Raw genomic sequence first — 72,089 nt, 5'->3', positions numbered from 1 at the left:
TTTTGTGAAGAATGCTAGGGTTTTGGGGTGAGATTTGGTGAGGTTGGGAGCTTGGGTGAGCTTTAACGGAGTTTTCCTTCCTCTCTCTCTCTCTCCACGTTTTTTGCTGCCCCAAAGGTTGAAGAAGCAACTGATTTTTCTTTCTTTTTTTCTGCCCATTAAGTCATTTTAAATAAGTTAATGCCATGTGTCAAAGTTTGATTGGGTGGGAGGATTTTTAATGACATCATAATGATGTCATAATTCTAATTCTTTAATTTTCTTTCCTTTTCTTGTCTACTAAATTTCAATTTAATTTTTAGCAATATTTATTCACATTTTATGTCATAATAATTATTTACTTAACTGGACAAGTCGGCCAAAAATCATCTCTAAAGACGAAATGACCAAAATGCCCTCCGTTTGGCTTAACAGACAAAAATTATTTGTACCGATTGAAAAATTTTTCTAAACATTTTCTTGGCATTCTAATGCCATAGAACCCTCAATGATCCTTCTCTGGAGTCCCAAAAATTATTTTATGAATTTTCTCCCTGGTTTAGGGCTCCTAGTTGCGAGAACTGCAACTTCCCACTGGTTTACCCATCGCTAAGGCACCGACTCATTTAACTTGGTTATATTTTATTTCTAAAATTTTTTCTAAATTTTTCTTATTAATATTTGAGTTAATTATGGTTCCTCACTTTAGTTTAAATATTTTTCTGGACGTTCTAGTTGTCCGGACCAACACTGGTCACCGGAACAGTAGAATGTACGGAGTTGCTACAGGGAGGGTGTTACAACATTTATGCATTTTGACTTTTGTATATAAATGCAAGACACAAGAAGAAGATTTTCTTCTTCTTTTCTCTAACCCCTTGGACGGGAAAAAGGACTTCTTCTCTCTCTTCACTTTTCTTCCATTGATTCAAGTAGAAAGCTTTGTTTTGTCTTGAATCAAAATTGCTAGAAATTGTTTCTAGCTTGAATACATCTATTTAACCCCACCTAAAGCATAACCCATAAACTATTTGTGGTTGGAAAACTTCAAAAGGAAGATTTGGGGCTACCATTGGTGGATCTCGGTGAAGCTTGTGGTGGACAAGCTAAAGGAGCTACACTTGGAGCTCTTGGAGACTACCAAAGGGATTAAGAAGTTTGATTCAGCGCCTTAGAGGTTAGTCTTCCATAATCACTCTTTTAATTAGGGTTTAATGAGATTAAATGCTAAACATCAATCTTTAATGGCAAATGAACTTCTAAAGTATGCTAAAAGTATGTTTTGGCATACCTATGGGTGTTAGAATTTGGCTAGGTTCATAAATTATTTAGTATGTATGCATGTAACCCTAGATGAATTTTTGAAATCCAACATTCTAAGGCCCTAGACACGCTTCCCAATGCTTACAGTTCCTAAGTTCAAGTCTCTCTCAGAGATTTATGAAAATTGTAATTTAGTTGTGTCATAACCTAGTAACTATGAAGAAGCTTCATAAGTTGAAGAATGGCAACATGCTATGAAGGAAGAAATTGCAGCAATTGAGAAGAATGAAACTTGGGAATGGATTTCCAAACCAAAAGGCAAAAATGTAATTGGTGTAAAATGGGTTTACAGAACTAAAGTAAATACTGATGGTTCTATTTTCATATATAAAGCTAGACTTGTTGGTAAGGGATATGCTCAATAGTCAGGAATGGATTATGGAGATACATTTGCTCTAGTTGATAGGCATGATACTATCAGGTTATTGTTTTCTTTATCAGCTCACAAAGTTTGCCAAGTGTTCCACTTAGATGTCAACTATGCATTTGTTAATGGTTTGTTGACTGAAGTAATTTATGTGTAGCACCTGAAGGATTTGAGGTGTAGGGTCAATATATATATATATACATACTAAAAATCAATTATTTTTTTGTTAGATAAGAAGTGGTGATTCATTTTTTAAAAATTGTATATATATATATATATATATATATAGTAAAAAAATATTAATAAAATTTAAAATTTAAAAATATATACATTGATTGTTACAATGTTGTTTGAAAATTTATTTATTAACAATTAAGAATTTTTTATAAACAAAATTTTAATTATAATATGATTTTGAAAATATAAAATGTAAATAGTAAATTATATTATTAAAATAAATTTATAAATATTCTGCACAATATATGCGCAAGACGACTAGTTCTAATCGATTACAAGACACCATGAGTTTTAGAATTAATAAAAATTTAAGAATTTTAATTTTTTTCCCTTCCTTTTGAAAAAAAGAAAAAAGAAAATGGAAGTAATTTTGTCCTATTTGGTGTTTTCATGATTAAATCATCCATAAATTATTATTGTTTGGAAAAATTTATAGAAATACTAAATATATTAAAAACATGAAAGCAATAATAAATCGATTGTTAGACTTATTTCACCATAAAAAAATAAACAGATTGGCAATCAATTTTTTAATCCAATAAAATCAGTTATTGATAATTTTGTAACCGATTTGTTATTTTAGAATTTTCGATAAAATGGTTATTTTTAAAAAATTTTAGTAATTAATTAAAAAATTAGTTGCTAATCAATATCAGAAAAGCTTTGAATATATGATTAGCAATTAATTTTAAAGTTAACTGCTATTAGCAACTAATTAAAAAATTTGATTGCTAATAAAAATTAATTTTTAAATTGATTACTAAATTATATAGCTTTTTAATTTAGCTACAAAATTGATCAACCGATCTATAATTAGTTGTAAAAATCGATTACTATTTTAAGCCGATTTGCAAAATTGTGAGCTTTTTATAGAAAGGTCTAAATTTAGTAATTGATTTGTAAATTAATTGCTAATAGTAATCGATTTTTATAATTGATTACGAATCGGTTACAAAATTTTCGCAGCAAAATTCTTGTCCAATTTTTCTTTTTTTTTTTTATTTGCAATCAATTTATGAATCGGTTGCAAATAACAATTAATTTTAGAACAAAATGAAATTGGTGGCTAAATAGCAACCAATTTTATAACTGATTGTAAATCGATTACAAAATCTTCCACCCAAAATTTTTTGCCCAATTTTTTTTTAATTTTATTTACAACTAATTCGTTAGCAACCAATTTTAAAAATCAAATGAAATTGACTGCTATTAACAACCAATTTATATTAAAAAATCGAATAAGTTGTAAAATTTTTTTCCTAAAATTTTCCTCTAATTTTTTGAAAAATTAGCAACAGATTAAATCGGTTACAAATTCGTTTATATAAACCACTGTTTATATTCTTTTCCAACTACTTTTTGTTTTCTCCTTTTCTTCTCTCTCTCATTGTCTTTATCATCTTTTTTTATTCTCATTTATTTTATTCATTATCTTTTTTTTTCAAACTTATTTTTTTAATCGTCTTTTCTTTCTTATCTATTTTATTCTTCACCATCTTTTTCTTTTTAATATATTTTATTTTTTATCATTTTTTTCTTATTTTTCTTCTTCATCTAATTTTTTTTATATTCTTTTTCTTTCTCATATTTTTTATTTAATTATTTTATTATAATTTACTTTTGTACAAATATTTTTTGTTAGTAAATTTTTTATAGTACTAATTTTTTGTATTAATCAATTTTTTATTATAATATATATATTTCAATTTTTTTTACTAATTTATCTTATAACTATATTTTTATACATAATTTTTTGTTATTATTTTGTTTAGTAATTATTATTAGTAATTTGTTGTTGATAGTATTTTTATAATAATTTTTCAATACTAATTTTTTATTAATAAATTATTATTTCAGTAATATTTAGAATAATTTTTTATGAGAATTTTTATTTTTTATTTGAATATTTAATTTTTTTTATATTTTTTTAAATTAACAATGAAAAATCAGTTATCAAAATTGGTTGTAAAATTGTCAATTTAAAGGCACCGAATTCTTTTACAATCGATTATATCAATTGCTAAATTGATTGCTAGTAGCAACTGATATTTTTTAGTCAAAAATATTTTTTTTTAATTTGATTATTTTAACAACCAATTCATTTTTTTGTTGTTATTTGCAATTAATTTTCTATTGATATTTGTAGTACTAATTTTTTGTATTAATCAATTTTTTATTATAATATATATATATTTCAATTTTTTTAACTAATTGGTCTTATAACTATATTTTTATATATAATTTTTTGTTATTATTTTGATTAATAATTAGTATTAGTAATTTGTTGTTGACAATTTTTATAATAATTCTTCAATACTAATTTTTCATTAATAAATTATTATTTTAGTAATATTTAGAATAATTTTTTATAAGAATTTTTATTTGTTATTTGAATTTTTTTATATTTTTTTAAATTAGCAATGAAAAATCAGTTATCAAATTGGTTGTAAACTTGTTAATTTAAAGGCTGATGCGTCCCAACCGCAAGTGCACGGGTCGTACAAGTAGTATAGAAAAATATCGATCCCACGAGGAGTTGTGTTAATGATTGAATTTTCGATATAAAAGTTGACTAAATTGAAGTATTTATGAAATTAAAATAATGAATTAATGGGTAATGGAGTATGAAATCTAAATGTGCAAAATTAATATTCTATTCAACAATGTATTAATTAAACTAAAATTGCATCAAATTGAAATAAGCAAGTTCAAATATGGCAAGATTTAAAATGGCAAGTAATTAAATTCGATTAGAAATTAACAATGGTAAAAAGGTGATTCCGGAGTTCGGGATTTCATATTCGAGCTATTTTGGGATTTTTAAATTGGTTATCCAATCTTATGAAACTTATGGGTTTTAAGGAGATTAATTCTTAAATCCTTTGAATTCCCTTTCGAGTGAGACAAAGAGTGCCTTAATCAATCTAATCCTACTTTCGTGGACTTAGAGTTAATTAAGACCCATTAAGTTCTTTAATTAATCTGTGAATCCTCTTAATCCTTAGTCTATTTCTAGGTCTAAGTTAATTAAGTCTAATTTCTTGATTATCTATCACAGGGCCTTCTCCTTTCGGTGCTTCAACCATGGATTAAGAACATTACTTAATGGGATCCTACACTAAGCATGTCATTAAGCACACAAGAAATGAATAAAACTCATTAAGACCACAAAATATGGATTACCCAATCAAAATCCATAAAATATCTCAAATATTACAACCCTTACTCCAGAATCAAAGGTAAACTACTCACTATCCATAATGCTTACAAGATATGATGAGTTTAAATGGAAATAAAGCTTTAATCTAAGCTAAGAAGTAAGGAATTAAACACTAGAAATGTAGAAAAGTGTAAAGAAAGAAAGAAATCTGCAAATCTTAGTTGAAAATGGTGTGGAAGGTGAAGATGGCTCTTCAAATTCTGCTCAGCCCCTCTCCTTTTCTTCTTTGCTCCTTGTCCCCCTCTAAAATGGGAAAATGAGACTATATATAGCATTTTTCTGACATGGAGCCCTAAAATAGTATGTTCTAGGATGAATACATTAAGGGAATCTTACGACTCATTAATGAACTCTTTATGGATCAGATAAGTGGATCGCATAAGTTATGCATCCCTTATGCGCTTTACTGGTTCGGGCCACTTATGCAAAACTTCATGACTTGGTGCATATGTTATTCAAAAATCCCTGAAGGTGCAAAAGGGAGGTGGAATGTGCATAAGCTTTGTCTCCTTATGCACACTTACTGGTTCGAACAGTGATCTTTCTCCTTATGCAGATCTGCATAGCTTATGCAAGTTATGCACAATTTGGTCAATGCATATTTCAGCTTGAAAACTTGTTTTTGACATCTTTGGCTGTAGAAGACACTCCTCAATGGCAAAATTCTCTTCAGTCCTTCAAAAACACCATTTTTCCTACAAAACAAAGTAAAAATTACAAATTAATCCAAAATTGACAATTATGAAAAACTAACTAATTTACTAATGAAATTAGCTAAAGATAACTAATAATAGAATAAAATGGCTATAAAATTAAACCTAAATGACTATGGAAAATGTATGCATCAAATACCCCCAAACTCAAGCTTTTGCTTGTCCTCAAGCAAACTTTAAAATGTGGTGCAAAGTTTTTAGGGGTGCCTTATCCAAAGAGTTATGAAAATTACCAATTTAAGTAACTTAACACACCTTCAGCTATACCAGCAATCCATATACCCATCCTTCAAAATGCAAAGAATTTAATGCTTATCCAAGCTTTCACCGCTTAGCCATCAAGTCAATTATCATTCAAAATCCCCAAACCAACCAATCAAAAGAGAGAGTCATGCTCAAAAGGAATTCTAGAACAATCAATAGTCAAAGTGTCTCTATATGGAATGATGGAATTGAATGAATGAATGAATAGTTCTCCAATCCCATAGGCAAATTCCCCACTCCTATCTCCACTAATGTAGCAAATACTTTCAAGAGATCAAAGGTCTTTTTATGGATGTAATGGGGCCATGGGATTCAAAAAGAGGCTAAGAAGAAAAAATGGGTAAAAAGTATTCAAAGCATGAGAATATGTTGCAATTTTGAAACATAAGGTACACTTTATTATATATTTTTTTCTTTTTCTCTTTTTTTTATATGGGAGAGAGAAATACACAATGAGGATTGTCAAGTGCTAGCATAGTTTACAAAACACATAAAAATGGAGGGACATTTTGATACTTTAACTTGTATTTTGCATTTTCTTTTGATGATTGTCCCTAAAATTGCCACTCCCAAACTCATTTCTTTTAATACTTTGGGTGAATTTCTTTCATTTTGAATGACAATGGTGAAAAGCACATATACTAGCACTTTTACAAGGTGACAAGCATTTCTTCTCCCTTTTATTGTATTTTTTTTCTTTTCTCTTTTTTTTTTTTTTTTATGTACCTAATATTATGAATAATTATTCTCATGAAAAGGGTTGGAGTGTTTGGTTCATTGGCTAGGTAGTAATAAGGGTTTCAAGAAAAATTAGGAACAAAAAGGCTCAAAGGGGTTTGCAAGGGTCAATTTTAATTAGGAAAAGGGCCAAAGGTTTAAAATGAGGAGGTTTAAATCAAAGAATGCCTAATCATCTCTCTTTTCAAGTACAAGCTGGTATTTCGCCTTGAAAGGTTTGGGAAATTTGTTCTAGGATTGATGAGACATCATTTGACTACCTTATATCCAATAACTCCCTCTAAACACTTCCATCTCCAAATGACTAGTTGGGTGGCTTTTTGGCTAAGAAAATATAGGCAAGGGATAGACACTTCGAAACCTTGCACCTTTTAGGAAACCTTCAATCCACAAACCCGACTAAAAGGTGAGTCAAATCACTCTCATAGGCACATTTTCAATACTCAAAGGATTTGGCAAAAGATTTTAATGCATGGTGCATGATTCCTAAAATGAGTAATGCATTAACTAAATGGAAGGAGTCTATTTATATGCAATTTGTACAATTTCTAAGTGATGTATAATGTGTGTGTAAATGTGTTATGTATATGTATGTATGGATGTATATGTAAAATATTTACAATATATGTAAATGAAATGGAATGAGATGCTCCTATACTCAAAATGTGAAAAATAAAGCTAAAATCAAAATGTGCACCCCCAAACTCAAAATTGGACATTGTCCTCAATGTCTCATGCAATGTGTTATCAAAAGTCAACGCAAATAGTAATTACCAGGAATTGTAAAGATTAAGAGCAAAAAGAAAGAGTTACCTGGTATGAGAATTCAAGATAAAGGGATGCATAAGAAACTGCATAGGTCATGCAGAGTTAAGAGCTGTCCAGAGCATGTGCATAGGTAAGGTGCATAAGCCATGCGGTGCTGCATAAGAGGCAATATATGTTGCATAGGCTATGCAGGACAGTTGCATAAGGGGAATACAACCTGTGCAGTTCTGCAGAAGTAGCAGAAAGAGTTGCACAGGCTATGCAAAAGTTCTGCATGAGGAAATTCATAGCTGTGCAGTGTATACAAAAGCTGCTGCATGGGAATTGGCAAGGGAAATGTACAACCAGCAGTAGAAGTATTGAAATATATACAGAATATGGTCAAATATGTACAAAAGGGCATTAAGTGCAATAAAAAAAAAATCAAAGAAGACTAATGTAATAGCTATCCAATAAAACTTCAAGAAAAACAGAATGTAAAACAAACTAATTCAGAACTAACAAACATAATCCAAAACAAACTATAAATGTTTGAACATATGTACAAAGGAAAAGTCCTACAAGTTGGAACAAAAGTAAAACAAACACTAATCTAGTTCTATTGTCTTGCCCTTGTCCAAGGATGTTGCTAAGGGGCTGGTGGCTGCTGCCGGCTGTCGAAAAGATGGTGCTGGAGGAGGTGATGGAGGTGGGGGTGGCATGCCCAAAAAGATCATGAGTTGCTTCACCATCTCCTTCAGTTCTTTCTGTTTGTCCCTGGTTTCCATGACAAGGTCAAATAGTTGATCATGACGATCCTTGAGTGTATCAAGACCAGTGTCAAGCTTCCTATCCACAAAGAATATATCATCACTAAGCCTTTCAAGATAGGTGAATAAGGCTTTAGTGTTGAATGCAGAGTCTTTGTGGATGAGGAAGGTTCATCTGTAGGAGGTATGGGCTGATCAGAGGCTGCTGGGATGTCCTGTGTAGGTTGAGGGGGTGGGGTAGGTGTAGTAGGGTGCTGTGGGACTGGTGTGAAAGGTTGGGTTTCTGGTTGTGCAATAGGCTCAGTTTCTGCTGCAGGGTGGACAGTATCAAAACATGACAGATTGAACCCTGTTTTGGTTAAGTGTGCAGTATCAAAATATGAAGTGTCCTCAAGTGCTGGTATTGAGTGCTCTGCAGGATTAAAACCAAAATGCTTGGCTATGACAGTGATGAGCCCACCCAAAACAATGTCACCTATGGATTTGGTGGCAATATGCAGCACATGTTCACAAAAGAAGTAACCAGGAGATACCTTAACTTTGTGAAATGCACACCATAACATAAATAGTTCAGATTTTCCCACAGCACCAGAACTAGTCCCTCTGCCCAATATGGTGCTAGCCATCAGCCTATGAATAAACCTAAGTGCAGGGTCAAGGATTTGGGATGTTTTGGATCTTCCAGCAGAGAAAGTTTGAGGTTGGTTTGTTATGATTCTCCAAAATTGGGCAGGATTCCAAATGCCCTTGTTGGCTACCTCTACTCCAAAGATGTGGTACTCTAAATAACCCATCAATTGCAAAACCAAAAATGCTATGAAATTGGTCTAATGACAGTTCTCTATTTTGCCCCAAGCATCTAAATTTCATAATTGGCTTATGGTCTACATCATGCAAATTGAGGGTAGCAGAGAATGAAGAAATAAACTCCAAAACTAGAATTGGATAAACTACCTCTTGCTTATGCACAAATTCTGTCCAACCCATACCATCAAGAAATGTAACTACATTGTCAAATAAGCCAAGAGATTGTAAAGCATCAGCAGATATATACCTAGTGGGTTGTACCTTCCTATCCTTAAGGCGCTTAAAAGCTGCTTTTTGAATTGTATCAGGGAGAGGCCAGGGTAGCTTTGATACAAATGAGGTTGCCGAAATTGTCTTTTTGCTGGAAGAGGGTGTAGAGGCTGGAGCTTTTGGCTTTTTGGGAGGCGGTTCCGACAATGGGATGGGTGGGTCTTTGCGTTTGGACAGAGGGGGAGCAGAGGACATTGGTCGCACAGATTTGGACCGGATTTTGCGTTTGTATGTGGTTGGGGGAGGTGGTGGGGGTGTCGTTTGTGGTGGAGGATTGGAAGTGGGGTGTATCGATGACAATGGAGAGACTTCGAGAGGAGAAGGTGGACGGGAATGGGGAGGGGACTCCATTGCCGATGGAGAAGAGATAGGGGGAAATGAAAATGTAGGGGGGAATTTAGGGTTTTCGTGATGAGAGTGCTAGTGGAGAAGATGGGAGAGAGACGGCGAGAATGCCTAAGGAATGGAGGTTGAAGGGCGGTCGTGGGGTGAAGAGTCGGGAAGTGGAGGTGGGAAGTTTTGTTTGCCGAAAATGAATTTGAATCGGGTTTGTAAGAGACTGCATAAGGGGAAAATGATTTATGCATAACCTGTGCACTCTTTTGTACATGTTTCAGAATGATTTAAACTTCAGAGAAATGGCTTATGCACAAGTGCATAGGTCATGCACTGTCCTTATGCATGTTTCGGTGACCCTTGATATGTTGAGGAGCGAAGTCATGCGGGAGTGCATAAGTTATGCACTCCTTATGCATCTCTCGCGTAGTGGTTTTTCGAAAATTGGGTCATGCGTAGTGCATAGGTCATGCACTCGCTCATGCAATCGCTCGGTGGGTTTTGAAATTCGAATCTTTGGTTATGCGTATGCATAGGCTATGCACATTGCTTATGCAGTCTCGCAACTTTTGGAATTTTCGATTTACGGTTATGCGTATGCATAGGTTATGCACTCTGCTTATGCACCCCTCGGCAAGTTTGATTTTTCTGGGTTTCTGGTCATGCAGAAGTGCATAGGTTATGCACTCTGCTTATGCACCCCTCGGCAAAGTTTGGAAATTCAGAGTTTTGGTTATGCAGAAGTGCATAACTTATGCATCTTCCTTATGCAAGCTTTGGCAGAGAGAGAAAATGAAGAATTTGAGGTTATGCAAATGTGCATAGGTCATGCACTCTGCTTATGCAAGTTTCTGGAGATGTGAAATTTGACAAAATTAGGCTATGCAGAGTTGCATAAGCTATGCAGTTGCTTATGGACAATTTAACAAGATCAAGAATGCAATAGAACATGGATTGCAAGTGTGAAAAATACCCTAGAATGAGGAAATATAATTCCATGAAGCATAAACCATGAGAATTTTTCACCAAAAACACATCAATATATACAAAGTTCATCAAAAATGCATCACACAGGCATGTAGACATTGATCCTACAAAAAAAAACCTTTGAGAGCTATGCCATTTTGACTCAAATTCTGCAAATCAACATTCAGCACATAAAACTCCATAAAAATCTGCATAAAGTTGCATTTAACCACAAATGAGAAATGAAATCTCCAAGATTTGCCAAGAAAATGCAGCATTTCTACTTTGAATTCTACAACCCAAATAAGCTCAAAACTGCAAAAATAACTCACTTACCACCATATTAATATTATAAGCACAAGTATTAAAAAGTTACACACCCAACCTCACCAAAAGCACAAGTCATTAGCTGCAGACACTCTTTTTGCTGCAGAATGTACTTAGTTTTCCTCTGCAATAACCAGATTGCAGCTTTCAGCAGTTCACCAACCTTCCTCCATTTAAATACATCCAACCTCATCAAAAACATAAGCCATTTGCTGCAGACACCCTTTTTGCTGCAGAATGTACTTTTCCTCTGCATAAACCAGATTGCAGCTCACGCAGTTATGCAAAAAACTAATCGCTTTTGGGAAAATTTGAAGGACAAAATTTTCAAGTTAAGAATCACTTCCCCATCAGTTTACCAGCCTTTCTTCATTGAATTACATCTACAAGGGACAAGATTTAACAATGTCAAAAATTTAATTTGGGGAGATTTAAGATAAAAACAAAATTAATGAAAATGAAAGTAAATCAACAAAAGCAAAATAAAAGGACTTGGGATGCCTCCCAAGAGGGCTATTTTATAGTCCTTAGCTGGACTCTTCATGAATTTCACTGAAAAGAGGTGAGGGATTGGAGAGCTTGTAACAGTTTGCTCCCTTTATTGGGTCTCCAGTTATGTAATGCTTCAATCTATGCCCATTGACCTTAAAATTCTGATTTTTCACTCCAAATTTCAATTGCTCCATAAGGGAAAACCTTAGAAATTCTATATGGACCAGTCCACCTTGACTTGAGTTTTCCAGGGAACAATTTCAATCTTGAGTTAAACAATAAAACTAAATCACCTTCTTTGAATTCCTTTTTCCTTAGATGCTTATCATGCCAAACTTTAGTTCTTTCTTTGTAAATACGGGCACTTTCATAAGCATCCATCCTCAATTCCTCAAGCTCATTCTGTTGTACCAACCTTTTTCACCAAATTGCTTAAGATCAAAATTCAAGGTCTGAATGGCCCAATATGCTCTATGTTCTAGCTCCACAGGTAAATGACAAGACTTACCATACACCAACCTAAAGGGAGTAGTTCCTATAGGGGTTTTGTAGGCAGTCCTATATGCCCATAAAGCATCATCTAGTTTGATAGACCAATCTTTCCGAGAATTGTTCACTGTTTTCTCCAAAATATGCTTGAGCTCTCTGTTAGAAATTTCAACTTGTCCTGAAGTTTGAGGATGGTATGGGGTAGCTATCTTGTGCACTACACCATACTTCCTCATTAAGCTCTCAATTTGCTTATTACAAAAATGGGAACCCCCATCACTAATTATAGCCCTAGGAGCTCCAAATCTGCTCAAGACAAATTTCTTCAAAAATTTCACTACCACTCTAGCATCATTAGTTGGAGTTGCAATAGCTTCCACCCACTTTGACACATAGTCAACCCCAACTAAGATGTATCTATTACCATATGAAGGAGGGAATGGCCCCATAAAATCTATTCCCCAAACATCAAATAATTCCACTTCAAGAATATTATTTAGGGGCATTTGATCTCTTTTTGACAAATTTTCACTCCTTTGACATTTATCACAATCCAACACAAATTTCCTCACATCCTTAAAAAGATTTGGCCAAAAGAAACCAGCTTGCAAAATTTTACTAGCTGTCTTAGAGATGCCAAAATGACCTCCATAATCAGAAGCATGGCAATGATGCAAAATACTCTGTACCTCCTCTTCAGGAATACATCTTCTAATTAGACTATCACAACATCTCCTAAAGAGTAAAGGATCATCCCATCTATAAAACTTCACCTCATGCAAAAACTTTTTCTTTTGTTGCCATGTCATACCTAGAGGTAAAACTCCACAAGATAGATAATTTACAAAGTCTGCATACCAAGGTAGTTTAGCAACAAGAGAGAAAAGTTGTTCATCCAAGAAAAACTCATCAATAGGGATTTCATCCAATTCTTTACCATCCAATTTCAACCTACTAAGATTATCAGCAACTACATTTTCAGCTCCTTTCTTATCTCTAATCTCCAAATCAAACTCTTGTAGCATCAGAATCCACCTAATGAGCCTAGGTTTAGCCTCCTTTTTACGGAGCAAATACCTGATGACTGCATGATCTGAAAATATAACCACCTTTGAGTCAATAATGTAAGGTCTGAACTTTTCCAATGCAAAGACAATTGCCAAAAATTCCTTTTCAGTTGTTGCATAATTTGTTTGAGCCTCATCCAGTGTTCTACTAGCATAATAAATAGCATAAGCCTTTTTTTCCTTTCTTTGACCAAGAACAGCCCCAATTGCATAGTTGCTAGCATCACACATAATTTCAAAAGGTAGGCTCCAATCAGGTGGTTGCATGATTGGTGCAGTGATAAGAGCTTGCTTCAACCTGCAAAAGGCATCCAAACACTCTTGGTCAAATACAAATGGTGTGTCATTACTTAACAAATTAGACAAAGGTTTAGCTATTTTAGAAAAATCCTTAATAAAGCGTCTGTAGAACCCGGCGTGTCCTAGGAAACTTCGAATTCCCTTGACATTGGTAGGAGGAGCCATCTTCTCTATCACTTCAACTTTGGCTTTATCAACCTCTATTCCTCTATTAGACACCAAATGTCCAAGCATTATCCCTTCCTGAACCATGAAATGACACTTTTCCCAGCTTAACACAACGTCAGTATCTGCACATCGCTGCAAAATTTTAGAAAGGTTAGCCAAGCATATATCAAATGAAGATCCATAAACAGAGAAATCGTCCATAAAAACCTCCATTATGTCTTCAATGAAATCTGAGAAGATTGCCATCATGCACCTTTGAAAGTGGTGGTGCATTACACAACCCAAATGGCATCCTTCTATAAGCAAAGGTTCCATATGGACAAGTAAAAGTGGTTTTCTCTTGATCATTTGGATGGATAGGGATTTGAAAAAAACCTGAATATCCATCTAAATAGCAAAAGTAAGAATGCCTAGATAGTCTTTCAAACATCTGATCAATGAACGAAAGTGGAAAATGATCTTTTCTAGTGGCAACATTTAATTTTCGTAATCTATGCACTTTCGCCAACTAGTCACTGTTCTGGTGGGAATTAATTCATTATTTTCATTTTTGACAACTGTCATTCCACCCTTTTTTGGGACAACATGTACTGGGCTCACCCAAGTACTATCTGAGATAGGGTAAATGATCCCTGCATCAAGCAACTTCAAAATTTCCTTTTTAACAACTTCTTTCATATTTGGGTTCAACCTCCTCTGATGTTCAATAGATGGTTTACAATTTTCTTCCAAACTGATTCTATGCATGCAAAAGTGTGGGCTTATTCCCTTAATGTCATCTATGGTGTATCCCAAAACTTTCATAAATTGTCTCAACACTCTTAACAACTTATCAGCCTCTAAAGTACTCAAATTTGCATTTACAATTACTGGATAAGTGTTATTAGTGCCAAGAAATTCATACCTGAGCTGAGAAGGAAGTTGCTTAAGTTCTACCTTAGGTGCATCTTCTTCCTTGAATGATAGTTGCTTAAATTCGACTTTTTCCTTTTGTGTGAGTTGAAAAACTGGAGCAGAAGTGAATGGTGGACTTCCTCTAAGTGTTGAGCATATGCACTACATGAGGGTTGTCATAATCTATGCCTCCTCCATGAACCAAACAATTTTCAAGTGGATCTTACGGATATTTCTTTTCAAGTGTTCTTCAACCAAATTTCATCAATGATATCAACTCTCAAGCAAGTATCGCTTGAGAATGATGCTTTTTCATAGTGTTATTAATATTGAAAACCAATTGCTCTTCACCAACTCTAAGAGTAAGCTTTTCTCCTTAACATCAATCAATGCTCCTATTGTAGCTAGAAAGGGTCTCCCAAGATAATTGGAATATTAGAATCTTCCTCCATGTCCAAGATGACAAAGTCAACAGTATATAGAACTTTCCAACCTTCAGGCACATTCTCCAAAATCCCTTCAGATACTTGATTGTTCTCACTAATCAAGAGAAATGTGGGTTGGCTTTAGATCTCCCATGTTGAGCTTCTCATAGATGGAAAGGGGCATAAGGCTAACACTAGCCCCTAAATCACATAGAGCTTTTGTAGAACAAGACTCTCCAATGTGGCATGGAATTGAAAAACTCCCTGGATCCTTAAGCTTTGGAGGAAGTTTCCTTTGGAGGATAGCACTACATTCTTCCTCACAAAGCTACAGTTTCATCATCTTCAAGTTTCCTCTTGTTTGAGAGAATTTCTTTCAAGAATTTTGCATAAGAGGGCATTTGTGAAAGAGCATCAACAAAAGGCACATTTATGTAAAGTTTCTTCAAAACCTCTAAGAACTTCCCAAATTGCCTATCAAGCTTGGCTTTGTGAAATCTTTGTGGAAAGGGAAGCTGTGGCTTGTAGGGTTCAGGAGGTATATATTTCTCTTCTTTTTCTTCAAATTTCTCCTTACATTTTTCTGCACTCTCTTGTTTTTCACTCTCATCAGTCCCTTTTTCATTTTCTCTCTTCTCACTGTTTTCACTCTTCTCATCATTTATAACTTTTCCACTTCTTAAAGTAATAGCTTGACACTGCTCTCTTGGATTTTCTGGTTGACTTGGAAGCTTTCCAAAAGACTTAGCACTTGAGGAGGATGCTTGTTGTGCAATCTGGTTTTCCAGCATTCTGTTGTGTGTTTGCATCTGTTCCAGCCTTGCTTTCACCTCTCTCATCTCCTCATCATGCTTATTTTGGTTAGCAAGTATCTGTTGCAATAAAGCTTCAGTGGTGGAATTTCGTTCTTGCTGTTTTGGTGGAGGGTTCATATTTTTCTGCTGAAAATTAGGCAGTGGTTGCCTATTTTGCTGATATGGAACTTGACTCTGCTGTTGTGGTTGAAAATTCTGATTTTGAACTTGATTTTGCTGATTTCCCCATGAAAAGTTGGGATGATTCCTCCAATTTGGATTGTAAGTTTGAGAATAAGGATTCCCCATTTGCTTGTTTCCATAATTACCAACATATGCTGCTTGTTCTCCATAATCTACTCCACAGCTGGTTGTTTCCTCTGCATAAGCCACTTGTTGTGAACTTCCAGCTGATGATGATGAACTAACCAACATACTCAAATCTTCCATCTTCTTAGTAAGGACATTTGTAAGTGCATCAAACTTTGCATTAATCATGTTGAATGGATCAATATCATACATTCCAGCAGCTTGCCTTTTTTGAGTTGGAGCTGGTCCTCTTGGACTACTCCAAAGATGAGTATTCTTTGCAATTTTCTCCAATAGCTCATAAGCTTCATCTTCATGCTTAATAATAAATTCTCCTCCTATTTGAGCATCAATAATCCCTCTGATTGCAGGAGTGACATTTGTGTAAAAATTCTGATTTATCATCCATTTTGGAATGGCATGATGTGGGCATAATCTCTCTAATTCCTTCCATCTCATCCATGACTCATAAAGAGTTTCATCTTCTCTTGGTCCAAAGTGTCATTTGATTCCTCAGCTCTTGAGTTTTTCCAGGTGGAAAATATTGTGCAAGAAATGCATCAGTGAGTTGCTCCCAATTTGTAATGGAGTTGTGAGGTAAAGAATCAAGCCAATCCAATGCTCTATCTTTCAAAGAGAATGGAAATAGCTTCAATCTTACTGCATCATCAGACACTCCAGGTTGTTTTTGCATGTCACAGATCATAGCAAACTTCTTCAGGTGTGTGTGTGGATTTTCAGAAGGGTGTCCTCCAAATTGAGAATTTTGAATCATTTGAAGAACTCCAAAATCCATCTTGTAACTATTTGCATCAATCCTTGGTCTTGCTATGCTCTCCCTCAAGTCATCAAAACGTGGAAAAGCATGATCCATCATACTTCCCCTAGGCACATTTGCATTAACAACTTCTTCACCATGGGCTTCATTTTCATTGTTTTGACCATTTCCAGCATTACCAACACCAATTCTAATTCTTTCATCAGCCATGTCTGCTTCAATTTCAATCTCTCTCAAAGCTTCCTTCCTTTTTCTGGTCTCTTTCTTGTTGGCTTTACAAAATTTCTCAATTTCAGGATTGAACAGTAAGGTTGTGTCACTTGAGCTTCTAGCTCTTCTCATAAAAGATTAAAAGTACCTGAAAAAGAACAAACAAACACAAAAATGAAAAGATAACAAAAATAAAACTATAAACAACTAAAATAATCAAGAATTCAATCTTAAACAAACAACTCCCCGGCAACGGCGCCAAAAACTTGATGCGTCCCAACCGCAAGTGCATGGGTCGTACAAGTAGTATAGAAAAATATCGATCCCACGAGGAGTTGTGTTAATGATTGAATTTTCGATATAAAAGTTGACTAAATTGAAGTATTTATGAAATTAAAATAATGAATTAATGGGTAATGGAGTATGAAATCTAAATGTGCAAAATTAATATTCTATTCAACAATGTATTAATTAAACTAAAATTGCATCAAATTGAAATAAGCAAGTTCAAATATGGCAAGATTTAAAATGGCAAGTAATTAAATTCGATTAGAAATTAACAATGGTAAAAAGGTGATTCCGGAGTTCGGGATTTCATATTCGAGCTATTTTGGGATTTTTAAATTGGTTATCCAATCTTATGAAACTTATGGGTTTTAAGGAGATTAATTCTTAAATCCTTTGAATTCCCTTTCGAGTGAGACAAAGAGTGCCTTAATCAATCTAATCCTACTTTCGTGGACTTAGAGTTAATTAAGACCCATTAAGTTCTTTAATTAATCTGTGAATCCTCTTAATCCTTAGTCTATTTCTATGTCTAAGTTAATTAAGTCCAATTTCTTGATTATCTATCACAGGGCCTTCTCCTTTCGGTGCTTCAACCATGGATTAAGAACATTAATTAATGGGATCCTACACTAAGCATGTCATTAAGCACACAAGAAATGAATAAAACTCATTAAGACCACAAAATATGGATTACCCAATCAAAATCCACAAAATATCTCAAATATTACAACCCTTACTCCAGAATCAAAGGTAAACTACTCACTATCCATAATGCTTACAAGATATGATGAGTTTAAATGGAAATAAAGCTTTAATCTAAGCTAAGAAGTAAGGAATTAAACACTAGAAATGTAGAAAAGTGTAAAGAAAGAAAGAAATCTGCAAATCTTAGTTGAAAATGGTGTGGAAGGTGAAGATGGCTCTTCAAATTCCCTTTCGGCCCTCTCCTTTTCTTCTTTGCTCCTTGTCCCCCTCTAAAATGGGAAAATGAGACTATATATAGCATTTTTCTGACATGGAGCCCTAAAATAGTATGTTCTAGGAGGAATACATTAAGGGAATCTTCACACTCATTAATGAACTCTTTATGGGATGCATAAGTGGATGCATAAGTTATGCGATCCCTTATGCGATTTCAGCTGATTCTGGGCCACTTATGCAAAATCGCATGACTTGGTGCATAGGTTATGCACAATTCCGTGAAGGTGCATAAGGGAGGTGGGAATGTGCATAAGCTATCTTTGTCTCCTTATGCACACTTGGTGGTTCTGGAATGATCTTTCTCCTTATGCAGATCTGCATAGCTTATGCGCAAGTTATGCACAATTTGGTCAATGCATATTTCAGCTTGAAAACTTGTTTTTGACATCTTTGGTGTAGAAGACACTCCTCAATGGCAAAATTCTCTTGATCCTTCAAAACACCATTTTTCCTACAAAACAAAGTAAAAATTACAAATTAATCCAAAATCGACAATTATGAAAAACTAACTAATTTACTAATGAAATTAGCTAAAGATAACTAATAATAGAATAAAATGGCTATAAAATTAGACCTAAATGACTATGCAAAATGTATGCATCAAAGGCACCGAATTCTTTTACAACCGATTATGTATCAATTGCTAAATTGGTTGTTAGTAGCAACTGATACTTTTTTAACCAAAATTTTATTTTTTTTAATTTGATTATTTTAACAATCAATTTATTTTTTTATTATTATTTGCAATCAATTTTCGATTGATATCAATCGGTTGCAACATGATTTAGTAACTAGCCTCGTTGCAACCTACTGAATTAGTTGTTTAATCGATAGCAATTAAATCGATCTATTGCTTTTTTTTTTTTTGAGTGTTTGATTTAATTTATTTTATTTTTGGTAAATAATTAAACATATAATATTCAATTAAAAAACAAGAGCATGATGTTAATCATCATGAGGAGGAGATAATGCCTAAAATTATGCTGCGAAATTCTAAATGATCTTTAATTCCAAGCAATATTTGTTATTTGATTTTTAAAATGAAGTGTGTTTTTTGTTATTAATTAGAGTCTAACACAGATTGTCTAATCAATCAATAACACCGATTTAATCCTTAATCCGCCGATTTCTTTAATTTTTGTTTTTATTTGTACTGACTTATTAAATTTTCTTTGACCTTTCCAATATCAATTACACCTCAGTAGATATTTTATTATGTCCCAAAAATATTTTCTAGGGTTTCCCTCAGTCCAGGAGTCGGTAACGGCCTTCGCCATAACTTCCCAGTGCGGTCACACATCGCTATGGTTCCGGCTCGTTTAAACTAATTGCATTTCATCTCTTTTATTTTTTCTTAATTTTTCTTGAATTTTCTTACCTTGTATTCCTTTATTTATATCTCCTCACTATCACCAAGATGCAATTCCAGACATTTCTGACTGTCTGTACTCTGGCTGTCTACTCGGACAACCTCAGTCATCGGAACAGTATAACATACAGACTATATAAGTGAGGATGTTACATTAAACTTCCAAACATTCTCAAATCATCTCCTAATGTACCATTAACCTTTAATTCACCACAAAAACCTATTAAAAATATCAAAATTTTAAAAATCAAATATAAAGTAATTAAAATTGACAATTTAACTAAAATAAAACTAAAAATATATAAAGTATTTAATTATAAAGATAAAATAAATTTAAAACTACTTTAAAATACTTATATAAAATGAGTGCAATAAGAAAGGGAGAATTTCCTTTTGTTCTTTTAATTATCATGCCTTAGTTAATTATTAGGTTCGTGTAATGTCCAAATATCATGATATTGTAGAATTAGTTTTAGTTTATTTTGAATTAAAAATTGTATTTTCTAAGTTCATGTTGTTAACAAATTTATTTTTTTATATATAAAAATATAAAATGCGTTGAATTGATAATTTAGTTATATGTTATTTGAATTATATAAAAATATTTAAATAATGTTATATTTTTTAAGTAAATATTGAGTAGAATAATAAAATATTTCAATAATTTAAAATAAAATAAATTAATAAGATATATCTCATTCTTAATTTGAATAGTAATTAGAGTTAAATTAATTAAAGAAAATTTAAAATTAAAAAGTAAAAAAAAAAAAAACTCACAATAAATATAAATTAATATATTACCCACATTGAATAAGTTATTTCTTTGATTCAATAATTTAACATTAGAAAATATAGGTGTTCGAAATAAAAATGAAGCGGCAATAATATCGCTGCCAGTTGTCAAATCCTGTGGGTGCAGCGTGCCAAACACCATCTGCAGCATTCAATTTAGAATTTCATTTTTTTTAATAAAATATTAATATTTTTAAAATAAAATTTAAAATAAAATTAAAATAAACATACAATCAAAATAAATTAATACCAATATTGTATCGTTGCTAATTGTCAAGTCTATAAAAAAAAAATTGAAATAGTCCAATAAATTCTCTAAAATGCGATTGAATAGTTGATTACTCCAATTTAAACCAACTTATATATTTTAACTTAAGTAATTTAATGAATCGTTTCAAAAAAAAAAATATTTAATAAATATTTTAAATTAATTTATAATTTAAAAATAATTCAATTAAAATTTGTTAAGAAAATAAGTTTCAAATCTTACCCATTTAATGTATTTAAATTTAAAATTTTAATAAAATATTTAAATGAATTTATACTTATAAATTAATTTTATCTTATAAATATTTAAAATTTTAAATAATTACATATTTTGATTAAAATGCTTATAATTAAGGGACTAATAAATAATTGATTAAAATGCTTAGTAGTTTCATCTAATTTTTGCACATTTCTTGGTTGTAGCAATGAGCTGTGTAATTGCTTTTATTAATTGCACATTGCAATTTTTTCTTTTTTTCAAAAAAGAGTTCTTAAAAAATGGTGCGATTTCTTTCCCAGATTTTTGAGTGAGAGAAAATTATGAAATTATGGATTGTGGACGAGGAAAGGAGAATAAAATGGATGATGATCAGGTTAGGAAAATATAGGTTTTAATTTTGTTAATTTAATTTTTTTATTATTTTGTTTAATTTTTATTATTAATACAAAAAATATATTAAAAAAATTAAATAAATGGTACTCAATTTAAGGATATATAGCAATGAGATATTTAAAATTTAATTTGTAATATAAAAGTTTTAATTTTCAATAAAAAATTTTCTGTGATATTTAGTAGTTATTTTTTAATTTTTTTTACTGATAAGATATTTATTATATTAAAATTATATATTTTTTTATTAATTTAATTTTTATTGAGAAAAATATAAATTTATTTTTCATCTACTCATAATTATAATAATTAAAATTGTATATATTATTTTAAAATTTATTTACTTGAAACTATTGATTAATAAAAATATAATTTTTTAATTTAATAAATATTATATTAATATAAATAATTTAAAAATAAATTATTAAAATTCATAAAAAAATCTTATATTACTTAAATTTAAATTAAAAATTAAAAATTTATATTATAAATGAAAATTTTTACCGTGAAATATTTCTAAAAATTAGTGAAAGATTATAATATTAATAGGTTAATATATAAAAATAATTTAGTTAAATTTTATAAATATAAATACCGACTCAGTACTAAATGGTAATTAACAAAAATAAAATAAAATAAAATAAAATAATGCTGACCGTTTACTAGGTTAAATATTGTGAGGTTGCTCCCAAAGTCTTTGTTCGATAGTGAGAGGCACCCAATGCCTTCTTCCGCTGATGGAAGGTTGGAAGTACTTTCTCGGAGTTAGAGACAGTCACTAGCCAAATTGGATTGACGAATTATCTTTCTCTCTTTCTTGTTTGCGCTATTACCTGATCGAAGCAAAAAAAAAAAAAATGTTGCCTTTATGATCTTTTCACTGTAAATCAAGGTTCTAATCATCAAGGTATTCATTTTAATTCTTTGCTTTATGCATTTTTTGATCGATATGCATATTGGGTTCCTCTCTTTCTCATTTGATGGCTTTGATTTGAACTTCAACTTTAGTTTGAGCTTGGAATTCTTTTTGGGAAGGGATGTGAACTTGGGTAGTTGGGTTTAATCAATCGTGTTTCAGATTAGAAAATTGTTAAGACTCTGTAGAATTTAGTAGAATTGTGTTTCAAACAATAATTGTGCACGAAAAATATTATTTTAATCATACTAAACAAATTTAGATGTTTAATGATGTTAAAGGAAAACATAAGGTGAATTTGCTGGTTCGGAAGTGGTTGATTCCTTGTCATCTATGGGTGAATTCGATTCTTACTCATATTTAGGGGTGTTAAAAAATCGCCTAAACCGCATAATTTGATTCAAACCAAGTTAATCCATAGTTAAACAGCAATTATGTAAGTGTTGATGGATTGGGTTGGAATTTTTTTTTTTTTATCAAACTGCATTTTTACAGATTGAATTGAATTTTTCTTATTTAAAACCATAAACTGATCCAAACTGCAAGCAATATATATTTCTATTTTTTTGGCTCTCAATCTTTCTTTCTTTTTTTTTTTTTATATATATATATGATTGTATTTACATGCAATTGCTTTAAAAACAATGACTATATATATATTGGAACACTTTCTTGATAGAGTTGGAAGATTCAAATTCTTTTGAGGGAATTTACTATGTATATAATTGGTGTCTAAGAATTTTTGCATTTACATCAATTGGTTTAGCTGTTTTTTTGTTACCACTATGCATTGTATTGGATGGGCTAATCTCGATCCATAAATTGTGGATTGAATAAAATAGCTCCAATTTGATCCGCCAAGACCATATTTCTATTCTCTCTTTCTGTGTTCCTTTCTTTGTCTTTTGGTTCACTGGTTATTAATGTTGATTTCTTTATTTTAGTTTCCCAAGAGACGAAGGAGCCTTTGCTGAATTCCAACTTGAAGTGATTTTTTGGTCACCAGTATATTGTAACAGTCCATTATGGCATCTTCCTCCATGGCTCGAAAACAAAAGTATGATGTGTTCCTTAGCTTTAGAGGAGAAGATACCCGTGATAATTTTACTAGCCATCTCTATGATGCTTTATGTCGCAAAAAAATCAAGACCTTCATAGACAATGACCTTGAAAGGGGGGAAGAAATAACACCAGGCCTTTTGAGAACAATTGAAGAATCAATGATTTCTGTAATCATTTTCTCCAAAAATTATGCATCTTCTCCATGGTGCTTGGATGAAATGGCGAAGATACTTGAATGCAAGGAAATTTATGGTCAGACGGTTTTACCAATCTTTTACCATGTAGATCCATCTGATGTTGAAGGACTAAGTGGCAGCTTTGGAGATGCATTTATTGAGCTTGAAAAGAACTTTAAGGAGAAAATGGAAAGGATGCCCCATTGGAGGGCTGACTTGATGAAAGTTGCCAATATATCAGGATGGGATTCCCGTGTGATAAGGTATGTGTCAATTCCTTTATGTGTTTTTTATTTTCATTTTTAAGGTTTCATAAATATAAAGGAATATTATAAAATAAACTTTGTGGTATTTTTATGCAAATGTAAATGTAATTGACAATTAATTTTACAATAGAAAGCAAAATACATACATCGAAGACCCTATTTGGTATCAATTATTTTGTCTATTTTTTGAAGTTTTTGCTTGATACTGAAAAATTGTTGGAAAACAAGTAGATAAAACAAGTAAAATCCACTTTTCTAGTTTTCAAATGGTTGTAATAACATGTTTTTCACCTTTAAAGCAAAAAACAGAATGGGCACCAAATGAACTCAAAAATAGCTTTTTTGTTAGTAAAATCGTGGGTCATAATTCATGAAATCCACTTGAGTTGAGCTAGCAAACAAGTGCCATGCTTGTGTGTGTTGTCATGTTTACATAAATGTGACTTATTACGTTTATCCCATCTCAACCATTAAATTCAAATTTAGCGACCAAGATTTCATCTATGTAAAATCTGGCCATCCATTTCCTTCTATGGACCAGAATGGCTTTCCTTCTCCAAAAGAATATATTCTCTTTTGACTTTGTTTGTTAATTCATTAAGAAACCAAAATGTTTAATATTCCATAATTCAAGAACTAAAATGTTTGATTTCAAAAATGGAAGTATTTGAAAAAGAGGACTAGAAATGTGCTTATTCAGTTTATTTTGAAACAAAACCATCAACTTTTGTTAAAGAAAATATGTTGTAACATTCCAAATTTATTTTAAAACATGAATGATGATTCCTAAACCGTTGAGAAATTATGTTCAATACTGTCTTTTGGATATTGAATGACAACAATTTTTCCCCCCCAAAAAAACTTTATGCTCAACAAAAATAGTGTTTTATTTCATAAAACAAATGAAGAACCTAGACAAAAAAAAAAAAAAAACATGAATGTCTTTTCTCACTCTTTAAATTTCTGTTGAGTGATTAAACAAATGAAGGAAAATTTTGTTATATGTTTATAAATATTTTTCCTTTTTCATATTTTTTTGCCGTGTAGAAGGCTGATGTGGGGAAAAAAGGAAGAAAATAATTGCAATTTTCCTTATATGTGGCCATACCTAATTAATGGATAGAACTAATGGTGTTAATTTAACAAGGTTTCAGGACTTGATAAAAGGAAAAAAAGGATCTGGACTTTATTGATAATAAGTGTACAGTATAAGGACTTTTGACGTAGTTAATTCTCTTGTTGTAAAATTGTGTGTTTAGAAGAAACCTTTCATTATTTTTTTTTTCTCTTTATTATACTTTTTGTCTCAGCTCTTTTAATTTTGTTAGGTCTGAGGCTAAACTTGTGAAAGAAGTTGTGGAACATATTTTGAGGAAATTGAATCATGCATCCTCAGGAGATTCAAAGGGTCTGATTGGAATAGACTCACACATTAGACTGATTAAAAATTTGTTATGCATTGGGTTGACAAGTGTTCGTATTGTAGGAATTTGGGGTATGGCTGGCATAGGTAAAACAACTATTGCTAGAGCTATTTTCAACACTGTCTCAAATCAATTTGATGCTTGCATTTTTCTTGAGAATATAGGGGAAGAATCAAAACAATTTGAGGGGCTAGGTCGTTTAAGAGAAAAGCTTCTTTCTGAATTGTTAGAGGAGGAAAATTTACATACTGTCACTCTCAATGTAGAATCTATTTCCATTAAGGATAGGATCCGCAACAAAAGGGTGTTGCTTGTCCTTGATGATTTGAATGATGTGGATCAGCTAGAAGTCCTGATTGGAAGATGTGATTTTGCTTTGGGAAGTAGAGTTATTGTGACATCTAGAGATAGGCATGTTCTTAAGAATGCAGTTGATGAAATATATGAAGTTGAGGGATTAGATATTGATGAAGCTCTTCAATTGTTCAGTTTGAATGCTTTTAAGAAAAATTATCCCACTTCTGATAGATTGGAGCTATCAACTAGGGTGATGAACTATGCTCAAGGAAACCCCTTGGCACTTAAAGTTTTGGGTTCCTTCCTGTTTGACAGAAGGAGAGAAGATTGGGAAAGCGCATTGGATAAACTTGGAAGAATTCCTCAGCCTAAAATTTTTCATATGTTGAGAATAAGTTTTGATGCGCTAGATGACGAAGAGAAAAATATATTTCTTGATATTGCATGTTTTTTCAAGGGGCAACAAATTGACTTTGTAAAGAGAATACTAAATGGTTGTGGTTTCTCAGCAGGCATTGGAATTAGTGCTCTTGTTGATAAATGCCTTATTACCAACCTAGGAAACAAGTTGGAGATGCATAACTTGCTGCAAGAATTGGCTCAAGAAATTGTTCGCCAAGAATCTGTTAAAGAGTTGGGCAAGCGCAGTAGATTGTGGAGTCCTACTGATGTTCGTCAAGTGTTGACCAAAAATCTGGTGAGAGCCATATGCATGATATATATACACATGTATATACATACATATGTATATATATATTTTTCCCCTTCATCTTTGCATATTTGTGTAACTTATGCGTTATTTTTTCTTTGTTGTGATGTTCAGGGATCTGAAAAAGTTGAGGGAATATTCTTAGACACAGCTAAAATCGGAGAAATGTACTTGAGTTCCAAAGCCTTCATGAGGATGTATAATCTTAGACTACTCAAAATCCATAATTCTATAGTTGGAAATAAGTGTAAAGTGCATCTGCCTTATGGCCTTGAGTTTCTTTCTGATGAGTTGAGGTATCTTCATTGGGATAGATATCCTCTGAGCTCTCTGACGCCCAATTTTCAAGCAGAGAATCTTGTTCAACTTAACTTGCCTAACAGCTGTGTTAAAAAACTATGGGCAGGAGTGCAGGTATTCTGTATTATTTATCTCAATTCCCTTTCTTTCCCTACTTCTTGTCAAAAATGCATTTTAGGGTGAGTGTGTGCTAATTTGTTGTACTTAATCATATGGTTTTTGTAGAATCTTGCGAGTTTGGAAGAGATCAACCTTAGTAATTCTGAGCACTTGACCACATTTCCAGACCTCTCACAAGCCAAGAATCTTGAAAGAGTGAATTTGGATTACTGCACTAGCTTAGTGGAAGTCCCCTCTTCTATTCGGTTTCTAGACAAACTTACATTTTTGAGTATGAGATGCTGCACAAGTGTTGTGAGCCTCCCTAGTGGCATTAAATTGAGATCACTTAAGACTCTTAACCTTTCTGGCTGCACAAATCTTAGGGAGTGTCCAGAGATTTCAGAGAATATAACGTATTTAAATTTAAATGGGACTGCAATAGGACACCTTCCCAAATCAATTGGGCATCTCAGTGCACTTGTTGCACTGAATATGAAGGATTGTAAACGACTATGGTATCTTCCAGAGGGCTTGCATTTGTTGAAATTCCTTCGGACTACCAATTTTTCTGGCTGCTCATCTATCACCGAGTTTCCGGACATTTCAACTAATATCCAATTCTTGTACTTAAGTGAAACTGGGATAGAAGAACTCCCCTCGACAATTGGTGAGCTCTCCAAACTCTCTTGTTTGGATCTGAAGAACTGTAAAAGGCTTAAGAATATTCCTTGTACCATTTCTAAGTTGGCATCACTTGAAAAGCTTATTGTCTCTGGCTGCTCAAGTATAAACAAGTTTCCAGAGGTTTCAAAAAGCATAAAGAAGTTGTTCTTATGTGGGACAGCAATAGAGGAAATTCCATCATCAATCGAGTATTGCTCTGAACTCGTTGAATTGAGCATGCAAAATTGCAAAAAGTTTCGTATTCTTCCAAGTTGCATTTGTAAGTTGAAATCTTTGCAAAAGCTTATTCTCTCAGGCTGCTCCATATTTGAATGTTTTCCGGAAATTTTGGAGGCAATGGGATCATTAAGATGCCTTTATTTAGATGGAACAGCCATGATGAATTTACCCTCCCCAATTGAAAATTTAAAGGGGCTTTCTAGCTTGGAATTGAGGAACTGCAAAAGAATTCAAGGATTGGCAGAACTGATGTCAATTATAGACAGTTCAGGTTCACATTTACAATACCTGAGGAAGCTATGTCTAACTGGTTGTGGGATGGTCTACATCCCCGACTGCATCGGCTACTTGTTCTCACTAGAAGTATTAGATCTGAGTGGAAACTCTTTTTGTCAGCTACCTCGTAGCATCAGAATGCTCACAGAGCTGCAATACCTCGGTTTGAGGGATTGCAAGTGGCTAAGTTCAATAACAGCACTTCCACCCCAGTTGACAAAATTAGATGCAGATAACTGTTTCTCACTCCGATCTGTGTCAATAATTGATTCGACTATAGTCAAGGGAAACATTTTTGAATTCCTTTTCACTAATTGCGGAAACTTGCATGCAGTTGCAAAGCACAACATCATGACATATGCACTAACAAAATTTCAGCTTTATTCAAAAAGATTGCACAATCAGGTCTCTCTCTCCTCCCTCCCCTCCCCCACCAAACCCACCCTCCCCGCCCCCAACACCACCCCCCCCCCCCACACACACCCCTCTTTCTTCTAATGTTTATTTATTTTAACCGACCATCTCCCATGTTAAAAATCATGATTTTTGTGGTGCAGATGCCTTCTGTGCGAGCAGGGGAATCTGGTTTTTGCTTCCCTGGAAGTAGTATTCCAAAGTGGTTCAGCCATCAAAGTTCGGGATTTTCCATGACAATCCAGCTGCCTTCACATTGGGCTAATAGTGAGTTCTTAGGTTTTGCCGTGTGTGCTGTTATTGCTTTTAACAACCAGAGCACAAACGACCTTGGTTTCCAAGTTAAATGCAGATACCATTTCAGAAATGATCATGGTGACTGCAACGATCTCTACTGCTATTTTGGTGGTTGCTATGGTAGGAATTATTGGGGGGGAGAGGATTGTGGAACAGCTCATACATTCTTTGGGTATGATCCCTTTGTGGATGTTACAAGAGATGATTGGTTTGGCAAATACAGTAAGCTTCTCGTGGAATTCTACGCTGAAGATATGAACGGTTATCGTTTAGTTTGTTCTAATGTTATCAGTTGCGGGGTTCGAATGCTTTATTCTCAAGAGGAAAGATTCTGTCGATGTTCTTTCATCGAACGACATTTATGGGTATGGTCCATAACTGAGGGTCTTTGGCTTTTCGGTGAGGAAAACATGAGACCTATTTTTTCTCGGTTAAAATACAGAGTGTTGAAATTGAAGGTATTTAGACATCGCCAGTTTGGGTGTTTCGACGTGATTGATCAGAAAGAGCTAGACCTTCTTATCTCGGAGATCATTACAGATAAGTCACAGAAACACCATGATATGGAAGAACTTGTCAGCGCATGTCAGTTTATTTGAACTTAGTGAACTCTTATATTCAAATGGGGAAAATAATGCACTATTTTAAAGCATAATGAATTGAAAATTTTCATCATTCATATCGTATGTGAGTTCACGAAGGAGGTAGGAATTTCCTCAGACTTACTTTAGAAGACCTAGTTTCTCTCTTTTGATTTTTGTTTTCTGCAGCCGGTGGCAGTACCTCCCTTGGCGGGTGTGGGTGTCAACTTGGTGCCTGCAGTTTCATGGCTTGGTGATCAAACCGGCCTTCTACGTTGGCAATGTGTTCTACACACTTTACGTTTTCTGCTTTTTCTTTACATATCGATAGTTGGCTGCTTGTTTGCGAATTCTTTTCTTTGAATATTCGATAGGTTTAAAAATATTTGAGGCTCTAGTTGTTTATTTTATTTTTAGCATAGTGATAGCAATGGGCCCTAAAATAATAATTCAAAAGATAAATATAATTTAATTATATTTTATCATGATATTGTAGAATTAGTTTTAGTTTATTTTGAATTAAAAATTATATTTTCTAAGTTCATGTTGTTAATAAATTTATTTATATATATAAAAAAATATAAAATGTGTTGAATTGATAATTTAGTTATATGTTATTTGAATTATATAAAAATATTTAAAGAATGTTATATTTTTTAAGTAAATATTGAGTATAATAATAAAATATTTCAATAATTTAAAATAAAATAAATTAATAAGATATATCTCATTCTCCTCAAAACAGTGAAACTCAAATTTGAATAATAATTAGAGTTAAATTAATTAAAGAAAATTTAAAATTAAAAAGCTAAAAAAAAACTCACAATAAATATAAATTAATGAAGTAGCAATAATATCGCTGCCAATTGTCAAATATTTTTAAAATAAAATTTAAAATAAAATTAAAATAAACATACAATCAAAATAAATTAATAGCAATATCGTATCGTTGCTAATTGTCAAGTCTATAAAAAAAATTGAAATAGTCCAATAAATTCTCTAAAATGCGATTGAATACTTGATTACTCCAATTTAAACCAACTTATATATATTTAAACTTAAGTAATTTAATGAATCGTTTCAAAAAAAAATATTTAATAAATATTTTAAATTAATTTATAATTTAAAAATAATTCAATTAAAATTGGTTAAGAAAATAAGTTTCAAATCTCACCCATTTAATGTATTTAAATTTAAAATTTTAATAAAAAATTTAAATAAATTTATACTTATAAATTAATTTTATCTTATAAATATTTAAAATTTTAAATAATTACATATTTTGATTAAAATGCTTATAATTAAGGGACTAACAAGTAATTGATTAAAATGCTTAGTAGTTTCATCTAATTTTTGTACATTTCTTCGTTATAGCAATGAGCTGTGTAATTGCTTTTATTAATTGCACATTGCAATTTTTTATTTTTTTCAAAAAAGAGTTCTTAAAAAATAGTGTGATTTCTTTCTCAGATTTTTGAGTGAGAGAAAATTATGAAATTATGGAGAGTGGACGAGGAAAGGAGAATGAAAGGGATGATGATCATGTTAGGAAAATATAGGTTTTAATTTTATTAATTTAATTTTTTTTTATTTTTTTATTTAATTTTTATTATTAATAAAGAATGTATTAAAAAAAAGTGAACAAAATTTAATAAACGGCACTCAATTTAAGGATATATAGTAGCGAGGTATTTAAAATTTAATTTGTAATATAAAAATTTTAATTTTTAATAAAAAATCTCCTACAATATTTAGTAGTTATTTTTTATTTCTTTTTACTGATGAGATATTTATTATATTAAAATTATATATTTTTTATTAATTTAATTTTTATTGAGAAAAGTATAAATTTATTTTTCATCTACTCATAATTATAATAATTAAAATTGTATATATTATTTTAAAAGTTATTTACTTGAAACTATTAATTAATAAAAATATAATTTTTAATTTAATAAATATTATATTAATATAAATAATTTAAAAATTAATTATTAAAATTCATAAAAAAATCTTATATTACTTAAATTTAAATTAAAAATTAAAAATTTGGACACTTTACCGTGAAATATTTCTAAAAATTAGTGAAAGATTATAATATTAATAGATTTATATATAAAAATAATTTAGTTAAATTTTAAAAATATAAATACCGACTCAGTACTAAATGGTAATTCATAAAAATAAAATAAAATAATATAATATAATATAATATAATGCTGACCGTTTACTCGGTTAAATATTGTGAGGTTGCTCCCAAAGTCTTTGTTCGATAGTGAGAGGCACCCAATGCCTTCGTCCGCTGATGGAAGTTTGGAAATACTTTCTAGGAGCTAGAGACAGTCACTACCCAAATTGGATTGACGAATTATCTTTCTCTCTTTCTTGTTTGCGTTATTACCTGATCGAAGCAAAAAAAAAAAAAAAAATTGTTGCCTTCATGATCTTTTCACTGTAAATCAAGGTTCTAATCATCAAGGTATTCATTTTAATTCTTTGCTTTATGCATTTTTTGATTGATATGCATATTGGGTTACTCTCTTTCTCATTTGATGGCTTTGATTTGAACTTCAACTTTAGTTTGAGCTTGGAATTCTTTTTGGGAAGGGATGTGAACTTGGGTAGCTGGGTTTAATCAATCGTGTTTCAGATTAGAAAATTGTTAAGACTCTGTAGAATTTAGTAGAAGGGAATATAAAGTTTCAGTTTAAGAAAAAAAAAAAAAAGAAAAGTTTCAAACAATAATTGTGCACGAAAAATATTATTTTAATCATGCTAAACAAATTTAGATGTTTAATGATGTTAAAGGAAAACATAAGGTGAATTTGCTGGTTCGGAAGTGGTTGATTCCTTGTCATCTATGGGTGAATTCGATTCTTACTCATATTTAGGGGTGTTAAAAAATCGCCTAAACCGCATAATTTGATTCAAACCAAGTTAATCCATAGTTAAACAGCAATTATATAAGTGTTGATGGATTGGGTTGGAATTTTTTTTTTTTTATCAAACTGCATTTTTACAGATTGAATTGAATTTTTCTTATTTAAAACCATAAACTGATCCAAACTGCAAGCAATATATATTTCTATTTTTTTGGCTCTTAATCTTTCTTTCTTTTATATATATATATATATATATATATATATATATGATTGCATTTAAATGCAATTGCTTTAAAAACAATGACTATATATATATTGGAACACTTTCTTGATAGAGTTGGAAGATTCAAATTCTTTTGAGGGAATTTACTATGTATATAATTGGTGTCTAAGAATTTTTGCATTTACATCAATTGGTTTAGCTGTTTTTTTGTTACCACTATGCATTGTATTGGATGGGCTAATCTCGATCCATAAATTGTGGATTGAATAAAATAGCTCCAATTTTATCCGCCAAGACCATATTTCTATTCTCTCTTTCTGTGTTCCTTTCTTTGTCTTTTGGTTCACTGGTTATTAATGTTGATTTCTTTATTTTAGTTTCCCAGGAGACGAGGGAGCCTTTGCTGAATTCCAACTTGAAGTGATTTTTTGGTCACCAGTAAATTGTAACAGTCCATTATGGCATCTTCCTCCATGGCTCGAAAACAAAAGTATGATGTGTTCCTTAGCTTTAGAGGAGAGGATACCCGTGATAATTTCACTAGCCATCTCTATGATGCTTTATGTCATAAAAAAATCAAGACCTTCATAGACAATGACCTTGAAAGAGGGGAAGAAATAACACCGGGCCTTTTGAGAACAATTGAAGAATCAATGATTTCTGTAATCATTTTCTCCAAAAATTATGCATCTTCTCCATGGTGCTTGGATGAAATGGTGAAGATACTTGAATGCAAGGAAATTTATGGTCAAAAGGTTTTACCAATCTTTTACCATGTAGATCCATCTGATGTTGAAGGACAAAGTGGCAGTTTTGCAGATACATTTATTGAGCTTGAGAAGAACTTTAAGGAGAAAATGGAAAGGATGCCCCGATGGAGGGCTGCCTTAATGAAAGTTGCTAGTATATCAGGATGGGATTCCCGAGTGATAAGGTATGTGTCAATTCCTTTATGTGTTTTTTTTTTCATTTTTAAGGTTTCTTAAATATAAAGGAATATTATAAAATAAACTTTGTGGTATTTTTATGCAAATGTAAATGTAATTGACAATTAATTTTATGATAGAAAACAACATACATACATCTAAGACCTTATTTGGTATCAATTATTTTGTCTATTTTTTGTTGTTTTTGTTCAATACCAAAAAATTGTTGGAAAACAAGTAGATAAAACAAGTAAAATCCACTTTTGTGGTTTTCAAATGTTTGTAATAACATGTTTTCCTTCTTTAAAACAAAAACAAAATGGACACCAAATGGACTGAAAAATACCTCTTTTTTTAAGTAAAATCGTGGTCATAATTCATGAAATCCACTTGAGTTGAGCTAGCAAACAAGTGCCATGCTTGTGTGTGTTGTCAGGTTTACATAAATGTGACTTATTACGTTTATCCCATCTCAACCATTAAATTCAAATTTAGTGGCCGAGATTTCATCTGTGTAAAATCTGGCCATCCATTTCCTTCTGTAGACCATAATGGCTTTCCTTCACCAAAAGAATATATTCTCTTTTGACTTTGTTTGTTAATTCATTAAGAAACCAAAATGTTTAATATTCCATAATTCAAGAACTAAAATGTTTGATTTCAAAAATGGAAGTATTTGAAAAAGAGGACTAGAAATGTACTTATTCAGTTTATTTTGAAACAAAACCATCAACTTTTGTTAAATAAAATATGTTGTAACATTCCAAATTTGTTTTAAAACATGAATGATGATTCCTAAACCGTTGAGAAATTATGTTCAATACTGTCTTTTGGATATTGAATGACAGCAATTTCCCCCCCCAAAAAAACTTTATGCTCAACAAAAATAGTGTTTTATTTCATAAAACAAATGAAGAACCTAGACCAAAAAAAAAAAACATGTATGCCTTTTCTCACTATTTAAATTTCTGTTGAGTGATTAAACAAATGAAGGAAAATTTTGTTATATGTTTATAAATATTTTTCCTTTTTCATATTTTTTTGCCGTGTAGAAGGCTGATGTGGGGAAAAAAGGAAGAAAATAATTGCAATTTGCCTTATACATGGCCATACCTAATTAATGGATAGAACTAATGGCGTTAATTTAACAAGGTTTCAGGACTTGATAAAGAGAAAAAAAGGATCTGGACTTTATTGATAATAAGTGTACAGTAAAGGACTTTTGATGTAGTTAATTCTCTTGTTGTAAAATTGTGTGTTTAGAAGAAACCTTTCATTATTTTTTTTCCTCTTTATTATACTTTTTGTCTCAGCTCTTTTAATGTTGTTAGGTCTGAGGCTAAACTTGTGAAAGAAGTTGTGGAACATATTTTGAGGAAATTGAACCATGCATCCTCAGGAGATTCAAAGGGTCTGATTGGAATAGACTCACACATTAGACTGATTAAAAATTTGTTACACATTGGGTTGACAAGTGTTCGTATTGTAGGAATTTGGGGTATGGCTGGCATAGGTAAAACAACTATTGCTAGAGCTATTTTCAATACTCTCACAAATCAATTTGAAGCTTGCATTTTTCTTGAGAATATAAGGGAAGAATCAAAACAATTTGAGGGACTAGGTCATTTAAGAGAAAAGCTTCTTTCTGAATTGTTAGAGGAGGAAAATCTACATACTGTCACTCTCAATGTAGAATCTATTTCCATTAAGGATAGGATCCGCAGCAAAAGGGTATTGCTTGTGCTTGATGATTTGAATGATGTGGATCAGCTAGAAGTCCTGATTGGAAGATGTGATTTTGCTTTGGGAAGCAGAGTTATTGTGACGTCTAGAGATAGGCATGTTCTTAAGAATGGAGTTGATGAAATATATGAAGTTGAGGGATTAAATAATGATGAAGCTCTTCAATTGTTCAGTTGGAATGCTTTTAAGAAAAATTATCCCACCTCTGATAGATTGGAGCTATCAAATAGGATGGTGAACTATGCTCAAGGAAACCCCTTGGCACTTAAAGTTTTGGGTTCTTTCCTGTTTGACAGAAGGAGAGAAGATTGGGAAAGCGCATTGGATAAACTTGGAAGAATTCCTCAGCCTAAAATTTTTAATATGTTGAGAATAAGTTTTGATGAGCTAGATGACGAAGAGAAAAATATATTTCTTGATATTGCATGTTTTTTCAAGGGGCAACAAATTGATTTCGTAAAGAGAATATTAGATGGTTGTGGTTTCTCAGCAGGCATTGGAATTAGTGCTCTTGTTGATAAATGCCTTATTACCATCCTAGGAAACAAGTTGGAGATGCATAACTTGCTGCAAGAATTGGCTCATCAAATTGTTCGCCAAGAATCTGTTAAAGAGTTGGGCAAGCACAGTAGATTGTGGAGTCCTACTGATGTTTGTCAAGTGTTGACCAAAAATCTGGTGAGAGCCATATGCATGACATATATATACATATGTATATATATTTTTTCCCCTTCATCTTTACATATTTGTGTAACTTATGGCTTATTTCTTCTTTGTTGTGATGTTCAGGGATCTGAAAAAGTTGAGGGAATATTCTTAGACACATCTAAAATTGGACAAATGTACTTGAGTTCGAAAGCCTTCATGAGGATGTATAATCTTAGACTACTGAAAATCCATAGTTCTATAGTTGGAAATAAGTGTAAAGTGCATCTGCCTTATGGCCTTGAGTTTCTTTCTGATGAGTTGAGGTATCTTCATTGGGATAGATACCCTCTGAGCTCTCTGCCACCCAATTTTCAAGCAGAGAATCTTGTTAAACTTAACTTGCCTAACAGCTGTGTTAAGCAACTATGGGCAGGAGTGCAGGTATTCTGTATTATTTATCTCAATTCCCTTTTTCCCTACTTTTCACAAATGCATTGTAGGGTGAGTGTGCTAATTTGTTGTGCCTAATCATATGGTTTTTGTAGAATCTTGTGAGTTTGAAAGAGATCAACCTTAGTAATTCTGAGCACTTCACCACATTTCCAGATCTCTCCCAGGCCAAGAATCTTGAAAGAGTGAATTTGGATTACTGTACTAGCTTGGTTGAAGTTCCCTCTTCTATTCGGTTTCTAGACAAACTTACATTTTTTAGTATGAGATGCTGCACAAGTGTTGTGAGCCTCCCTAGTGGCATGAAATTGAGATCGCTCAAGACTCTTAACCTTTCTGGCTGCACAAATCTTAGGGAGTGTCCAGAGATTTCAGAGAATATAATGTATTTAAATTTAAATGGGACTGCAATAGGACACCTTCCCAAATCAATTGGGCATCTCAGTGGACTCGTTGCATTGAATGTGAAGGATTGTAAACGACTTTGGTATCTTCCAGAGAGCTTGAGTTTGTTGAAATTCCTTGGGACTACCGATTTTTCTGGCTGTTCATCTATCACCAAGTTTCCGGATATTTCAACTAATATCCAATTCTTGTACTTAAGTGAAACTGGAATAGAGGAACTCCCCTCAACAATTGGTGAGCTCTCCAAACTCTCTTGTTTGGATCTGAAGAACTGTAGAAGGCTTAAGAATATTCCTTGCACCATTTCTAAGTTGGCATCACTTGAAAAGCTTATTGTCTCGGGCTGCTCAGGGATCAACAAGTTTCCAGAGGTTTCAAAGAGCATAAAGAAGTTGTTCTTAGATGGGACAGCAGTAGAGGAAATACCATCATCAATTGAGTTCTGCTTTGAACTTGTTGAATTAAGCCTTCAAAACTGCAAAAAGTTTCATATTCTTCCAAGTTGTATTTGCAAGTTGAAATCTTTGCAAAAGCTTAATCTCTCAGGCTGCTCGATATTTGAATGTTTTCCAGAAATTTTGGAGGTAATGGGATCATTAAGATGCCTTTATTTAGATGGAACAGCCATAATGAATTTACCCTCACCAATTGAAAATTTGAAGGGGCTTTCTAGCTTGGAATTGAGAAACTGCAAAAAGATTCAAGGATTGGCAGAGCTGACCTCAATTATAGACTGTTCAGGTTCACATTTACAATACCTGCGGAAGCTATATCTAACTGGTTGTGGGATGTCCTGGATTCCCGACTGCATCGGCAGCTTATTCTCACTGGAAGTATTAGATCTAAGTGGAAACCCTTTTCTTCATTTACCTCATAGCATCAGCATGCTTACGGAGCTGCAATACCTTGGTTTAAGAGATTGCAAGTTGCTAGAATCAATAATGGCACTTCCACCCCAGTTGACAAAATTGGATGCAGACAACTGTTTCTCCCTTCAATACGTGTCAATAATTGACTCGACTATAGTTGAGGGAAACATTTTTGAATTCCTATTCACTAATTGCAAAAACTTGCATGCAATTGCAAAGCACAACATCATGACATGCGCGCTAAAAAATTTTCAACTTTACTCAAAAAGATTACATAATCAGGTCTCTCCCCCCCCCTCTCTAATATTTATTTATTTTAATCGACCATCTCCCATGTTAAGAATCATGATTTTTGTGGTGCAGATGCCTTCTGTGCGAGCAGGGGAATCTAGTTTTTGCTTCCCTGGAAGTAGTATTCCGAAGTGGTTCAGCCATCAAAGTGGGGAATCGTCCATGACAATCCAGCTGCCTTCATATTGGGCTAATAGTGAGTTCTTAGGTTTTGCCCTGTGTGCTGTTATTGTTTTTAACAACCAGAACGCGAACCACTTTGGTTTCCAAGTTAAATGCAGATACCATTTCAGAAATGATCATGGTGACTGCAAGGATCTCTATTGCTATTTTGGTGGTTGCTATGGTAGGAATTATTGGGAGGGAGATGATTGTGGAACAGCTCATACATTCTTTGGGTATGATCCCTTTGTGGATGTTACAAAAGATGATTGGTTTGGCAAATACAGTAAGCTTCTCGTGGAATTCTACCCTGAAGACATGAACGGTTATCCTTTAGGTTGTTCTAATGTTATCAGTTGCGGGGTTCGAATGCTGTATTCTCAAGAGGAAAGATTCTGTCAGTGTTCTTTCATCAATCGACATGTAAAGGAAGCATGGTCCAAAACTGAGGGTCAAATGTGTGGCGATGCGAAAACTATGGGAGATACTTTATTTGGGTTAAAATTCAGTGTTTTGGAATGGGGGATATGTGGATATCGACACTTTGGGTGTTTCGATGTGATTGGTCAAAAAGAGCTTGACCTTCTTACCTCGGAGATCATCATAAATCTGTCTCAGGTACAACAGGATCTTAAAAAAAAATGCTGAATATTGTGTTCAACATAGAAAATCAAATACAGTAGTACTTCATGATAAGTTAGTAAAGAAAGCAGTGAGGAGGATAATAAGGAGATTTAATATGACAAATTATAGTAATAAATCATTGAAAATAGGTTTCAGCAACAATAGGATTTTCAAATAAAATTTGCTGAAAATCATGTTCACCATGTAAAATCAACTGTTGCAATGTTAAAGTTTGATAAGTTTGTTCAGAAAATAGCGAGGGGAATGACTCTCAAATTGAAGAATTTGTATGTTTTGAATATTGTTGTAGATTTGGCGTTCAGTAAAGTTTGATGGTAAAAAAGAATTCACATGTTTTACAATTAAGCTTAAAAATAATATATATATATATATATATATTAAAAAAATTAAATAACTACGACGTAATGCAAATTAAGGAGTAATTAAAATTTTCGATTTAAATATTAAAAATATTATATAAGGATTTTCTTTAACTTGTTATCCTAATTGGAATTCCTATGAGTTAAAGAAATTAAATGTAACACCCCTATTTGTATAGCCTGGTATATTTTACTGTTCCAGGTGATCGGTGTCGGTCCGGACAATTAAGGGGATGAGAACCACACTTAAGACAACTAGAGAAGCCATAAACACAAATAATTAGTAATTGTCAATTAGTTAAGTATAAATAAGAAAAACAGAACATAAGAAGTTAAACGAGTCGAGAGTCACAGCGATGGGTGACCTTATCGGGAAGGACTGCGAAGTCGATTTAAACTCAAATTTCGAACCGTAAAATGTGACGCCACGGTCCTTAGGACCCTTACGAACACAGTGGAAAAAAGAAAATCATGAAAAAAAAAACTGTTAAGCCAGTCAAATAATTAGGTCAGGGAGCTGGATGAAATATTGAATTATTTACAAACCGAGATGAATCGGCGAGGGGCAATTTAGTCAATTGACCCCGAGAGCTGACTTCTGACCTAACTGTCAAATAAAATAGGAGAAACAAAAATGTCAGAAGCGAAAATTAAATTAAAGAAATAAGAAAAAAAAAAGAAAAAGAAAAGAAAAGAAAAGAAAAATGTATTACATCATGGATGACATCAATTATGATGTCATAATTGAATTTATTTTTCCCACTAAAATTGACTAAGCTAAAAATCTATTACTTAAGACAAATAACATAAGAAAAAAAAAACAAAACTCTCATCTTCTTCCTCCCACCCATAAGCCGTCCCTCTCTCTTATATTTCTCTCAAAATTCACCATAACCACACAAATTGGAGCTTTTAAACCTAGCTTCACTCCATAAACCCTACCCAAACTTTATAGAAAATCTCTAATTAACTCTAAATTGGAAGATTGAGAGAAAGGAAGTGAAGAAATTGAGGGAAGAAAGTGAAGATTCAAAAGTCTCACAAGAGGTAAATTCTCTCTCTTTTAATTTAATTGGTTTATAAGTGTAAGTTTAAGGTTGAAAGTGAGAATTTCATGAAAATATGAAAAGAAAAACAATTGTTGAGGAACTATGTATGAAATTGGACAGCTAGGGTTATGTTTGAAATGGATGTTTTGATGCAAACAATGAAGTTGTTAAGTGTAAATGAATGGATGAGTATCACATATACATTTAGAATTCAACAAATGCAATAATTTAGTGAGATAGGGTTTGGACCTAGGGTTTGGGAGGCAAAATTGTGAGAAATTGGTAAATGATATATTTGACCTAATTTGAAGTGGGAAATGGTCATTTGAGACCTTATGAAGAGTGTTAGAGGTGTTTGAATCAAAGCCAAATTCGGAGGGAGTGTGGTCATGCTGCTGGCAGCATGACCAAGTCAACTTTGAAGGACCAAAAATGAAATTTTACAAGTCCAATTGGTATGGGACCAATTGGGAATGAAAATAGACACTAAATGACACAATTTTCATTTAGGAAGCATGCCCAAAAAGTGACTAAAACCTAGTGAACAAATTGACCAAAGTTAGAAAATTGCAGGCTGCCCTGTACAAACTGACCAAATGAACAGTGTTTGTTCATTTGGTCATAACTTGAGCTAGGCAGGTCAAAATGACTTGAAATTTTACCAGTGGTTAGATGAGATATAGACCTAAAACTTTCATGAAGAACACAAACCCAAATTATGTCATTAACCAAGTCATTTGGCCACCCCAAGTTGGTGACCTAAAACTGCCAGAACCAAAATTGCCCAGAAAATCTGGGTTGAGTCCAATCCGGCAGCCATGGTTCAAATGGCTATAACTTGAGCTATAAAACTCCAATTGGAGTGATTCAAAAAGGAGAATAAACTTAAGACAATAGGGAACATTTTCCATGAAGAAAGTTTTGTCAAATTTCAACAGTAAAGTGACCAATGGAACAGTGCAACATTAGACACCAAAACTGAAAATTTATCAAATTTGCTTAATAGACTTAGAATTTGAATAAACAACCAAAACTAACAAATTTAGTGACCAAAATATGGTATGTGAGTGAAGTTGGAATTCCCATACCTATTAAGCCTTAGAAAGTCAACAATTTGACTTGAATAGTGTAGTGAATAGTAACCCCGAAACACAAAATTTCAAGAACGTCGAGTTTAGCACGTTAGAGCTAGGTAAAAGTGAAGTTAAATTTATTTTTGGATTTATGCTAAGTTATGGTATTGAAATACTGTAAAATTGTGTGTTTCAGTTGAAAAGAATACCGGAAAAGAACCCGAGGAACCGAGTCAAGGCCAAGAGACAACTCGCTTGAGGTTTGTGCACAACATCACTATGCTTTAAAATTCATTGATAAAGTGAATGAAATATGCATTTTACTTTTGCTTTGAATTGTTGAAAGTCTATTGTGACCTTATTTATAATGTTTTGATTTAAATTGTGAAAGTTATTGTGTATATTTGAAATGACAATATTTAGCAAATTGTTAAGATAAGTTTTGAAACCACAGTGCCATGACCATATATTTGAACACCTCACTAGCACGACTAGTGGGGGCAATTAGTTTTGAATTTTGATTCCTTATCTGGAGAAGTGTTGAGGTGTGCCAGTAGAAGAGGATGTGAATGGATATCCATATATTTGAGGTAGCTAGCCTTGTGATGTGATTTCTCTTTAGCCTTTGGCTATTGAGATTCTATTTGTTTCGAATGGCATGATCTAACTTTGGGTTTTATGAAATGTGATTTGATACTTCAAAATGAAATTGTTTGAGATTAAAATCTCATAATGCATGATTTGTATTTAATTCTCATGTTCAGTCAAATTTTTGAATAAATATGATTTAAGTTATGCATAAAGATTATTTTAGTATGTTGTGCACCACTGAGTCCTAATACTCAGCGATAGCTTTTATTGCTGTCGCAGATATAGAGACTAGAGGAGCAGCAGACTGAGCTGCTGAGGATTGAGGATTTATCAGCTTGAAGTTATCGGGTATAATTTATACCCTGCCTGTAAATATTTATTTTGATGTATGTATTGCACATAAATGTATGGACATATAAATTCGGTATTGAGCAGCTTGTACAAAGTTTGTATAAAGTTGTAATAAAATTTAGTTTGGATTTTTCCAATGTAGATTTTAGTATGATGTATATATAGATTGTTTGTCTTTAATGAATGGAAATATTTTATTTTAATTTGAATGAGATTGATAGATATTATTTTAATGATTATTGAATTTTGGAAATTGAGAAATGTTGACTGTTGAATTTTGAGACTTGAGAAATTGGTTGAGATTGATTGTGAAATTGAAGTAGTGGTTGAGAAAATTTTTGGAAGTGCTTTTTTTCAGGTATTTGAAGAACTGTTTTCTCAAAATACAGACGGAACTCTGGCAAAATTTTTATAAAATTTGCGGAGAAATAAAATGAACAAAAAATATTAACTAGTTTTAAATTTAATTAAATGTTTTAAATACCTATTAGAAAATGTTCACCACTTATCAAAAATAAGAAAATTGTTTTAAAATCCCTTGTAGGGTACTTAATGAGTTATCGGTAGGTGAAATTCGGTAGTTCATTAGGTATTCTAAGGGATCATGTTATGCCTTACAGAGGGGTAAAGTGTGACATGTTTTAGTGGTATCAGAGTAAATTTTTGAAGTATGTTTTAACTTAAGAATTTGTGTCTTTTCCTTGTTAAGTACAACTGCTCAATGTACATATTTGTTACATACAGTGCATTACATCATAAATATGAACTAACGGAGGAAAATCTCCATGTGTTACTTGTTCAGGAGATACCCTAACTTCAGACTGAAATGGAAGAAGGGGATCGCTCAGTCGAGCAGTCTGTTGAAGCTGAGGCACAAGGGGGAGCCCCAGCTTTACAAAATGTCAGTGGATCTGTAGCACCAGCTCCGCAAATGCCACAGTTTCCTGCACAGTTCGCACAGCAGATGGCTGCGATGTTTTAACAAATGGCTGGGGGTATGTCTGCTCAAGCTCCACCCCAGATACCTGTGGCACAACCACTACCTCTAGCCAGACAATATGATAAATTACTGAAGTACGGGGCTGCAGAATTTAAGGGTCAGTGGACCCTTTAGAGGCAGAGCAATGGCTGGAAAGAATGGACAGAGTATTTAAGAAGTTACACTGCCAAGATGAACTGAAGTTTGAGTATTCTGTGTCTCTACTGCAAAGGGATGCGTATGATTGGTGGAAGACTATCCCCCACAGCTTAGCTGAACCAGCAGTATTGACCTGGGATGACTTTATCAGAGAATTCAGACAGAAATACATCCCAGATGCATATATTGATAAGAAACTGCAAGAATTTTTGAGTTTGAAACAAGGGAACCGATCAGTGGCAAAGTATGAGAGGGAGTTCTCCCGCTTAAGTCACTATGCTGGGAGTCTCTTTTCTACCAGCAAGGCAAGATGCAAGAGATTTGAGACTGGTTTGAAGCCCAGTTTGAGAATGCAAGTTGTGGGATTCAGGCACAGCAATTTTTCAGAGCTCATGTCTCAAGCACTTGAGCTAGAAAGGATTGAATCAGAAGCGACTCCAACAAAAGAAAAATCAGAAAAAGTTGAAAAATCAGAGAAAGACAAAGGGGAAAAGTCAGTAGAGCCGAGTTCTGGTGGTACCTCTGGAAAGAAGAAGAAATTTAGTGGACCCAGCAGGGGTTGAGGTGGAAGATTTGGTAAGGGCAGATTTTCTGGACAGAGACCCCCTAGGTCTGGTCAGCAGTCGAGCAGGGGTTCACATTCTGCTCGCCCCTGTGAGACTTGTGGCAAGATTCATGGGGGGGAATGCTATTGGGCCACTGGAGCCTATTTTAACTGTGGAGGCAAGGGCCATATAGCTAAAGACTGCACTAGTACTCTGAGATATGATCCAGCTCCTACTACGCCGAGGATCTATTGCAGTCCCGCTCCCGAGGTTCACAATCGCTGGTAGAGGAAGAGGCAGAGGTAGAGGCACCGTCAGCAAATGCACGGTTGGTCACCAAGACAAGGAAGTGCTTCAGCCAAAGTCTACACAATGAGACAGCGAGAAGAGGCTGAGACTTCTGATGTGGTAGCTGGTACATTCTCTATCTCTGATCAAGATGTATTTGTGTTGTTTGATCCGGGTTTAACCCATTCATATGTTAGTGCTAGCATATTCAGTTCACTTGCTATTCCATGTGTGCAAATGGGTTTTGAAGTGCTAGTAACTAGTCCGTTAGGACAAGAGGTCCGGGTCAACAGAATTTATAGAGACTGTCCTTTGGTGATCCAAGGACATGTTTTTCTATCAGATTTGATTGAAATGCCCTTCAGAGAGTATGATATCATCTTGGGCATGGATTAGTTAGCCAAACATCACGCCATGATTGACTGTAGACTGAAGACAGTCACTTTTGGTCTCCCTTTGTACGGTGATGTGGTAATACACCGGGAGAGGCATTTACTGCCATCAAACATCATTTCGGTTGCACTAGCCAGAAGAATGATCAGAAAGGGGTGTGAAGCATACTTGGCACATGTGATAGACACCCAAGTGGGGAGTCCAGCACTAAGGGACATCCCTACTGTATGTGACTTTCCGGATGTATTTCCTGATGAATTGCCAGGATTACCTCCAGAAAGAGAGGTGCAGTTTGAAATTGATGTTATGCCTGGTGTGGACCCAATCTCCATAACGCCATATAGAATGGCACCTACAGAATTGAAAGAATTGAAAGTGCAATTGCAAGAATTGCTTAACAAGGGCTTTATCCGCCCTAGTGTGTCACCTTGGGGAGCACCAGTGTTGTTTGTTAAGAAGAAGGATGGCGCTCTCCGCTTGTGTATTGATTATCGGCAGTTGAATAAGGTGACAATAAAGAATAGATATCCATTGCCCCGCATTGATGACTTGTTTGATCAGTTGAGGTGTGTAGCTGTGTTCTCCAAAATTGACTCGAGATCAGGTTATTATCAGCTGAAAGTACGAGAGCAGAGTATTTCTAAAACTGCCTTTAGAACCCGCTATGGCCATTATGAGTTCTTGGTCATGCCATTCGGGTTAACTAATGCTCCGGCTATTTTTATGGATTTGATAAATACTATCTTCAGACCGCACCTTGACCAGTTTGTTGTGGTATTTATAGATGATATATTGGTCTATTCGAGGAATGCGGAAGAGCATGATAGACATCTGCGGATTGTACTGCAGACTTTGAGGGAGAAACAGCTATATGCCAAATTGTCGAAGTGTGAATTTTGGCTGAAGGAAATATCCTTTTTGGGGCATGTAGTATCAGAAGAGGGCATCAAGGTAGATCCAAGTAAGATTGAAGCTGTCCTTAATTGGAGGCCACCCAGAAATGTCACAGAGATTCACAGTTTTCTGGGTTTAGCTGGATACTACCGTCGGTTTGTGAAGGGATTCTCCATGTTGGCATCTCCATTAACCAAGCTGCTTAGAAAAGATGTAAAATTTCAGTGGATGGATAAATGCCAACAGAGTTTTGATGAATTGAAGAAATGTTTGACTGAAGCTCCAGTCCTGACTTTACCTACTCCGGGTAAAGAATATACAGTTTACAGTGATGCTTCTCATAATTGGTTAGGCTGTGTGTTGATGCAAGATCGAAATGTTATTGTCTATGCATCACGCCAGCTGAAACCGCATGAGAGGAATTATCCAACACATGATTTGGAGCTTGCAGCTATAGTGTTTGCTCTTAAGATCTGGAGGCATTATTTGTATGGGGAGAAGTGTTACATCTACACAGATCATAAGAGTTTGAAGTATTTGGGCACCCAGAAAGAGCTGAATTTGAGACAGAGGAGATGGTTAGAGTTGATAAAAGACTATGATTGTCTGATAGACTATTAGCCAGGGAAAGCTAATGTTGTGGCTGATGCCTTAAGTCGCAAGACTATGGCAAGTCTACGGGTTACTCCTTTGTCTATGGTACATGAGTTGAGATCATTACATGCCAACTTAGAGATTAATGATGAGGGGCAGACAGCAGTTGCATGGCATGTACAGCCAGTATTGATTGATCAGATCAGAATGGCTGCTCAGAATGATTAAAGGTATCAGAAGCTGTTGGAAGAAGTCCGGCAGGGCAAGAAACCAGAATTCTCAGTCAGAGATGATGGTCTACTGCTACACCAGAGCAGAATGTGTGTTCCTGATGATGTTGATTTGAGGCAGATCATTTTGAATGAAGCACATAAGTCTCCTTTTGCCATGCACCCTAGTGGCACAAAAATGTATAGAGGGCTAAAGGAGCATTACTGGTGGATGGATATGAAAAGGAATGTGACAGAGTTTGTATCCAAATGCCTAACTTGTCAGCAAGTGAAGGCAGAGCATCAAGTACCCGCTGGGTTGTTACATCCACTACTAGTACCAGAGTGGAAATGGGAGAGAATAACAATGGATTTTGTGATGGGACTTCCAAGGACATAGAAGAGTCATGATGCAGTTTGGGTCATTGTTGACAGATTGACTAAATCTGCCCATTTTCTGCCAGTTCGGATGGACTACAGTTTAGAAAATTTGGCCAGGTTGTACATTGATGAGATTGTGAGACTGCATGGAGTGCCAGTATCCATCGTATCAGACAGGGATCCTAGGTTCACTTCTAGATTCTAGTGTAGTCTTCAGAGAGCCCTAGGAACTAGATTGAACTTCAGTACTACATTCCACCCATGCATGCATGGCCACCGAGAGGGTAATTCAGATCTTGGAGGACATGCTACGGGCTTGTGTGATTGAGTTTGAGGGCAGTTGGGATACACACTTGCCTTTGATTGAGTTTGCTTACAACAACAGCTACCAATCAAGCATTGGGATGCCTCCATATAAAGTTTTGTATGGCAGAAAATGTAGAACCCCGTTGTGTTGGAATGACGTGGGTGAAAGAAAAATGATTGGACCCGAAATTGTTCAACAAACTGAGGAGAAAATCAGGCTGATCAGAGATCGACTTAAGACTGCATCAGATCGTCAGAAGTCCTACATTGATCTGAAGAGAAGGGATATTGAGTATGCAATGGGTGAGAAAGTTTTCCTCAAGGTTTCTCCTTGGAAGAGAATTATGAGATTCGGTAGAAAGGGGAAACTGAGTCCTCGCTTCATTGGGCTATATGAGGTTCTGGAAAGAGTGGGTCCTTTGGCATATCGGTTGGCACTACCTCCAAAGTTGGAGAAGATACATAATGTCTTCCATGTGTCTATGTTGAGGAGGTATCGATCAGACCCATCTCATGTACTACCAGTGGAAGAAATTCAAGTAAATCCAGACCTCACATATGAAGAAGAACCCATAGAGATTCTGGCTTATGAGGTGAAGCAGCTACGGAACAAACAGATACCATTGGTAAAAGTGCTGTGGAACCATCATTCGGGCCAGGAGGCTACTTGGGAAAGAGAGGAGGACATGAGGAGACAAAGACCCACAAATTGCTCGTAGATTAATACCAGGTAAAATTTCGAGACGAAATTTATTTTAAGGGGGGGAGAATTGTAACACCCCTATTTGTATAGCCTGGTATATTTCACTGTTCCGGGTGACCGGTGTCGGTCCGGACAATTAAGGAGATTAGAACCACACTTAAGACAACTAGAGAAGCCATAAACACAAATAATTAGTAATTGTCAATTAGTTAAGTATAAATAAGAAAAACAGAACATAAGAAGTTAAACGAGCTGAGAGTCACAGCGATGGGTGACCTTCTCGGGAAGGACTGCGAAGTCGATTTAAACTCAAATTTCGAACCGTAAAATGTGACGCCGTGGTCCTTAGGACCCTTACGAACACAGTGGAAAAGAGAAAATCACGAAAAAAAAACTGTTAAGCTAGTCAAATAATTAGGTCAGAGAGCCGGAGGAAATATTGAATTATTTGCAAACCGGGATGAACCGGTGAGGGGCAATTTGGTCAATTGACCCCGAGAGCTGACTCCTGACCTAACTGTCAAATAAAATCGGAGAAACAAAAATGTCAGAAGCGAAAATTAAATTAAAGAAATAAGAAAAAGAAAAGAAAAGAAAAGAAAAATGTATTACATCATGGATGACATCAATTATGATGTCATAATTGAATTTAATTTTCCCACTAAAATTGACTAAGCTAAAAATCTATTACTTAAGACAAATAACATAAGAAAAAAAAAAACAAAACTCTCATCTTCTTCCTCCCACCCATATGCCGTCCCTCTCTCTCTCTTAGGTTTCTCTCAAAATCCATCATAACTACGCAAATTGGAGCTTTTAAACCTAGCTTCACTCCATAAACCCTACCCAAACTTTATAGAAAATCTCTAATTAACTCTAAATTGGAAGATTGAGAGAAAGGAAGTGAAGAAATTGAGGGAAGAAAGTGAAGATTCAAAAGTCTCACAAGAGGTAAATTCTCTCTCTTTTAATTTAATTGGTTTATAAGTGTAAGTTTAAGGTTGAAAGTGAGAATTTCATGAAAATATGAAAAGAAAAACAATTGTTGAGGAACTATGTATGAAATTGGATAGCTAGGGTTATGTTTGAAATGGATGTTTTGATGCAAACAATGAAGTTGTTAAGTGTAAATGAATGGATGAGTATCACATATATATTTAGAATTCAACAAATGCAATAATTTAGTGAGATAGGGTTTGGACCTAAGGTTTGGGAGGCAAAATTGTGAGAAATTGGTAAATGATATATTTGACCTAATTTGAAGTGGGAAATGGTCATTTGAGACCTTATGAAGAGTGTTAGAGGTGTTTGAATCAAAGCCAAATTCGGAGGGATGACCAAGTTAACTTTGAAGGACCAAAAATGAAATTTTACAAGTCCAATTGGTATGGGACCAATTTGGAATGAAAATAGACACTAAATGACACAATTTTCATTTAGTAAGCATGCCCAAAAAGTGACTAAAACCTAGTGAACAAATTGACCAAAGTTAGAAAATTGCAGGCTGCCCTGTACAAACTGACTAAATGAACAGTGTTTGGTCATAACTTGAGCTAGGCAGGTCAAAATGACCTGAAATTTTACCAGTGGTTAGATGAGATATAGAACTAAAACTTTCATGAGGAACACAAACCCAAATTATGCTATTAACCAAGTCATTTGGCCACCCCAAGTTGGTGACCTAAAACTGCGAAAACCAAAATTGCCCAGAAAATCTGGGTTGAGTCCAATCCGGCAGCCATGGTTCAAATGGCTATAACTTGAGCTATAAAACTCCAATTGGAGTGATTCAAAAAGGAGAATAAACTTAAGACAATAGGGAACATTTTCCATGAAGAAAGTTTTGTCAAATTCCAATAGTAAGGTGACCAATGGAACAGTGCAACCTTAGACACCAAAATTGAAAATTTATCAAATTTGCCTAAAAGACTTAGAATTTGAATAAACAACCAAAACCAACAAATTTAGTGACCAAAATGTGGTATGTGGGTGAAGTTAGAATTTCCATACCTATTAAGCCTTAGAAAGTCAACAATTTGACTTGAATAGTGTAGTGAATAGTAACCCCGAAACACAAAATTTCAAGAACGTCGAGTTTAGCACGTTAGAGCTAGGTAAAAGTGAAGTTAAATTTATTTTTGGATTTATGCTAAGTTATGGTACTGAAACACTGTAAAATTGTGTGTTTCAGTTGAAAAGAATACCGGGAAAGAACCCGAGGAACCGAGTCAAGGCCAAGAGGCGACTCGCTTGAGGTTTGTGCACAATATCACTATGCTTTAAAATTCATTGATAAAGTGAATGAAATATGCATTTTACTTTTGCTTTGAATTGTTGAAAGTCTATTGTGACCTTATTTATGATGTTTTGATTTAAATTGTGAAAGTTATTGTGTATATTTGAAATGACAATGTTTAGCAAATTATTAAGATAAGTTTTGAAACCACAGTGTCATGACCATATATTTGAACACCTCACTAGCACGACTAGTGGGGGTAATTAGTTTCGAATTTTGATTCCTTTTCTGGAGAAGTGTTGAGGTGTGCCAGTAGAAGAGGATGTGAATAGATATCCATATATTTGAGCTAGCTAGCCTTGTAATGTGATTTCTCTTTAGCCTCTGGCTATTGAGATTCTATTTGTTTCGAATGGCATGATCTAACTGTGGGTTTTATGAAATGTGATTTGATACTTGAAAATGAAATTGTTTGAGATTAAAATCTCATAATGCATGATTTGTATTTAATTCTCATGTTCAGTCAAATTTTTGAATAAATATGATTTAAGTTCTGCATAAAGATTATTTTAGTATGTTGTGCACTACTGAGTCCTAGTACTCAGCGATAGCTTTTATTGCTGTCGCAGATATAGAGACTAGAGGAGCAGCAGACTGAGCTGCTGAGGATTGAGGATTTATCAGCTTGAAGTTATCGGGTATAATTTATACCCTGCCTGTAAATATTTATTTTGATGTATGTATTGCACATAAATGTATGGACATGTAAATTCGGTATTGAGCAGCTTGTACAAAGTTTGTATAAAGTTGTAATAAAATTTAGTTTGGATTTTCCCAATGTAGATTTTAGTATGATGTATATATAGATTGTTTGTCTTTAATGAATGAAAATGTTTTATTTTAATTTGAATGAAATTGATAGATATTATTTTAATGATTATTAAATTTTGGGAATTGAGAAATGTTGACTGTTGAATTTTGAGACTTGAGAAATTGGTTGAGATTGATTGTGAAATTGAAATAGTGGTTGAGAAAATTTTTGGAAGTGCTTTTTTTCAGATATTTGAAGAACTGTTTTCTCAAAATACAGACGGAACTCTGGCAAAATTTTTATAAAATTTGCGGAGAAATAAAATGGACCAAAAATATTAACTAGTTTTAAATTTAATTAAATGTTTTAAATACCTATTAGAAAATGCTCACCACTTATCAAAAATAAGAAAATTGTTTTAAAATCCCTTGTAGGGTACTTAATGAGTTATCGGTAGGTGAAATTCGGTAGTTCATTAGGTATTCTACGGGATCATGTTATGCCTTACAGAGGGGTAAGGTGTGACATTAAACATCAATTTGAGTGTTTCCTTGTTACTTTTAATTTTTTTACCTTTTCACTATTATAATAATAATAAATTTATTTACATATTTCTAAATTAATATATATATATATATATATATATATATATATAAATGATCTGATTAAAACTCAAATTCAATATTCACAATTTTTGAGATGATTATATTATCATTAAGCTAAAATTTATTAATTAATGTTTTAAAACATCCTAATTCAGCAACCTTGGGAACCTTATGGGGTTTAATGAATTCCTGCATATATACATGATTAGTGATGATGATTGATGAGGTTATATGCATGAGAAGTGATAGGAATTTAATTGATTAAGTTTTGAAATTTGAAATTAGGGAAATTGTGAAAACTTTGAAATTTAGCTAGGGTTTAGGAATGAAAATTTGACTTGGCTTATGAATTGGTTAAAGAACATTCTAATGGTCAATTAATGACCATTTGAGGTATGTTGACCATAAATTGGACTGAAAAATGGCATGGCAAAGTGGAATGGTAGGCTGCCTAAAGGCAATGACATGATGGTGAGATTTGATCCACTTGGACTTCCATATCCTTGGCTGTGTTAGTCCAATTGGTGTTTGGCCAATTGTACATGAAACTAGGCTTATAATGGCACATTTTTGCTGAAGAAACCATGCCCAAAAGACCAAAGCAAGAGGACCAAAATTTGACCCCAATCCGGATACCTACCAGCGGCACTGCGAAATGACCAAATGAACAGTAGTTCATTTGGCCATAACTCACTGTAGAATGGTCAAATTGACCTGAAATTTTTACAGCAACAAGATAGGATACAGAAAAACAACTTTCATGAAGAACATTACCCCAAATTATTCCATTAACCCATTCAAATTATTGGGCAAAGTTAAGTTATCAAACCTGAAACTCTGCAGATTTTCACTTGAGCAGTAATGTTTGGATGGCTATAACTCTCTCTAGAAAACTCGGATTTAGGCGATTCTTGAACCGATGGAAACCTAAGGTATGGTAGAACATTTCATAAGAAGAAAGTTAGACCAAATTATGAACTTAACTTGATCAAATTACTGACCAAAGTTGGACCAAAAATCTGCGGACCAAAATCTCGGCATGAGTGATTATCGTGAACAGTAAACTTATTTTGGCCATAACTTGAGTTACAAAACTCCAAATGGAGTGATTCAAAAAAGGAAATTCAACTAGACAAAATAAGGAACAACTTTCATGTTTACCATTTCCTCAAATTCCCACTGCAATAGTGCTTAATGGAATAGTAAAATTAAGTTTCAAAAACTGAAAATTTTGTTTCCCTTGGTTAAAGCTTAGAAATGGTATTAATGCTTAATGCCAACAAGTTTTAAATGAAAAATGTGGTATGTTTGAAGTGCCAAAGTCAGTGTACATATTCTCTATGCAAAGTCAACTTTCTTGTTGACCAATGAAATGAATAGTGACACCAAAACTTGAAATTCAAAAATGTGAAACTTAAAAATGCAAAATGCCCTAGTAGGCCTAATGTGATTGGTTTGGATAGTTTGGCATGCCAATAGGGTATTGTTTTAGCAGTACTCCGAAAGGCTTTATGCCTGTATTCATGGCTTTTATGCCCGTATTCATGGCTTTTATGCCGATTATGTGATATCATGGCTTTTTAGCCATACTGACTGCATACGTGGTTGACGTTCTGCGTCCCATGGTATGACGGCCCGAGGCACTACGGTGTCCAGTGCCAACGACCCGTTATCCAGTCCAGTCGTTCAATATAGGTTACTTGGGCATGGAAAAGTATAACTGTAATTGAACTGATTATTAAAGAAAATACAAAAATTAAATATCAGGAATGATTATGATAGAATACAAAGAAACTCAAGATCATAAAGAAAATAATTAACAAAATGCATGAAGAAGTTAATATCATAAAACGTAATTAGCCCTTGACTAAACATTAAGTTGGTAATTATTCAGTTCTTATGAACACAATGGCTAAGAAATTATGATTTTTATTAGCATATTATATTTTCTTGTATTATTGGCACCACTAAGCTTTATGCTTAGCGCGTCGCTTTTGCAACGCGGAGGTCCGGAAGATTTAGACAGAGGGCTCAGTAGACCACGCAGTCGGTAAGGCGGTTCTGATTACGCATAGTGTCCGTGTCAGCTCAACTTCTGCAGTGCATTGGTAGGACACTAGGTGTCATTTTGGCATTTTGTAACTAAATTTTTATTTTCTCATATGTATTTGGATCTATGTAATGTATTTTGATGTTCATGTAAATAATGAAAGTTATGGTCATGATTGCAAATTTGAGCATTTATTTATTGTTTGTATATGAGTATTATGAGAAATGGATGTTTGAGAAATGAAAAGGTTGTTGAGAACTGAAATTGAGAAATGAATGGTTGAAAAATGTTGAGATTTTCAATAATTGGAGTTTGAGATGATAAGACATGAATGTTGGAAGTGTTTTTCACAGGTTCCGAAGAACTGTTTTCTCCATTTTTAGCCGGTACTCTGCCGGATTTTCTTTAAAATTTTCGGAACCTCAAATAAATAATAATTTCGATAAATGGTTTAAAATGAATTATATTTCACAAGTTATGTTCAAAACTATGATAAAAATGAATTAAGATAAAATAGAGTGCTCCGGCACACTGAGTGGCATAACTTGCTCGGCTACTTTGTGCGAGTAAGAAATGTCACATTTAGTTGTATCAGAGCGCGGTTTAGGCGTTTCTGGACCTAGATAGACTGCATATCATGCATTGCATTCATAAGAGTCGAGGTGACACTATTGCAGATCTGTATTTCTTGTTTATTTTAGGTTAAGGTATGGAATAAGAGAGTGAAGAGACAATGAGATAGTGAATGGAGATGAGAAGGAGACTGTATTTAAGATGAAAAAGGATGAGTACATAACTGTTTGAGGATTGGATTGAGACTAAGGAGAAAGTGAAGTAGGATAACACGGAAAGGTGATGAAATAAGGAGATATTAGCTCCTTGGCTATTTACATTGGGTAAATTTCGAGGACGAAATTTAAATTAGAGGGGAAGAGTTGTAACACCCTCCCGGTAGCAACTCCGTACATTCTACTGTTAGGTGACGGTGTCGGTCGGACTAGAAACGTCGGAAAAATATTTAAACTAAAGTGAGGACCAAAATTAACTCAAATATTAATAAGAAAAATATAGTAAAAATTTTAGAAATAAAATACAACCAAGTTAAATGAGCGGTGCCCAAGCGATGGGTAACGAGAGGAAGTTGCGGTTCTATAGCGAGAGCCCTAGACAGGGAAAAATTATAAAATAATTTTGAGACTCCAGAGAAGGGTTATTGAGGTTCCTATGGCATTAGAATGCCAAGAAAATATTTAGAAAAATTTTTCAATCAGTGCAGACAATTTTGACGTTAAGCCAAGCGGAGGTATTTTGGTCATTTAAGCCTTGAGGTGATTTTTGACCGACTTGTCCACTTGAGTAAATAATTATTATGATTTAAAATATGAATAAATATTACTAAAAATTAAATTGAAATTGAGTAGTGATGAAAAGAAAAGAAAAATCAAAGAAAGGCTCATTTATGACATCTTGATGATGTCATTAAGAGCTCTAACCAATTACCTTTAAACAACTATCAAATTAACAAATAAAAGAGAAAAAATGAAGGCTAAAGGAATTAAAAACCAGCTGCTCTTCTTCTTCTTCTTCCTCAAGACGTGAATCTCTCCCTCTTCTTCCTCCATTGATTTTCAAACAAAAGCTTCATTTCTCATGCTTCCTCACCATATTTCCTCAAGACCCCAACACTAAAATGAATCCTTGGACCTAGAGGAAGTGTTTGGCAGCCAAGAGAGTACAAGGAAAGTGAAGTTAAGCTTGGAGAAATTCTGCCACTTAAAGGTTAGTGCACTAAAACCTTTTCTTTCAATTTTAGGTGTAGTATGCATGCCAAATTAAGTGGGAAATTCAAGAAATTGAAAGAATTAGTTAAGGAATTAAACATCCCTAATTCAGCAACCTTGGGAACCTTATGGGGTTTGATGAATTCCTGCATATATACATGATTAGTGATGATGATTGATGAGGTTATATGCATGAGAAGTGATAGGAATTTAATTGATTAAGTTTTGAAATTTGAAATTAGGGAAATTGTGAAAACTTTGAAATTTAGCTAGCGTTTAGGAATGAAAATTTGACTTGGCTTATGAATTGGTTAAAGAACATTCTAATGGTCAATTAGTGACCATTTGAGGTATGTTGACCATAAATTGGACTGAAAAATGGCATGGCAAAGTGGAATGGTAGGTTTGCTAAAGACAGACATGATGGTGAGATTTGATCCACTTGGACTGCCATATCCTTGGCTGTGTTAGTCCAATTGGTGTTTGGCCAATTGGACATGAAACTAGGCTTATAATGGCACATTTTTGCTGAAGAAACCATGCCCAAAAGACCAAAGCAAGAGGACCAAAATTTGACCCCAATCCGGATACCCTGCAACCAGCACCTGCAGAAATGACCAAATGAATAGTAACTGTTCATTTGGCCATAACTCACTGTAGAATGGTCAAATTGACCTGAAATTTTTACAGCAACAAGATAGGATATAGACAAACAACTTTCATGAAGAACATTACCCCAAATTATTCCATTAACCCATTCAAATTATTGGGCAAAGTTAAGTTATCAAACCTGAAACTCTGCAAATTTTCACTTGAGCAGTAATGTTTGGATGGCTATAACTCTCTCTAGAAAACTCGAATTTAGGCGATTCTTGAACCGATGGAAACCTAAGGTATGGTAGAACATTTCATAAGAAGAAAGTTAGACCAAATTATGAACTTAACTTGATCAAATTACTGACCAAAGTTGGACCAAAAATCTGCCAGACCCAAAATCTCAGCATGAAAAATATACGTGAACAGTAAACTTATTTTGGCCATAACTTGAGCTACAAAACTCCAAATGGAGTGATTCAAAAAATGAAATTCAACTAGACAAAATAAGGAACAACTTTCATGTTTACCATTTCCTCAAATTCCCACTACAATAGTGCTTAATGGAATAGTAAAGTTAAGTTTCAAAAACTGAAAATTTTGTTTGCCTTGGTTAAAGCTTAGAAATGGTATTAATGCTTAATGCCAACAAGTTTTAAATGAAAAATGTGGTATGTTTGAAGTGCCAAAGTCAGTGTACATATTCTCTATGCAAAGTCAACTTTCTTGTTGACCAATGAAATGAATAGTGACACCAAAACTTGAAATTCAAAAATGTGAAACTTAAAAATGCAAAATGCCCTAGTAAGCCTAATGTGATTGGTTTGGATAGTTTGGCATGCCAATAGGGTATTGTTTTAGCAGTACTGCGAAAGGCTTTATGCCTGTATTCATGGCTTTATGCCCGTATTCATGGCTTTTATGCCCGTATTCATGGCTTTTATGCCGATTATGTGATATCATGGCTTTTTAGCCATACTGACTACATACGTGGTTGACGTTCTGCGTCCCATGGTATGACGGCCCGAGGCACCACGGTGTCCAGTGCCAACGACCCGTTATCGATCCGATCGTTGATTATAGGTTACTTGGGCATGGAAAAGTATAACTGTAATTGAACTGATTATTAAAGAAAATACAAAAATTAAATATCAGGAATGATTATGATAGAATACAAAGAAACTCAAGATCATGAAGAAAATAATTAACAAAATGCATGAAGAAGTTAATATCATAAAACGTAATTAGCCCTCGACTAAACATTAAGTTGGTAATTATTAAGTTCTTATGAACACAATGGGTAAGAAATTATGATTTTTATTAGCATATTATATTTTCTTGTATTATTGGCACCACTAAGCTTTATGCTTAGCGCGTCGCTTTTGCAACGTGTAGGTACTGAAGATTTGGACAGAGGGCCCAGTAGACCACGCAGTTGGTAAGGCGGTTCCTGATTACGCATAGTGTCCGTGTCACTCAACTTCGAGTGCATTGGTAGGACACTAGGTGTCATTTTGGCATTTTGTAACTAAATTTTTATTTTCTCATATGTATTTGGATCTATGTAATGTATTTTGATGTTCATGTAAATAATGAAAGTTATGGTCATGATTGCAAATTTGAGCATTTATTTATTGTTTGTATATGAGTATTATGAGCAATGGATGTTTGAGAAATGAAAAGGTTGTTGAGAACTGAAATTGAGAAATGAATGGTTGAAAAATGTTGAGATTTTCAATAATTGGAATTTGAGATGATAAGACATAAATGTTGGAAGTGTTTTTCACACGTTCCGAAGAACTATTTTCTCCATTTTTAGCAGGTACTCTGCTGGATTTTCTTTAAAATTTTCGGAACCTCAAATAAATAATAATTTCGATAAATGGTTTAAAATGAATTATATTTCACAAGTTATGTTCAAAACTATGATAAAAATGAATTAAGATAAAATAGAGTGCTCCGGCACACTAAGTAGCATAACTTGCTCGTCTACACTGTAGCCGAGTAAGGGTTGTCACACTCAATGCACACAATTCACCATTAAAGTCCAACATTCACATCCACCCAATTTCAATGTACATCAACACTTATTTTACACATACACTTCCATGGCAATTATACAAACTGCCCACAATTCAACACCATCATATTTCATTAATAAACTTCATATTCACACACACAAATTCATGATATTATAGGCTGCCAAACATGGCAGTTTGCCAAAGCATCAAGGTCTCATTTCAAACCCTTAATTCAAGCACTAACATATACATACTTGGACATTAACCTATTACCACTTCTATTTGAGTTAATCAACCTTAATTCCCATCAAATACATATAAGAATAAGTCACTAACCATGCATTTTCATGGCTGCCAAAACTAAGGTTCACCAATACTCATCATTTCCTCAATTTTTCTTGGCAATTCAACTAACCCAAGGCTCAACACAAGGATTAGTGAAGGTAAATGGAAAGATTAAGCATTAACCTCAACTTGAGCTTCACAAATCCATGAAATTTCCTCTCTTTTTTGCTGCCCACATACTGCCCATGGTGTGAAGACCACTTTTAATGAAGGGAGTTTGAAGAAATATGGCTTGAATCATGGTAGATTTGAGCTTATGCATGAATGGCCATGGAGGAAGCTTGGAAGAACATTTGGCCATGGAAGAACTTGAGAAAGTAATTCGGCAAAGTGAAAAAAATGAGGAAGAAAGTGAATTTGCATGCTGTCCACTAATCCCAATTAGTGGAGCACTATCCATAAATTAATGATTTAATTAGTTAAAGTTCCATAATTTGCACATTTGCCTTATTTCTTTCACTATTTAAATAATGTACCACATTTTTATTTTTCATGACATTTTCAAAGTGTAATACCACTTATTTTTAATAGACATTGAGGTCAAAAGTCAACTCTAGGTGTCAAATGACCAAAATGCCCCACTTCGTGTCACACCCTACCCCTCTGTAAGGCATAACATGATCCCGTAGTATACCTAATGAATTACCAACTCCGTCTACTGATAATCCATTAAATACACTACAAGGGATTTTAAAAACTTTTCTTACTTCTTTTACAGTGGTGAGCACTATTTACAGTTGTTAAAAACCTTTTTTGAACTGAAGTGATAGAACTAACACATTTGAATTATTTGGAATTTCTGTAAAAATTTTGGCAGAGTGGATAAAACAGTTCTTCAGAAAACCTGTAAAAAGCACTTCAATATATTTCCAAATCTCAACTCCAACATATTTCTCAACACAACATATTTCTCAACTCAAATCCACAGTGATTTTTCAAAGACTGAGATATAAGAAATATAATAAAATTTTTACAAGCCAAAATAACTCATAATTATTTTACAACTTCAATGTACAATTTGAATTTACAACTGCTCAAAACCAAGAACACTATGTACATACTGTTAGTAGTATGCCCTAGAGCATATCATCTAGTATGTGTCTTGTACATATTTTTATTAATAAAAGGCATTTCCACTTTTCCGTTTACATAATATATTTATGTGTAATAGAAAAGGTCCATTGATATTTTGTTAGAAATATTATTCTTAAGTTGTTAAGAATATGAGTGACAATATTTCTAGCACAAAGTATCATAAATAGGTTCACAATCGAGGATACTTCATAATAAGGACATGACTTATCCAGAAAGATTGTATTCATGTTTGTTCCCAAGTTATTTATATGAGATATAAATAAGATGGAATGGTGAGTCTCATGCCATATAACAAACATGATAGGCACTTATAAATGATAAGTAGGCCGAACCAGTGACACTTATGACAAGCACATGGAGTTTACTCTTGTCAATGTTTTGTCATAAATCATATCGATGCATATAATCTTTAGACTGAGATAGCAGTTATCTTGTATATAGGTAGTTTGAGTTTGATACTGCTTTCATACTTGTACTGTGTATGGGTATATGGGCATGTGTTGGCTCCTACTAGTTATATATGGAGGTAGGTGTTGATCAAGATGGAATCTATTCCTCTAAGTAAATAGAGATAAAATCCTATGTTCATTTAATTGTTCTTGATGTTTCAAGTTCCTGGCCAGGACAGAGAGATTTATTCAGAAAAGAGTTTCTGATGAGAAAATCTTTTTAATCAAGAACTGGAATTAAAAGAGAACATAATATTCATAGCAAATGGAGTTTGACATAAACCATGACTCCAGCTTGAGTTGGGATTTTATGACAGAGAGATTCTAGTGCATGGTAACATATGATTATAGGTTCATTTAAGGTAAACCTTATTACTAATTGGGTGGCCATGGCATGCTATGCTAGGTGTTAACCATGGTCTATGAGGTTCATAAAATGATTTAGAGAAATCATTTATGGTAAGAAAGAGTTCTGATGATATTAAGAGTTGATATCATGTCTCATTGCCAATTAGTGATGAGCCTAGTAAGTCACACACATACACAAGTTATCACCTATTTAAATATGATTTAATTAATTAATTAAAGAGTTTAATTGATTAATTAAATAGGTTTGGTTTGCAATTAAATTGCAAAGTCCCTAGCATGACTTGAAACCAAATCTAGATTATTGGATGTATAATATAAGTTAAATTTATATTTAAAGTGTTTAAATATGAATTTAATTAATGAAAAATTAATTAATAGAGATTAATTAATTAATTTATATTTGATATAAATTAATTAGAAGAAGAAAAATAATTATTTTGGGTTGAGAACTCAAAATTAAGACACAGGGGCATTTTGGTCATTTTGCAGTGTGACACGTGGCACCATGAGATGGTGACACATGGCATAACACATAAGCTTGCCAAATGTTTTTGATCATGTAAGATGATTAAAATCAAGATTAAATATAGGTTTGACACTTGGCACAATGTGATTGGGTCACTTAAACCTAGAGCTAATCAAAGGGTGACATGTGGCAAGGGTTTAATGTGTTAACCTAGCTATTTAAGTGTTGTTATGAGAAAATAAAATACAACCAGCAGCCACACTCCTTTGTCACGCCATTTTGCAGCCCTCCCTCTATTCTTCTTCATCTCTCATCAATTCAAAGAGATTAGCCATCAATCTCTTGAATTAAGAACACTAGAAATTGTTTCTAGTGTCCTGTTTACATCTCTAATCTCTTAAAAGGCAGAACTTGAATTTCTAATTAATAGAAAAAGCTTTAGAAGCTGTTCAAGGGCTGCCATAGGTGTTCTTGGTGTGGACAAGCTAGAGGGACAACATCTGGTGTCCTGAAGACGAATCTCAAAGGCGCAGACACGCTGCAGTGCATCAAGAGGTTAGTGTAATCGTTCTTGATTTAATCTAGGGTTCTAAAATTAATCTGATTAATTTTAAAATCTTAAATAGCAAATACAGATCCAAAAACATATTAAAAGAGTTTTAATATGTTGTTTATCATTGAAATCAAATAGATAAAAATAAATCTTGCATGATGCATGTGACCCTAGGTGAAAATTTTTGAATTCAATGATATAAACTTGTATTTTCACGCTTCCGTTCCTTCAATTGGTATCAGAGCCACTATATTTGCCATTTAGATTGTTGATTATATGATTTAATTGTGTGATTTGATCATGAGATGATTGATCCATTGCTGGTTGGATCAAGAGGTGTGGCGGCATGCTTGATGAACTCCAACATAGTGCGCATGGCTTTGGAAGATCATGGTGCGCATGGTTGTTATTAAATTCTGCAATTGTTGCATGATGAAAGGTTCATCATATGACTAATTAAAATGTTTAATTAGGAATTTTAATCACACAATTAAATTATGATTCAAATCAGAATTTTAAAAATTGTTTGAATGTGATTCAAATCTGAATTTTAAAAGTTGTTTGAATGTGATTCAAATCTGAATTTTTAAAGTTGTTTGAATCATATTTAAATCTGATTTTTTAAAATTGATTGAATAAAATTCAGATCTGATTTTTTAAAAAATGTTTGAATGTGATTCAAATCTGATTTTTTAAAAAATGTTTGAATGTGATTCAAATCTGAATTTTTGAAGTTGTTTGAATGTGATTCAAATATGAATTTTTAAATTTGTTTGAATGAGATTCAAATCTGAATTTTAAATTTATTTGAATCATATTCAAATCTGGATTTTTAAGTTGAATATGAGATATTCAATTTAATTTAAGTATGTATGTTTTATTTAATTGTTAAATAGTGATATGCATGATGGATGATCATGGACTATAAAAGACCAATGTGATTGGATTTATTTCTTTTATGTTTCTTTGGGATTGTAAATTAATTAATTTATTTTAATTTATTTTGGGCATGTATTATTAAGTTTGTAATAATTTTTGGGTTGTAATTTCATTTATTTAAGTTCTTGTAAATTCGCCTTGGTATGCCAAGGATTACTATGTAATATTGGATTGCAAGAAGTTCAAGGAGGTCAAGAGCATTGGTGGGACAGTGGGAGAATTCAAGATCAAGTGTTGATTATGTACTCCTTCAGCAACTCTTGTAAAATGAATGAATGAAATGCACCTAGGAATGCCTGATTCAATTCTTGGTGGCTCGAGAATTGAATCCCTTAGAAAGTCCATGATCATACCATATTTACTGCTTATCCATGAATGCATGAGATGTATGGGAATGTATGCAATTATATGATATATGCATGCTAAATGGATAATGTGCAAAGTGAGACCTTAATAGTAATTAGAATGACCATAAAATCTTCCAAACAAATGATTAAGTTGGATATGCTATAATTAAAGTAATTATAACATAGGCCCTCCATTGGGGCAATTATTTTAAGAAATTTTAAATAGTTGCATGAGATGCAATTAATTTAAGAGATTTTCTTAAGAATAATTGTTAAGCATGAGATGTTGTAAATATGTAAATGGTTTGGTGGCCAATATTGGATGTACCTGAGGACATTAAAATTATTTACATAATTATTGGCTCAATGGGATCAACTTAACTAATGCAAGATAAGTCAATAATGGATGTACCTGAGATTTTGAGCATTAGGGGCTAGGTAAAGGATTGAACCTCACATGAGATGTGATGGGCAAGGAGTTGCTCACTTATAGTTTATTGTAATTCCAATAATGGATGTACATGAGGATGATCAATAGAATTATAAGAATTCAATCACCCACTAGAAATCCATCCAACTAGGATTTCCGTTTCCTACTTTGGAAGTGTAGGATTAGTTAAGTTAGTGGGAGGACCAATTTGATTAAAAGACCATAATCATTTTGGTTAATTACATGATACATTTACTAATTAATCTGGTTATTTTCTGCGATTAATTTTACGATAAAAATGAGCACAAAACAACCACCACCATCAATATCCTTGCAAGCATACTTGATCACAATAGGTTAGCGGACCAAATCATGCGATTGGCTAAGAAATTTGAAACTTGTCACAGAACCTTGAACATATAGGATATGTTCTAGATTCAAATGTTCTGGTCCCTTACCTCCAGAGGCCACACAAGAGGAACATGATACTTTGGACAAGTGGAAGGAGCATGATATGAGAGCTAAGTGTTACATGCTTGCTTCCATGAGTAATGAGATTCTGAAGCAACATGAGAACATGCAGTGCGAGTGAGATCCTCCTTCACCTACAAGAGTTGTATGGTGAGCAAGCAGGAATGCTAGGTATGAGATATCTAGGACTATTCCGTATGAGGATGTGCGAGGGCGAGAATGTTGGGGATCATGTCCACAAGATGATTGGTGATTGAGCGGTTGGAACATCTTGACTTCAACATGGATTTCCAACTACTGATGGATTTGATCCTTGATCCCTTCCTGAGTCTTTTGGGAATTTTGTGACAAATTTCCATATGACTAAGCAGGAATGCACCTTAGCTAGTTTACTCAACATCTTGGTTATTGCCCAAAAGAATATGCCGAGCAATAAAGGGAAAGAGGTAGCTTTGGTTGCATCTTCTTACTGTGGAAAGTCCAACAAGAAGAAGGGCAATAAGAAAAGAAACCTCAGATTCACAGTCCTTCAAGAAAATAGCTAAGCAGAAAGGAAGACTAAAGGCGATGGAGGCAAAGGAAAGTGTTTCCCTTGCCAAAGGATGGGCCTTGAAAAGGCGCGAAGTATCTTGCTTCTCTGAAGGACAAGAAGGATACACCTTGGAAGGTATGTCCATATCTTGTTATTTAGATTCGATGATACTCATAGTTCATCTACACTTGGGTTTTAGATTTGGTGCAGTTCTCACATTTCTAATGATATGCGGAACTAGCAAGCGATAGCGACTTGCGTTCTCAAGATATTAGAGTCGGATTGGCAATGGCTCAGCTATTGAAGCTTTAGCCATAGGATCTAAATCTTTTACATGTTTGGACATGTTTTGTGTTTGGATAATATTTTATATGTACTGATGCTTTTAAGAACATCATTTCTATATCTAGTTTGACTAGAAATGGCTATGAATTTGATTCCTGATGATGTTTGCAATATTTATTTTGGAAATAAATATGTTGGTTAGTTATATGAATGATGGTCTTTATTATTTGGATAATAATGACAAACACAAATTGAATGCAAGTGATCTAAAAGAATGCAATGCCATGGTGAAAACCAACTCAAGTTCAAAATATATTTGGCACTTAAGATTATGTCATATTGCGAGAAGATAGGATTGCAAAATTGGAGAAAATGGGGATTCTATCCTCATTGGGCTCTGAGCCTACTCCAACTTGTGAATCTTGCCTTGAGGTAAAATGACTAGATCACCCTTTGTTGGACAAGGGCTAAGAGCTGAAAATATTTTGGAGCTAATACATAGTGATGTATGTGGTCCATTTAAAGAAATGGCTAGAGGGGTTTTCATTATTTTATTACCTTCTTGATGATAAATCAAGGTTTGGGTATTTGTATTTGATGAAATACAAACATGAATCTTTGAAAAGTTCAAAGAATTTAAATCTGAAGTAGAAAATCAAGCGGAAAGAATATTAAAGCTCTTGATCGGATCGTGGAGGTGAATATTTGAAATCTTGAATTTGATGAATACTTGAGAGAGCATGGCATTGTTTCTCGGTGACTCCTCGAGAGCATACGGTGAATGGTGTATCTGAAGGAGAAATCGTACCCTATTGGATATAGTGCGTAGTATGATGAGCTATCTTGATATGCCAATCTTCTTTTGGGGATTTGCATTAGAATCGACTTTGTATATTCGAATAGGATTCCATCAAAATCAGTTTCTTCCACACCTTATGAGATATGGCATGGAAGAAAACCAAGTCTTAAGCATGTTAAGATTTGGGGTTGTCGACTTATATCAAAAATTGAACAACGATAAATTGGAGACCGGATCGAGAAAAGGTCGATTTGTTGGATATCAAAAGATAGTTTTGGATATTATTTTTATTTGCCTACTTCACAAAGGTTGTGATAAGTAGAGATGCCACATTTCTTGAACAACGGTTTGTTCAAGAAGGAGGCAAAGGAAGGCAAATAGAGTTAGAATTGGAGAATTACGACCAACCATGAATCGGATGGATATAGATCCATCTAGTCAACCAATACCAGTTGATGAAACATCTACAATGTTCCTCGTAGAACAACCGAGGTATCTCACCCACGGTGAGATATGGTTTTCTTCATGAAGAAGAACAAGAGTTGTCTACTCATGAAGAAGTAGATCATGGAGATGATCCACTTACCTATGAAGAAGCTATATCGGATATAGACTCTTCAAAATGGATTGATGCTATGAAATCCGAGATTGATTCCATGTATAAGAATCAAGTTTGGGATCTTGTTGACCCACAGAAGGTATTATACCTATAGGGAACAAATGGGTTTTCAAGAAGAAAATTGGTTACGATGGAAAGGTAGAGACCTATAAGGCAAGGCTAGTAGCGAAGGAGTTTCGCCAAAGGCAAGGAATCGACTATGAGGAGACTTTCTACTTTGTTGCCATGCTTAAATCAATTAGGATTTTATTAGCAATAGTTGCATACTATGATTATGAGATTTGGCGGATGGATGTCAAAGACTTTTCTCAATGGATACATTGAAGAAAACATTTTCATGGAACAACCTAGGGATTTGAATCCCAAGATGGTTCCAAGGTATGCAAGCTAAGCGATCCATTTATGGGTTGAAACAAGCTTGAGGAGTTGGAACATCCGTTTTGATGAAGCCATTAAATCCTTTGGTTTTATCAAAAATGAGGATGAGCCATGTGTATATAAGAAGGTTAGTGAGTGCTATCACTTTCCTTGTCTTATATGTGGATGACATCTTGTTGATGGGTAATGACACGGGTATGTTGGCGACTATAAAGGTATGGTTGTCAAATACATTCTCCATGAAAGACTTAGGGAGGCAACCTATATTCTTGGGATTCGCATCTATAGAGATAGAGCGAAAGAATAATTGGTTTATCCCAAAGTCTATACTTGGAAAAGGTGTTAAAGAGGTTTAACATGCTTGATTCCAAGAGGATTGTTACAGTGAGACATGGTATCCATCTTTCTAAAGAGATGTCTCCAAAGACACGAAGAAAGAGATAAGATGGCGGGATTCCATATGCTTGCTATTGGAAGTTTAATGTATGCAATGTTGTGTACTAGGCGGATATCGCATATCTGTTAGTTTGACTAGCGGTATCAATCCAATCGAGGTTTGGAACAACTGGATAGTATCAAGAATATTCTTAAGTACTTGAGAAGAACTAAGGATTTATTCTTGATTTATGGAGGTGGAGACTTGCAATTGGATGGTTATCGATTACGATTTCCAATCGGATATCGATGATAGAAAGTCTACCTCTGGATATGTGTTCATTTGTAATGGAAGTGCGATCGGTTGGAAGAGTTCCAAGCGAGCACATTGCAGATTCCACTACAGAGTGAGTATATTCTTTGCATCGGATCTTTGCAAAGGAAGTTGTTTGGATAAAGAAGTTCGTGTGAGAACTTACGATAGTTCCTTCCATTGAGTCGTGGTTCCACTACCTGTGACAATAATGGGCGATCATCTGAGCTAAGGAACCAAGGTCTCACGAGAAATCCAAACACATAGAAAGCGCTACCACATTATCGGAGAAATAGTTGGGCGGCGATGTAGCCATGCGAAAAAATAGCATCGGTGAAAATCCGGTGATCCATTCACTAAGCCTATGTCACGACTCAGTTAGTGACATCTTGAGAAGATAGGTCTAAGATATTGTAATGAATGGCTCTAGTGCTAGTGGGAGATTGTTAGTAGTATGCCTAGAGCATATCATTTAGTATGTATCTTGTACATATTTTTATTAATAAAAGGCATTTCCACTTTTAGTTTACATAATATATTTATGTGTAATAGAAAAGGTCCATTGATATTTTGTTAGAAATATTATTCTTAAGTTATTAAGAATATGAGTGACAATATTTCTAGCACAAAGTATCATAAATAGGTTCACAATCGAGGATACTTCATAATAAGGGCATGACTTATCCAGAAAGATTGTATTCATGTTTGTTCCCAAGTTATTTATATGAGATATAAATAAGATGGAATGGTGAGTCTCATGCCATATAACAAACATGATAGGCACTTATAAATGATAAGTAGGCGAACGGTGACACTTATGACAAGCACATGGAGTTTACTCTTGTCAATGTTTTGTCATAAATCATATCGATGCATATAATCTTTAGACTGAGATAGCACGATTATCTTGTATATAGGTAGTTTGAGTTTGATACTGCTTTCATACTTGTACTGTGTATGGGTATATGGGCATGTGTTGGCTCCTACTAGTTATATATGGAGGTAGGTGTTGATCAAGATGGAATCTGTTCCTCTAAGTAAATAGAGATAAAATCCTATATTCATTTAATTGTTCTTGATGTTTCAAGTTCTGGCGGAGACAGATAGATTTATTGAGAAAGAGTTTACGATGAGAAAATCTTTTTAATCAAGAACTGGAATTAAAAGAGAACATAATATTCATAGCAAATGGAGTTTGACATAAACCATGACTCGGCTTGAGTTGGGATTTTATGTGAGAGAGATTCTAGTGCATGGTAACATATGATTATAGGTTCATTTAAGGTAAACCTTATTACTAATTGGGTGGCCATGGCATGCTATGCTAGGTGTTAACCATGGTCTATGAGGTTCATAAAATGATTTAGAAAAATCATTTATGGTAAGAAGAGTTACGATGATATTAAGAGTTGATATCATGTCTCATTGCCAATTAGTGATGAGCCTAGTAAGTCACACACATACACAAGTTAACACCTAATTAAATATGATTTAATTAATTAATTCAAGAGTTTAATTGATTAATTAAATAGGTTTGGTTTGCAATTAAATTGCAAAGTCCTAGCATCACTTGAAACCAAATCTAGATTATTGGATGTATAATATAAGTTAAATTTATATTTAAAGTGTTTAAATATGAATTTAATTAATGATAAATTAATTAATAGAGATTAATTAATTAATTTATATTTGATATAAATTAATTAGAAGAAGAAAAATAATTATTTTGGGTTAAGAACTCAAAATTAAGACACAGGGGCATTTTGGTCATTTCACAGTGTGACACGTGGCACCATGAGATGGTGACACATGGGATTACACATAAGCTTGCCAAATGTTTTTTAATCATGTAAGATGATTAAAATCAAGATTAAATATAGGTTTGACACTTGGCACAATGTGATTGGGTCACTTAAACCTAGAGCTAATCAAAGGGTGACATGTGGCAAGGGTTTAATGTGTTAACCTAGCTATTTAAGTGTTGTTATGAAAAGAAAAAACAACCAGCAGCCACTCCTCTCCTTTGTCACGCCATTTTGAGGCTCTTCATCTATTCTTCTTCATCTCTCATCAATTCAAAGAGATTAGCCATCAATCTCTTGAATTAAGAACACTAGAAATTGTTTCTAGTGTCTGTTTATCTCTAATCTCTTAAAAGGCAGAACTTGAATTTCTAATTAATAGTAAAAGCTTTAGAAGTTGTTCTAGGGCTGCCATAGGTTTTCTTGTTGTGGACAAGCTAGAGGACAACATTTGGTGTCACGAAGGCGAATCTCAAAGCGCGGAACATTGCGATGCATCAAGAGGTTAGTGTAATCATTCTTGATTTAATCTAGGGTTCTAAAATTAATCTGATTAATTTTAAAATCTTAAATGGCAAATACAGATCTAAAAAACATATTAAAAGAGTTTTAATATGTTGTTTATCATTGAAATCAAATAGATAAAAATAAATCTTGCATGATGCATGTGACCCTAGGTGAAAATTTTTGAATTCAATGGTATAAACTTGTGTTTTTCATGCTTCCGTTCCTTCAGTTCCAACTCCTCGAAGCTTTTTTTAACTCATATATGGATCGTTTTAGCTTGCATACTTTGGAATGACCTTGGGATTCAAAACCCCTGCGTTGTTCCATGAAAATGTTTTTCTCAATATTCCCATTGAGAAAAGCTATTTTTGTGACACCCCTTACCCATCTATAGTGTAGCTGAGCAAGGTATGTCACACTCGGTGCTGGAGCACCCTATCTTATATTACTTTATGGTTTTAATAATTTGTTCTCGATATATTTTAATATCAATTATTTTTCTAAGGAGAAACCAGCGGAGTTTCCCCTGTTTCTATTACTATTTGGTGTATCTCACTATTCACCTGTTTGAAATTCAACAATATTTTCAAAATAAAATCTCATCAATTATTCTCATAATTATCTTATATTTCAAATCTCATCCATATATTTCAATTTCATAATCATTTCCATTCATACTCAATTCATATGTAAAAATTTTCAAATTACATAAATTTACATGATTTGCCAACTAATTACATAAGTTTGTCAAGTACAGGATATACAAATAATTTACAATATGCTTAGAATGAACAAAATACATAACGTGTGTAATATGAGTCCTATCTACATGCATTGCTAAGGACGTGACAATCTTGTACACTTCTGACACTTCCGCAGATTTGGACTCCAAAAACTCCAGTCTAATATCCACTGGGTTTTTATCTTCAATACCTACGCGAAGGAAATAATCCGTCGCGCTAAGCATTGCTACTTAGTGGTGCAATAATATAGCAAGAAAATAATATACAAATAAAGGTAGAAAAAAATCATAGTTTGAATAATTTAGATTTATAATTAATTTAGTTTCTAATTTTAACTATCCTCTATCCTGCCATATTCTTCTTTGGAGGTGCTCAGTTCAGAAATTTGCATTAATAATGTACCAGATATGAATAATCTAAAATTTAAACTTATACTTATGTTCTTATGTAAGTCACATTTGTAATGTTATTTAAGTTATAATTCTTCTACTATTCTTTTTATCACTTCCTTGATACTTTCTAAGTTGTTTACAATCATTTCGTAATATTTAAAATTTTTAGAACTAATTTAATTTACTTCAGATCATTGTAAGAAACAAATTTTTGGAGCTAATCTAATTTATTTCATAATTTCTTCTCATTTATTTGCTTTCTAGCATTTTTAATTGTTAATATTCATAACTTATTTTAATAAATTAGACTGCCCAAGTAACCTACGACAGGCTGACTAAACTGGATAACAAGTCGTTGGCACTGGACACCGCAGTGTCTTGGACCGTCATACCATGGGACGTGTAAGCTCAGAACGTCAACCACGTATGCAATCAATATGGCAAAAAGCCATGAAAACACATAATCGGGCATAAAAGCCATGAGTGCGGGCATAAAGCCATGAGTGTGGGCATAAAGTCATGGATACAGGCATAAAGCCTTTCGCAGTACTGCTAAAACAATACCCTATTGGCATGCCAATCTATCCAATCTGACACACATGTCTAGGCAATACAAGGGCACATAATATCATTAAATGTTAATATATTGTGTTTTATGACTTCATTATTTCATGACAAATTCCATAATTTATACATTCATTTGATCATTCATATAATCACAATTCTTATGAATTATCCTTCTATACCATTGTACTCAAAGTACTTTTTCTTTCTACAATAATGAGAACTAATGTCTCATTCATACATTAACATAATCCATTTATTCATTACACTATTTATATAACTTATCATTTGCAATTTAAGTTTTGGTCCTTTACATTAATATTATTGAGATTACTATTCACTTGACCATTTCCTTTCAAATGTTGACTTTTTGATACATAATAGATTTGTTGAACCAAAATTCACCAAAATACCACATTTTGCATTTTATTTTTGTTGGTATTGATTGCCAAACTCAATTCCTAGCCTCCTAGGTTTTATTTAAAATTTTTAGTTTTTGTGTCTTATGTTTACTGTTCCATTGGTCTAAGCTACAGTGATAATTTGGCCAATCTTTCTTCATGAAAGTTGTTCCTTTAAGTATCTAGTTTAATTTACTTTTTGAATCACTCCATTTGGAGTTTTGTAGCTCAAGTTATGGTCAAATAACCATAACTGGTTCACTTCTTAATTTTGTCTCTTTAATTGGGCAGATTTTGACATTACCTTTTACCAATTTAATTGGACATATTGTAGTTACTTTTAGGCTTAGTGTTCTTCATATAATTTATTGCCCTATGTCTTATGGTCACTCAAAAATTTTAATTACAATTTTCCAAGTTCTGTAGAATTAATTATACTAATTTAGTTGGCTTAGACTCTAGTACCCTGTGTCATCAGGGCCCAGGTTCAAGTCAGTGATTGCAAGTGGATTTTTAGGGTTCTTACATTCATAATTTGAGGAAGGTTTTTTAAAAAAAGTTAGAGCCCTATGTCTTAGGTTTCTGAAAAGGTATGGCTCATCCTAAATGGAGTTTTCTAGTGAAAGATATGCTACAAAAACTAATCCAGGGTCAGATGAAATTGGGTAAATTTCCAAGTTTGGATGTACCAAGTTCTTTTAAGCATTTGACCTAATTCCTTTAGGTTCTGGGTTTTGGCCAAAAGATCAATATTGTAGGCCTATGTCTCATAAAACTTTTTCCATTGGTTTCATTGCATTTGGATTTTTATAGACCAATTTATGGCCATTTTGCCAAAACTGGTTGGGTGAGCTTTAGTCCAGGAAATTCTGGGTAGAATGGTTCTAGTCAGTTTGGTGACCTCACTTGGGCCAGCAATTTCATTTGGTTAGATGCATTTCTGGGCTTGGTGTTCTTAATGAAAGTTGTAGTCCTATGTCTAATCTTTCCCATAACACAAAAATCAGGTCATTTGGACCTGTCTAGAGGAAGTTATGGCCAAATGTTTGTTCAATTTTCTGAGTTCAATGTCTGGACATCCGGATTGGGACAGTAAATTGGTCAATTTATAGACAGAATTTGGGTATGGTTTCTTCATGAAAAATAGAGCATTTTATCCTAGGTTTCATCTTCAATTGGCTTCACACCAATTAAAGCAACACAACTCTAATTATAACTCAAACAATACACTAGACTCAAAGGTCTGAATTTTCTGCATAAGAATCAACACTCCCAAATTCAATTCTCCCAACTCCACAAACTTCATTTGACCTACATAGCACTTCTAATGATCATTAAATCATCTCAACATCATCAATTTCAAGACACACATCAATTTCCCCAAAGCTAGGTCAAAAACCCTAACTTACATTCCTCAATTCATGTAAACACATGCCAATCAATTTGTTCATCACAATTACTCATCAAAATCACTAATAAACACAAATAATTTCATCAAAACCATTCAACCACAACTCTTATCATGGCTGCCGAAATTTAGTAATTTCCTATCCCTATGAATTTCTTTTACTTTCATATCAATCTAACTTCATTTAGCAAGCTTGTCATACTTAGAAAGAAATAAAAATGAATTAGTGCACCAACCTCTTTTAACCACTTTCTTGGCTTGTTAAAACTTT

The 72,089-nt window shown here is 33.6% G+C and overlaps 2 protein-coding genes and 1 long non-coding RNA gene across 7 annotated transcripts; all 3 read left to right on the top strand.

Annotated features, from left to right (window-relative positions):
* Positions 1-21,973: 21,973 nt before the first annotated feature.
* Positions 21,974-29,405, top strand: LOC110651340 (disease resistance protein RPV1). 4 transcript variants are annotated; one of them, XR_009146644.1, is made up of 7 exons: positions 21,974-22,204; positions 23,158-23,714; positions 25,046-26,135; positions 26,262-26,561; positions 26,673-27,492; positions 28,286-28,409; positions 28,485-28,597. XR_009146644.1 is itself a non-coding variant. In XM_058141778.1 (7 exons), exons 2-7 carry the CDS (start codon positions 23,239-23,241, stop codon positions 29,036-29,038), a joined length of 4,005 nt encoding a protein of 1,334 aa, XP_057997761.1. In that variant the 5' UTR covers positions 21,974-22,204; positions 23,158-23,238; the 3' UTR covers positions 29,039-29,405. The 4 variants fall into 4 exon arrangements, 3 of the variants coding, with proteins under 3 accessions (XP_057997761.1, XP_057997760.1, XP_057997762.1); XM_058141778.1 differs by having other exon boundaries at positions 26,673-28,133; positions 28,485-29,405; XM_058141777.1 differs by having other exon boundaries at positions 26,673-28,133; positions 28,286-29,405.
* A 1,855-nt stretch (positions 29,406-31,260) lies between these two features.
* Positions 31,261-41,799, top strand: LOC110639415 (disease resistance protein RPV1). 2 transcript variants are annotated; one of them, XM_058141776.1, is made up of 8 exons: positions 31,261-31,499; positions 32,503-33,059; positions 34,383-35,472; positions 35,584-35,883; positions 35,988-37,448; positions 37,530-38,237; positions 40,942-41,005; positions 41,616-41,798. In XM_058141776.1, the coding sequence occupies exons 2-7, from the start codon at positions 32,584-32,586 to the stop codon at positions 41,002-41,004; spliced, it is 4,098 nt and encodes a 1,365-aa protein (XP_057997759.1). In that variant the 5' UTR covers positions 31,261-31,499; positions 32,503-32,583; the 3' UTR covers position 41,005; positions 41,616-41,798. The 2 variants fall into 2 exon arrangements, with proteins under 2 accessions (XP_057997759.1, XP_057997758.1); XM_058141775.1 differs by having other exon boundaries at positions 35,988-38,237; positions 41,616-41,799.
* Positions 41,800-48,730: 6,931 nt separating this feature from the next.
* LOC131176700 (uncharacterized) lies at positions 48,731-50,278 on the top strand. Its single transcript, XR_009146645.1, has 2 exons — positions 48,731-49,393; positions 50,004-50,278. It is a non-coding gene; the product is annotated as an uncharacterized LOC131176700 (long non-coding RNA).
* Positions 50,279-72,089: the final 21,811 nt, after the last annotated feature.

The sequence above is a fragment of the Hevea brasiliensis genome, unplaced genomic scaffold (assembly GCF_030052815.1).
Source record: "Hevea brasiliensis isolate MT/VB/25A 57/8 unplaced genomic scaffold, ASM3005281v1 Scaf227, whole genome shotgun sequence".
In the NCBI taxonomy this organism is placed as follows: Eukaryota; Viridiplantae; Streptophyta; class Magnoliopsida; order Malpighiales; family Euphorbiaceae; genus Hevea; species Hevea brasiliensis.
This window is presented reverse-complemented; position numbering and strand designations above follow the sequence as displayed.

Bases quoted from the DNA above. Each gene is read 5' to 3' on its own strand.
- LOC110651340 (XM_058141777.1), top strand. From the start codon at position 23,239: ATGGCATCTTCCTCCATGGCTCGAAAACAAAAGTATGATGTGTTCCTT. The intron at 23,715-25,045 runs GTATGTGTCAAT...TAATTTTGTTAG, and splicing joins TGGGATTCCCGTGTGATAAG to GTCTGAGGCTAAACTTGTGA. The intron at 28,134-28,285 runs GTCTCTCTCTCC...TTTGTGGTGCAG, and splicing joins CAAAAAGATTGCACAATCAG to ATGCCTTCTGTGCGAGCAGG.
- LOC110639415 (XM_058141775.1), top strand. From the start codon at position 32,584: ATGGCATCTTCCTCCATGGCTCGAAAACAAAAGTATGATGTGTTCCTT. The intron at 35,884-35,987 runs GTATTCTGTATT...TGGTTTTTGTAG, and splicing joins AACTATGGGCAGGAGTGCAG to AATCTTGTGAGTTTGAAAGA. The intron at 38,238-40,941 runs GTACAACAGGAT...TGTGTGTTTCAG, and splicing joins TCATCATAAATCTGTCTCAG to TTGAAAAGAATACCGGAAAA.